At 38.2% G+C, this 72089-nt stretch overlaps 1 protein-coding gene across 2 annotated transcripts; it reads right to left on the bottom strand.

Moving 5' to 3' along the window:
- Positions 1-15748: 15748 nt before the first annotated feature.
- OLFM3 (olfactomedin 3) lies at positions 15749-69966 on the bottom strand. 2 transcript variants are annotated; one of them, XM_071564931.1, is made up of 6 exons: positions 69680-69966; positions 31339-31485; positions 30003-30158; positions 25990-26209; positions 18031-18137; positions 15749-17071 (listed from the first exon to the last, which is right to left on the bottom strand). In XM_071564931.1, exons 1-6 carry the CDS (start codon positions 69746-69748, stop codon positions 16394-16396), a joined length of 1377 nt encoding a protein of 458 aa, XP_071421032.1. In that variant the 5' UTR covers positions 69749-69966; the 3' UTR covers positions 15749-16393. The 2 variants fall into 2 exon arrangements, with proteins under 2 accessions (XP_071421032.1, XP_071421031.1); XM_071564930.1 differs by lacking the exon at positions 69680-69966 and adding an exon at positions 36283-36427.
- Between the last annotated feature and the right edge of the window lie 2123 nt (positions 69967-72089).

Below are 72089 nucleotides of genomic sequence, written 5' to 3'. Positions count from 1 at the left end.
TCCATGTGTGCCCTGAGTGTTGTACTGATGCAGTGGGGGGCAGTTAAGCTCAGCTACCCCTAGACAGGGAACTACAGCACCAAAGTTAAGATCAGAGCTCCCTGAGGTTGTTTTCCTGAGGGATGAGGTGAATTCATAGAGCTCTGCAGTTCAGGATTACCCACAAGGCTAATTGTTTTGGTTATGTACTTAGAGGTGGAATGGATCTAGGCTGAACTGGCTAAAATTGTTGTCCTGTAATGAGATGCTGCTATGCTGCATTCAGATTTGGCAGCGTTTAGTGGTTTTACCTCATTTCATATGCAGGAAGTCCAGGGCCAGGAATGTGTTTCCACTGCCTGTTATGTTTGTCCTAAAGGCACAAAGTCAGATATAGGTGCCTTATATATGTAGAAAGATTTTTCAGTAATGATGTTTGATGTAAATGGAAAGTGCAATAACAAAGTGGTTTCACCACAATGCTTGGGAACTGTATTAACAAAGGGGTGTAGGTGTCCAGGTCACTTCAGACTTCTCTGTGTGCTGCAGCTTTTGGTCAGTCTGTGTCGGCAATGCTGGACCCTGAGCAAACATCTGAAGAGAAAATTTATGGTCTAGGAAGAACACCTCATGGTAACTGCAGATGCATAAGAAAAGGCAAGTTTCTCCTGAATTTGTGTTTAAACTCATATGTAGATATTGCTACCAGAAAGGGAAAGGACAAGTTCTTAAGAGTTTCTGTGATGTAACCATATGCAGAAGAATTTTATATAAAATTTTTGGCTTTTGAGTCTGTCAACTGACTTAGAATTATTGTTAATGGCTTTGAATTTTCAAAACACTTCAGATCTCAGTGGAAATGGACAATAGGTATCAGTCAAGAATACCCATATAGTATTTTGATCTCTCTCTTTTCTTCTAAATGCTGGTGATGAGAGAGCAAAAGTAATTTTTTTATTTGGCATGGACTGCTTTTCTGTTATCTTTCAAATGTAAATTGGATGAATATTGAGCTTTTGTAATGCTCAATTAATTAATTTTTTGGGAAAACTTGGATGCTAATTTCAGTTTATATCTTAATAAGCACATGTATACACATTTGAAATATACATTTGAGATGTTGTGAATTTGAAATATAAGTCTTTGAAATGTAACAGGTAAATTGGCAGTAAGAACGAAGTCAATTCTCCTTTCTCAATAGGGGAATCAGAACTTCAGATGTTCAGTTATTTATTTTATTAGAAAACTAACAGTGCAATTTTCTTGCCACATTCCACTCAGGGGAAGTATTTCATTGACTTATGAGATATACCTTTAACAATTTCCATTTGCTGCAAGAAAACTTCTCTGAGAGATACAAAATTACAATAAACTATTTCCACAGATGTTTCTGTAAACAAAAGTTCAGCTGTGCTGTATATCCCTAAAGTTTGTCAGTGTCCACATGGCCTATTCCCACTGCTATGAAATGTAACTGTAATTTAAATTCCTGGAAAACAGGTAGACATTTTTAATTTTGCCACATGTTTATTTTTAATCTGTGCATAACAATGTGCTGTGCTTCACAGAGACTGTGAAGATCTTCACAGTATTTGATGAGGCAAAGCTAAATCTTTCACCATCTATAAAAAGTGCTTTTATCATGTAGAACCAGAGACTGTGCATAGAGACTGACAGACGTACTCTAGTGACTGTAAACCAATGTTTAGCTGCAGGAAGAAGGGAACAAAGTGTTCTAGTGGCTTTATTGATCTACTGAAACATGTTTGAAGAGATAACACAAAGCTGTGTGTCCTTGGCTGCCTCCATGGGGCAGGAGGAGGGAGCGGCAGGGTCTCTGGGAGAAGGTGTGGCATGGCACGTGGATGTGGATGTGTGTTCCTCATTCTTTTATCTGATCTGGTTTGCCTTTTGTAGCCCTCAGCTTGTACAGACAAATGGGAATTGAATGAAGGCAGCGTTTATTTTGTCCTTTTTCATCCTCTTGTCCCTTTCTTCTCTGCAATGACATGGGAATTCCAGATTACACTGTTCAGCATACACATGTCTGTAAGGAAACCTGTCCTGGCGAGGCCAGCCATGGCTTAGGGAAAAATAACAGGACTTGAAGTAGGCTGGAGCTCCTGAAGGAAGAAGGAACAGAGGGTGACTTGCCTGATGCCCTCAGTTTGCTGTATATGGATGTGATAACAAAGCTCTCCTTGTTCCATAGCTAAGGTAGATACTCATTCCCCTCTTTGCTATTTTGCAGAAGTGAATTTTAAACTGCCTGTGTCTCTGTTGCACACTCTGTATCAAAGCCCAGAAATGCAGGACAGACACTGGGCAGGTACAAAAAAACAAATTAGTGCTGGCAGTCTGAGTGCAGGAAAATCTATTTAATTAGAAATGGATTTTGTTACACGAAGCATTGATTGAATTTGTATTTATTCTGTTGGTTTTTTTTTGTTTTTGTTTTGTACACAGAACGCTAATTACTGGATAAATAAAGAGGAATTAAAGTAAACACTACTAAATAGTTCCCCTTGCAATTCGATCAATGGCCTTATTTTATTGTCTATTTCCAGATATTATATAGCTAAATACACTTATTTTTCAATCTTACTTAGTATTTTGGGGAGGGAAAAGTGAAGGATACAGTTTGCGCCTCTGTCTACTCACATAGATACTGTAAATTTCCCTTTTATTTTTCCAAAGTTGGAAAAAAAATTGTGACACTGATTTTTCAAAGTTTTTTTTTCATGTCATCTTCTGAAGAAAGACAGGTATTGTAAGTGCACACAGCTATAGACTCTTCTAGTTCAAAGAAGGGAACAGAATAGATACAGTACTTGGCAGTTTTTCTGACTACTCTTCATGCATTGCTTTTCCTTCATGCTGTGAGAGTTTGAATTTATGTTTGGTTGTACTGTCAGTGCAATGTTTATCTATCATATATACATATAAAATAGAATAGAATAGAAAAGTGTCAAGGCTTTAGGAGAGGAGGATTAAAAACATTTGTCTGAGCTTAAGTACCAGTGGAAAAACAAATCTAGATTTTCTGTACTCACGGTCAGAAATATTGTCAACTACAATTTAACTATATATTTTGATCAAGTAATTTCAGTTAACCAGACCCCTTCTAGGGTAAATAAGCTACATTAATGAAATGCATGAAGGTAATCACAACCAGTGGTTTTGTAAGGCATTGAAGTGAATGAATGGACTTCAGTATTAGTCAGCCTTCACTGTGCTTCCCCTTTCATGAATATAATTAACTTTCCAGTGCACATTTAATATATTTGTCTTATTTATCATCATGGTCAATGATGGTCAAGGTAAGAAACCTCAGGTTTTCATGTTTTCATCTATTCTGCGATGCTTTCTGTAGCTATTAGACATATTTCTCTGAATCTCCAATATTTAAAAAAGGTTTGAATAAGTGCTATGGCATATTTATCCTACATACCCAATATTTATCTGATAGTTTCTCCTTCAGAGTTTTAGAGCCTGAAGATCCCTTTCTTTCAGGGTTTTTTCTCCAAAGGCATCTATTACTGAACTATGTTTTCTAAGCTAAACAAATAAAGTAGGTTTAACTTCAGGTTTGATGCTTTTATGCTGCTTGAAAAATCTGATTGGTTGTTGTACATGGTGTTCCTGTGTGGTTTGATGTGCTCTCTTCTATTGTAATTTTCAGTCATGTGTAATGCGAGTTCCATAAAAGTACAGAAATCCACCATTTCTGTCTTATTAATATGGCCATAAAACTCCCTTAAGATTCCCCAAACATTAACTGAAAATACTTGTTGCTGGCCCATGTGAAGAAACGGACAGTTTGCCTGAATCTAAATATAGCCATATATGAAGGTAGAGCATTTGAAATTGCTGTAGTATGTTGGAAAAGGCTCTCAAAATGAAACTCCAAAGGTATCTTAAAAATGTAAAATATGAAACTTTGATTTATGGGAAAATCAACAGAGAAAACACCATAAATTCCTCAGAAAGCTGAAGACTTGCACTAGAGCTGTTGTATGTACTTCCTCAGAGGTGTCTTTAACCTGCACTCTTTGTGAACAAGAAATATACTTGGGTCCATATGTTTGTCTTCATTCGTGCAGTAGAGGTAGATTTGTGCAGTCACCACCACTGCATTATTCAAACCAGAATGCTGTTTCAGTATTGGTTCTAAGGATACTGACTAATTCTTAGAGAAAAGAAAAAGTAGCACCAAACTGGCTATTTTCCAGAACTCTTAGTCATTACTATGTGTGGCATACAGGTAGCAATGCAAGTTCTGAAGCTCATATCAGATTGAAAATTACTAAATTAGAAAAAAATTGCTGTTGTTAAGTTTTTTTAATGCATCTTTGTATATGTTTAATGACATCTTTAATTTCCAGAGTGTTCAGAATATTTTGGGAAAAATCTGATATCATCCCTCATTCTGCATTCATGACCATTATGCAAGTTAAAGTAAGAAGTTCTTCTCATGATTTGATCTTTCTAAAGTTCTTAAAGGTACTTATGTGATTTAAAATAGTACTGTTGGTAACTTCTTGATTTAGGTAGATTAAAACTAATTTTTTTAAAAGAATCATCACTTTTTGTTGCTAAAGGACAAGCCAAGAATGATAGCTGATAGTTCTTTGACAAACATAATCCCTTATAGCATTCTTTCCATCTGTTTATGCACAGAGCTGCCGATGACTGAATGGAAATAGGATTTAGTGGGATTTAACAATATTCTCAGTAGAAAAGCTTAACTTACTATGCAAGTTCTAGTGGGAATTTTCTTTCCCAAAGATATTTTATAAGCATCTAGATACTTTAAAATGTACAAAATAGAGATCCAGCTCTCAAGCGGAGAAAGGAAGTTCCATCAAAGTATTTTTGTACTTAACATAGACATTTATAAAAGCTGCATACTAACTTATGCAGTAAAAATGTGGGCTTATTTCTTTCAAGGCTTTCAATTGTCTGTTCTCTTTCTTGTTGGCTACATTTAATAGTCTTTAAATTTATGCTTGATATAGTCCCAGTGCAATAGACTGAGATTCCCTCCAGCTGGTCAGTGCTAAGCAGTGATGTGGCACCAGCAGCTCTGGGCACTCACCCTGGGATAGTCTGAGCCTTCCCTGGGCCATGTGTGTTTGTGTTACCAGCAGGGGACCCTGAGAATGCCTCCCACTTTCCATGAGGGACAGATTAAATACAGCTGCTGCACCTTTGTGTGACAACACAGAAAGAAACTTAGCTGCAAAACTGGCTACTTATAGAGGTTTTTGCTTCCACAAGGTAGCTGTGAAGCTGGTGCAACATTCTTCCCCCAAAAGGCCTCAACAACACAACTGACATATGGTCTAGCAACTTCATCTTCTGTAATGATATATTAACCTGAGAAAAGCTGTTTAGTACCTCTGGAAATCATAGCTGAATGCTAGGATAGCATTTCAGACAGTATTGTTGTGATACTGATAAATGGGTTCTGTAAAATTGAAATAATGGAAGAATTTTTAGAATATTAATGCAGAAAAAGCTGTCTGAGAGATGAGTCAGTGAAACAGCAAAAACTGTTTACTTAGTGCAGGTTTGGAGATTTTTGAAGATAGTTTACTGAGCCAGAAAATTGTCTAATAAAGTGAAGTTTTGTATAGATGTCTTCTGTAAATTCTGTTATCTGCTAAATTGCATTCCATGTAATTTTATAAAGTAATTTGAAAGGTATTTATTTTGGCCTCTTCTTCTGAAGTTAGATGGATGGGCCTGGATCATTTAACCAAGAAAATACTTCCTGAGGGAAGGAGAGCTATTTTAGAAAGAAATGAGATACCTCAGAAATAATCAGAAAGGTGAGGCTGGCATCTTCATATATTCTCTTAGAAATATTTTTGTCTGTAGCATTTTAATATAGTGACTTGAAAGCTGAGCAGACAAAGCAAATATTCTCAGACAACGACTATTGCATTTTCAAGGATGAAAAACAAACAAAAAGCCCAAAAGAAAACCGTTGGGTTTCTCTCTCTGATAATAAAACTAAATGGAAATATAGAGGTCTCTAACTCTTATATATTTATAAAATAAAAGGTGATGGTTAGGAAAGAGGGCTGTTATTTACAAGCATCATCTGGGCATACAGCACAGTCATTAAACAGCCAGTCATAAATATGTACATGTGAAGGTTGGGTTATCTGGTGGCTAATACCTGTCAGGGTTATCTGGCTTCTATTTTCCAAACTGTTTGGGTTTCTTTAAGCCATACCAAGAGAGGGTGAATCTGCTCATTGTGCCAGAGATTTGTTTTTCCTTGTCAGATAAGCATCTGAGCAGGGCGGAGCCACTCAGGAAATCCCAGCATGGGGGACAGGTGCAGCTGAGGCAATCCCTCAAATGATTCTCTCCTTACCTGAGGAGGTTTACTCAGCCAAATCCATCCATAGCTCACCATGATCTCCTCCAATGTAGCTATTTTAATGTGCCTTTTTTTAATCAATGCAATTTTTAAACTAAAAAAAAGGGAAAGTCAGTTCGCTGCATCCTCCTGCCTGTGGTTCTTGCTTTAACATTTATATTTCATGTGCCATATTAACTTTATTATAGTCAAGAAGTCGGGAAGAGTCTGTATTTTGTTAAAATTCAATACTGTAATCCAATTTCCTAATCATGACCCAGGAAAATAGGGGATACTATTTTTTTCCTGTTTAACTTAATTTCTAATCCAAATCAATGAGTACTGCATTTGTCTATCTCATGAGGTACTTATGGCTATTTTTCTCAGTTAATGTGGCAATGGATCTATGTATATTGCCCCCTCCATTTTTCCCCTCCCCTTAACACTCGATTATTCCATTTATCAATCAAACAACATACCCCCCAAACAGTTGTATCAATTCAAACAGGCTGTGAGTTGCAGCAAAAAGGTGGAAATAGACAGGAAAAGAACCATGGGAAGCTCTTTAACTGGATTTACTACTCCTGAAAAGAATGGGAAACTATACTCTTTGTGAAAACTTGTGAATGAAGTCTTGAATCCTGCCAAGTCTGTAACAAACATAAGAAAACAGAAATCACTCCACAATTTTTCTGAGTAAATTACTTATCCAATAAACTCCCAAAGTTTGATTTTTATGTTAAGGGCAAATTGTTAAGAATTGATTGAATATTTGTATCTTATATCTATTTCTAAAAGACAGCCAAAGTAACCATTGTTTAATATTATCTGCTTTTGTAAAGCACAAAGTCACAAAGGGTTACTCATAACAACTTTCATAAATACATGTGTCTTTATAGATTAGTAATTCCATTAGTGCAGGAAAGTCTGTATGTTTATTCCGTCTTTATAAATCTGAATGGAAGAATGAACCCAAAAGTGCTGATAAATGCTTTAGATATAAATATGTCAGAGATTCATACAGTCAGAGTTTAAGGCTATACGGAATAATGCATTACCTGATCTGACCTTTCCTAGTATACAGACCATTGCATTTCTCCAAATTGACTCCAGTAGCAGCTTTGTTGAGTCCGATAGCTTGGGACTGACTGAAGCAAAACCGAGGTGAAACTTAGGGCTGTTCACATCTAACACCATTGGCTACAGATGTCTCCTCAGTCAGTTCCTTTACAGCTCCTGTTGATATCAAAATGTTTTCACTTTGGAAATTGTTCTTACTGTTCCTTTTAAAATTAACTGACAATATTGTTTATGTAAGAATGGAACCAGAAATTAGATTATTTATTGAACTGATCTCTAATTGTATCTAATGACTTGAAATGCTAAAGGCCCTTGTCTGTAACAGTGAAACACCTTGTAAAAGGGCTCAGAAACTTTACAGGAGTGGGACCAGTAATGTCAGTGAAAGATAATTCAGCTGAAAATATCAATAGAGGACAGACAAGACCATATCAAAGCCTGATAGCGGGACCAATTTCTATTTCAATATATGTAAATATATTGAGAAATATATGAGAGGCCAGGTGACAAACATGGAAAAGAATGCCCTGCTCATGAGTCTGTGCCACCAAGTGGATGAACTAGACAGTGGTGTAAAACATGGGCAATCTACTGACTGCCAGACAGAAGCTGGTTACGCTGAGATTGCTTTTCACAAAGCTTGTCACGTTGTACAATCTGCTTGACTTCATTACAAAGGTTGCTTTGATTATTCAGGTGAACATTATGAGGAGCATTATGATTTCTCAGGATCATCTGCTGAGAGCTTTACAGTTCCCATAGGACGATTGTGTTGCTGCTTGCAGTGCATGGTGACAGCTGCCTGGATCCCTGGGTCTGTGGCTGCCCCACTGTCTCTGGCAGGCTGCAGCCTCTGCAAGGCATCACAGATTTTGTTCCAGGTAGAAGTATCTCCTTTTTGGGGAGTCTGGCTATCAAGGGGGTAGTTTTCTCATGTTGCATATTGGATTGTTTTCTGGATGTCATTGCTTCAGTTAGTGTGTAAGCTCTTGCCCAGAAATGCTATGTTGTCTCCAGGCATGGTTGTAAATATCAGTAGAAGTCATGTATCTGTATTGACATCTGCATCTATGTCTATATTATCTGTAAAATTGTTTCTATGCTTTTTTCTAAGGACAGTTTGGAAAGGAAAACATAAAACGGAAATTTATGCAGCTCTTTCATCCATATGTATTTGATGTATTGTATATACTGGTTTCTAACTTTTATTTTTAAGAAAATTATCATCTTACATTGTGGCATAAAATATTTTTATTTTCATATGTTTTCCTATTCTGTTTTAATATGGCAAATAAGCAGTGTTCCATGCTCATAATTATAGGATTTAAAAGATTTTTTTGAGAGTCAGTTGAATGACTTAAGTATCCATTTTCATATGGTACATAAATATCCAACTCCATAATTACCTAGGTATGTCATGCATATTATTATTCAGTAAATAATAATAAAATCAACTGAGCTGGTATTTATGTAGTATATTCTATTGGAAAACTATAACTGAGTGTTATTAAGCTAGAGCATGTATTGTGAAACTCTCAATTGGGATAATTTTATTTTTTAAAATACTTTATATTTTATGGTGTTATTATCTTTCAGATTATGAGCTCTGCTGTATATGGTCCCATTTTTCTGCTCTATATCATGATTTTGCATTACTATTAGAACAACAGAATATTAACATTTGCCATAAGAGTGCAGTTTAGTCTTTCAGAGCATAATTCGTTCCTGGGCACAGGGCCAGGATGAGACCTGTGAATCTTCCAAGTCGTACTTCAGCTCCCAGATCAGTGTCAAAGTATATAAAAATGGTCATGTTTTCCTCCCTCATTTGGCCTGGTGAACACAACTGTTGTTGCATATACTGTGATGAGATTGTGCTCTGAATTGAAAGGACCTAGTGCAGAGACACAAGAGTCTCAAATGCATTTAGGTAGGTGCCCCCTGCCCTTCTTGAAGGCAGCTGAGCTGTGCTATGGGCACAGCAGAGCTCTGCCAAGGGCTGTGTGCAGGCTGGGCCCCACCCCTTACACTGCCCTGCAAAGGGAGCAGCTTGCCTTGGATAAAATGCTCTGCTCTGGGAATCACTCTCCTCAGGACCAAAGGAAGTGAGAGAAGTCTGTCAGTACTGCAGTTACCCGGAGTCAGTCTGCAGACAGTTGCAGGTGTGCAAAGTAAGGGCAGGATAGAAGAAGTTCCATACAGCAGTCTTTGGATTCCTTCTTCACGAAGGGAACAAAGTAACTCCCTGACATTTTTTTCCTCAGAAATCATTGGAGACAGTTACCCAGGACAGGCATTCCATTCCTGTGGATTAATGAGCCACCTCTGCAGTGCGTGCCCCTGAGCCTGAAATCCTTGGGCTGACACCTTGCCAGTAGACACTGGCCTCCTTACTAGACCAAAAACAAAGTAGGAAAAGCCATTAAAAATTGGTGTGAGAGTGCGGGAACTGAACTTTCAGGAACAGATATTTGTTTCTGCAGAAGAGTTAATGAGTGGTACACTGACTTAAAAATTGAAAATCAAACATCAGCTGTTGGTGACCCAAAGAAACTCTGTTAGGCTTAAGCTGAGCCATTCTCTGTCCAAGCTGCTCAGCCTCAACAAAGATAGTTGTAAAAATGTCCTTTCTTTTCTGACAGACTTGGAAATGGTCTGAATTAGTGTCTGTAAATTACCTTGCAGTCCTGAGGAGGTGGCTGCTGCAGAAATGTCAGGTGGTGTATGTTCTTCCTCCAGGAATGAGCTCCTGTTAGAGCTGCAGTAATGACTTTGCCTCCAAAAGGCACTTTTCCCTCCAAGTGCTGCACTGACAGTGACAGTCCTGAGTATCCATTAATCTGTGATGTCCTTCAAGGTGACAGTAAGCCCAATTTACACAGATGAGGGAAGTCTAAATAAATGGCCTGTCTATATGGAGTGACACAGACTTGGAGCTAAACTCAAAAGGTATAAGCCCCTTTGACAGCAGGCACGCTCAGTAACTGTGAGGCCTGACTTCCTGGAGATGCAGGTGTGGCTGACCACCTCGAGGATGTGATCCAGAAGGGAAGAATGGATGTCTAAACCTGCTGTGAACAAAGATGAATTTAACTTTATTTCTCACCATGGGAGATATAAACAAAATATTTCCTCTGAATAAATAACAGGGAAGAAAGTTATCTTGAATCTGTTTGAAATTGTTTCTGTAGAACAACCCATGATATACAATCCGTATTGCTTGTAGGCAGTTTTATGGGCATGCTAGAGCTAAATTTTACATAACTGGAAAAATAAATTTATGCCTTCTCCAGATGAAGCTTGGTATGCTATAAATCTTCTGTGCATTTTGAGTTGTGTCTGAGCAGCCCTTCATTAAACACACTGCAAGATGAGATGGGTTGGGGCAGGTTTAGGTGAAGATCAATAAGATTAGAACCAAGAAAAGTGAAAATGAAAAGAAAAATAAGCTGGAGTGTTGTGCATGTGGCTGATGCTGTAAAAAACAAGTATTTCTGACCCAGTCAATTCTTCCTGCTTGGGTTCACCGTAAGAACTGTGTAAATAGGAATTCCAAGCTTCTGCATAAAAGCACAGTAAAATAAATTCTTTTGAGAGGCCAAATCTTGACCTGTTAGCTGTCATTTTCATGTGTCTTCATATAGTTTTCTGTGCTGCTGTGGTATATTAGCTGTGCAGTTTTTAGGGAAAGTGGCACTTCTGTACGGTGAACTCAAGGTAGGGCAGAAAGCAGCTGATCTAAATATTACATGCATTTATAGAGAGCTGTGTTTAAAACTCTGCCATTTTGGAAACAAAATCCTGAGAAAGCTTTGTTTCACTTGGACTGCTGCAATGTGTCTGCAGTGTAATTATGGCACTTGAATGTTCTGAGGCAGTAGATAATAGGAAAACTCCACAGGTTGCTCAGCTGGCAAGGGGCACATGAGTCTAGCAGAAATTCGAATCTAAAGAATATGTGAATTTTCTTTCTTGTCTGGATATCAAGGACAGAGAGAAATATACTTGGTCTTTAAGAGGCTGAACACTTTGATGAAAAGCTGGTGCAACTCTTCTTGATATAAAGTCAACAAACATGATTTGTATTTTAAAAGTGAGGATTTCCTCCAGTGGTGGTTTCAGAAGAAAGAGAGTTTTGATATTTGGGGCCAGTCTCTACATTTATGAATAATCCTTGCTGATTTGAATGAGAGATGCAGAAAGGGTGTGTCCCTTGTGTTCATCAGCCTGTCCAACACAGTGTGTGCTACATGTGTGAGGAGCTGCTGAAGAAAAAGAGAAGTGGGAGCGTAGAAGTTATCTTGGAATATTTACTAAATGCACTGACTGACAGCAACTGAAAGCCTAAAGGAGTTCAGATTATAGGAGTGGTAATCAATCATAATACCAGAATAATCAGATGGATGATCTGTTTATGGTTTGGGGAAAACTTCTGCACATGTATTTTGACACTGTGGTCACAGCTGTTGCATCAATGTTGTATGCCTTTTTCCTAGGGCCCAGCAAAAGCCAGACTATACAAAACAGTCATTTTTGTATAATTTCCACAACTTGGTGTTGGGTAACTGTCTTTCCTCCCTTTCTTATTAAGTGAATTAAGTAGAAACCCCAGTAATAATCTTTGCATAACATAAATGGTTTATTTTCTGTGGGAGAAATAATCTTACTGTTCTGTAATTCTAGGGTTAGTTTATAGTTAATTTATTTGCTTGCATATCAATGTGCATGTACCTGGTAATGCATGAAAGAATTACTGAGGAAAGCTCAGCTTAGAAAATGATCTTTGTCTTTAGTTTTGGCAGTAAGATGGTCTCTATTCTTGGTGGGGAAGTGAGTGTCAGGTCGTGGCTTTATGATCTGTGCAAGTTAGTTTGCATGCTTGAGTCCTTTTGAGTGTGAGCTTCTGGTGGGATGCAGTTGTTACAGAGTGTTGTGGAGCAGGCGTCTGTCTCCTCGGAGTCAGTGCCGTGGGAGCTTGTCAACACAGCAGGCTGAGATGCAGCTCTGTCCCAAGGCTCTGCAGCTGCAGCCCTCATTTGCCTTTTGTGGAAAAGACACCCAAATGCTCAGAATTGCTTTCTGAATGTCAAGGATGTAAGATTCACAGCAGGGAATGTTTGGATGATTTATAGGAAAAGGTGCTCATCCAAATGATTTTCAAAAATATTTTGACTAGCCTAAACATCAGTATGTATCAAGATTGTTCCCTGGTAATTCTTGAACTGGAAAGAATACAATTTACTGGATGAGTAATTTACTGTGAACAGTTTGTGCATCTCTACTCCAGCATTTTCTAAGCAATTGTTTATTATGACAAATTATCAGGTAACTGGTTTATTCAGGCTGTGGTTTGAAACAAACAGCCTTTGCTGTTGATGCAGCCAGCTGAGCTGAGTGACAGCTAGTGCCCCTGAGCTTGTGTGAAAAGGAATATTCTTAGATAGAAGCAATCTGTGATTAAAGCCTTGTATCAATCTGTCTCTCTCAACTATTTTAATTTTTCAGATTGAATGCCATCTTTTGCTAGCAGTGACTGCAATGCTGAGGAGGCTCCACAGAGTCATCCTGCCAGTGGTCTGCTTGGCACACTGTGACAGACAGGGCAGGTGAACAGCCTGTGTGTGTAATGATAGACTTGGTAGTTACTCACGGGGAAAAATTGCCAGAAGGGACTATAAAAGACTATTACTGTTCAGGAAGCTTTCTCTGGGGAGTTTTGTTCTGCTCATTTTGTCCTGGGGAATAGTTAGCCCATTCTAGGGAGGATGCTCTGGGCTTTGTGGTGTGCATTGTTCGTGTTCCCACGGCTCCCTCAGGACAGGCATGCCTGGTGGCTTGGCAGACTTGTGTTCCCGAGCTACAGCTGTGTCTGTGCATCTCTGTCTGCAGCCAGCACAGCTTCATGGAATTTAAAAATTCTGGTTAGGGTGTAAGAGCGACATAGTCCTTTTGTATGTTCATCCCTTGAAGCAGGAGGTGACTAAGATATTAAAACAGGCTCTACAATTAATTTCCCCATGTTTAAGGAGAGTTTCTACCCCCCCTATTGTATTGACAGCGCCTCATAAAAACCAGCCTATGCTTCAACTGTAAGAATAAAACTTGTAGGTTGCTGCTACATTATGAAGATTTTCTGCTTGTGCTGCTCAATTATGAAGGCAAAGTTTTTAACATAAACTTGCTTATAGTGAGGCATGGTGTTCTGAGCATTTTGGAAATTTGACTTTGGAATTTCATTTGGAAAAGACAGGTGATCAACACTGATTCACAGAAAAATGAATGCTCCTTAGTGAGAAGTTGTGTTACTTGTTAATGTCTTGCTGCATTTTGTTGTATTGATGTGATATGAGCTGTTATTTCATGTTTAAAGTTACTGGAATCCAATCCATTGTTACTAATTCATAAGAGTTGGATTTATCTAGGTACGACAAACCACCTTTCAAAGGCGCCTTTCTTACCCCTCCTATCCATCCATCTCTAGCACTCTGTAGTAGTGTCTGTTACTTTCTTTCCTTTGACTAACAGGAATGTGTTACCCTCTAAATGGCTCACTAAATGGCACTGAAATCGGGTGAGATTAATATTCCTCTAAGAACAGTTACCAACTTGTACCAGTGTATGCATGCTAATGACACAGTATGCCATTCTTATGAAGAAATGTGGTAGCAATCATTTTTTTTCAGATGAAGTGATCCTTGCATCATGAATATTAGTATAGTTTATGACGATACAGTAGAAAGAGATTTAATTTCTCAATCTTATGACTAATGTTTTTAAGAATGCTGTATTGGTGAAAAAGATCTATTTTGTTAAAGTTACAAAAAGAGGTTAGGGCTTCTCTTATGGCTTTTGATAAAATTTGAACATGCTTCATTTTCATAAAACATCCCTGTATGACATAAAATACCTTTTTGATGAGTAGTCATATACACTTTCACACGTCACGCAGAAGTTCCATTGTCAGTACAGGAAAGTTGGTTACAGAAGAAAGTGATTTGTCTGTTTAGCTGAGCTGAGTGTCTCCAAATTCTGTGTCACTGATTGTAAGGGATAACAGCTACCATTTCAGCTAGGCAGGAGTGGGGAGATGGAAGCAGGAAAGTCACTTTTCTCTGGTCATGTTGTGATGTAATTTGCTGGTTTTCCCCCCCTTGTCAGTTTTTGAAACCTAATTAGCATTTTTTTGTTTTGTAGCCAGTATGAAAAATAAGGCAGTTTGATCAGCTTCATATGGACTTATATTATAAAGCAGATTTGTAAACATAGACATAGATATTTTGAATAATGAAAACACTAATGATATTTAAAGTGATCTCAGCTGGTACATTGGATGACCTAGCAAATAAAATGTCTTCAAAAAAGATCTGGCTTTTCATTTTCAAGGGATATAAAGACAATCTCCGATTTAGTGATTTTCACAAAACTTCAGTTTTCACAGAATTTTTCAGATGCTTGTCTTTTTGCATCATGTGAGAACTCAACTAATAAAAAAAATCTTATTACTAGGGCTTAATGATGTTACTTTCTTTCCATTTATGCCAAAAGAGGTAAATAGCACCTCATTCCTTTCCTCAATAAAATATGTATTATGCACACACTGCCCACCCCCTAGTTTTTAATGAGATAGTGTAACAAGTCACAGAGCTTGCATAAATATTTGTTTTTTAAAGGTATCAGTTTTGACCATAAGTAACAATTGTACTGCTTGCCAAACCCAGACCTCTTTGCAAGAGATTGGCCTCAGCACTGTTGCCATTTCCTAGCAAGGGCTATCAGGTTCCACACTGATCTCCAGGCTTTGTAACTTTCCTTTTTATTTTCTCCTTGATTATGGTCATCCCAGAGAGAGTTTTTTCAAAAGATAAATGTTCTTCTGAGTAAGACAGGCAGATTAAGGAAAGCAAGTTGACTTTACCATTGCTTCTCACGCTCCTAGGACAGCCCTCACACACTTGGCTGGAAATCAGCCCACTTTCTGCTTCTCTCTGGCAAAGCCCAGATCAGAGAGTGAGCATAAACAAGGGCAATAAAATGGTAGAAGGGAAGAAAGCAGGAGAAAGAGGCTGAGAGAGAGAGAAACCAGCCGTATAAGATAAAAATTGGGCAGGGTGCAAAGAATTGTAAAGCTGGGACTGGTAAGAGGCTTCAAAGTTGAAAACTTGCCAGTAAGTGCCAGTGGTGAAGAAGGATCTGTCAAGCAAAGCTGAGAACAGGAATCATGCATCTGAGAAGCTACTGGTCTTTCTCAGAAATACCTTTAATCAGATTTTTACTGCTTGCAATTGACCCATAACCAGAACTGCAATTATTTCAATATATTTTATAAAAAATAGTCGTTTACTTTCACATAAGTGAAGAGATACAATTGCACAATGGTGGTTACAATGGTAGAAATACATACTGTTGATAAAATGTTTGCAAGAGATTTAAAAACATACTGTACAGCACCACATCTGAAATTGGGTGATGGCAAAATGAATCATACTCCATGTCTAAGTAAATTAAATTCCTAAATCTTTCTTTTTGAATAAATAAAAAAATACAATGTGCAATGCGTTTCTGACACTACCAAAATGCTTCCTGAAGTTAAGCAATAGATTAAAACCAAAAATGAGGTAAAAAAAGACATTCATGCATTTAAGCCACCATTAGTCTCTGACTCTAAAATAAGGCAGATCATAATCTTTTAAAAACTGTCTTTAGCCACTTAAATCCTCTTTAGTGCTTTTCAAGACAAGGTCTCGACAGACCTTCAAGAATCATGAGTTAAGATGCTTTAATTTCTGACAGGTCATTTTTGACAGGTCATTTCAGCCATATTTGAAATGCATTACGTAGTGGAAAATGTTGCTTTTCCTTAATGAAGAAAGAAATGTAAATTAAAAGGAACTGAGAGAGATGGATGCTTTGAGTTAATCACAAATGAGACTGCTTTGAGGGAGGGAGGAAAGGGAAAGAAAATTATGTGTCATCTTCAGTTTTAATGACGTGGAAGAGGGTGACATTAAACAGGACTTGATGTCCGTTATTCCAGGCATAGAGAGCTCTATCTCTTGCATTGTAGTCAAGCATGGATATATGGAAATACTGATTATGGAAAGGAATGTCTGTATACTCGTAAGTGGAAGTTTTCGTGGAATAAGAATAGTAGACCTTGGCTCCTGTTAAGTGAGAGTTAGTAACATACAGGGTGCCACAGATCATGAAGGATTCTCCAGCACTTCTCTTTGGGTAGCCTGTGCTCCAGCTCTTCAGCACCTCCAGAGTATCCTGGTTTAGCTGGCTGATGACAATGTTGCCTGCGTTCTGGTTAGTGGCATACACAGCCCAGAGCCCAATTTCATCTGCCATCAGGTCGATGTCAGAGAAGCCCCCCCAGGTGTAGGGGTAGACATTGTGAAAGCCGGCGTACTCGAGGCTGCGCTGGGCCAGCACCCGCCCCGTGTCGAAGCTGTACTTGATGATGATGTTGCTCTGATACTTGTTGAAATAGAGGGAGCCATTGTAGACAACGTGGTTGGTTCCTGCCCATTTGAATGGAAGGTTGTATGTCCTTGATTCAGCCCCACTGACAAAGTCTGCAATTGATTTATATTCACGGACAATTTTATTGTTTGTGTAACTATCCATGTACCAGACCTGGAAAGTAAAGAAAGATTGGAAGTAAACACCTGGAACATAAATCTGTGGTATGTGACCATGACATGGTATGATGGATAAATGGCAGATAAAGAAGGAAAAGATGTCTTGGATGTGCAGTATGCTGTCAAAGTACAATATTGCCCCCATTGCTGTTACTAAAGCATGAGGGACTCTTGAATTTCTGAATCAAAACTTACCTATACAGGTGAACTTTAAACACAACTGGTACTAACTACAGTGTCTGCATTTTCAGAGAAATTTAATTTTGAATTATACATTGTTTGGGTCTTTGCTATATGGGACTTGCTTAAAGATATTCCCAGAGACTAATAATCTGAGAGAGAGAGATGGGAAATGCCATGTGAGCTAAACATGAATTTATACTTAGGAATAAATGTATTTGATTTTTTTCAGCTGAATCTCTAATCAATGAAAAATAGTTTATTCTTAGTAAAGAAAACAAAACCAATAAAATCAGTAAAGTTTAGAAATCATTTTTTCCTCCTTAAAACAGAATCAATACTTCTTTTTAATTTTCTGTATGCAACTTCCAAATGGCCTATATGTGGTTTATATGTGGCCTAATGCTGCAAAATTTAACTGTGCTGCATTACAGGTCATGCCTTTGTGTAAAAGTGTGGATGTTTGCATTTGAAGACTCAAGCTCAATTAAACATCTTAGGAATAAAAAAATTTTATAGTCAGTTCAGACAGATATTTGTCCTCCCTGGAAAGGAAGGAAATTGCACAAAGGTGCTTAGTTAACTTTTGTCTTTGGATATTTTTGCACAAACACTGTTCTGCTTTTTCTCTGAAGATGTTAAAGTGTGAAAAGGACTGAAGTAGAAGAAACATGGTTGTGAGTGTAACTTTCTAGGGGGAAAACATATTTTTAAGGATTAAAATAAAGCAAGTAAAACTGCAGGGCACAAAAGGTCGTCAGTGCCTTTACATACTCGGTTATTTTTCTCCGATGCCAATGGGTCCGTCATCCAGGCTCCAAATCGGGTTCCAGAGATCTTGACTGTAATGGGACCTGTAATTTTCATCAATTTGCCGCATGCTGAAATTAAAAAAACAAATGCATTAATGGAAATAATGGCACAACTGTCCTTGACATCAGTCAGAGCACAAGACCAACTGCTCTAAGCTAAATTGTGGCTCCAGGGGATTCAGACTTATGTTGAAGATGGATCGTCATCTTCACTGAAGGAACTCTTCCATGTCAAAGAGTAAAATAAATATATAAAAATATACAAATAAAATTTTATTTGTATGGTTTTTTTGGGTTTATGTCTTTTGAAGCATAGTTAAGGGTTTTGGGCATAAAGCAAAATACAATCTAGTAAAATGTCTTTGAGCTGAAGTGAAGAACATTTAATAATAAATGAAATGAAGACACAATCCTCCCTCACTTTTGCCTTCAGGAAGTTCAATGCAAGGCTAGGACTGATGGATGTTTCAGTTTTCCATTAACCAGGGTAACAAGGTGGTTAAAGGCAGACAGGAAAACATGGGCTTGTACACAGAACAAGCTGTACACAAAGCCTGTGCCTGACTGCCCTGTGGTCACACACATGTAGCTGTTCCAGGACCAAGGGCTGGCTGAAAAAAGTGAGTATGAGAATTCCTCTGCAAGCTTGGCTGTATTGGTTGGCTTCTAATTCATTAGACTGTCTCATATTAGACTGTCTGGGAGGAAATAATGAAAGTCAATATGATCTTGGATGCTGACCTTCCTAACAATCCAAAAATCTATATTATAGGGGCCATTAATAACATTCCTATTAGCACCAAGCTCCTGGTGGAATTAATTGTGTTTACCAAAGCTTAATATCACATAGTGGTGTGCAGGTGATTAGGTGAAATAACATGGTTTTACAGAAAAGATGTTCCATAAGAATGTAAAAATAAGGTAAACATTTCATTAATTTTTTAATGTAAAAATAATTACTTCTCTGTGCTACATGGTTGTGCTATACTGCATAACCCTATCTATTTAAGAAATGTGGAAAATAAAATGTGTCTGGTGTTGAGAATGAATTCATTCAGTTCAAAACAGAGGGTCACATTAAGCCCGAATTTTCTACTCTCTGGAGCTGGCAAGGAATATACTGTGCCAGCATGTTTCAGTCACTTAGAATGGTGTTAATGTTGTGGGCACAATTCAGAGGCTTTGTTCCCAGCCAGGGAAGTGGGGTGTGTTGGAAATGGAGAAAACAATACATGCTGAGACCTCAAGGAGCAGGGGAGGCTGCGGCTATTTTCTGGATCAATTAAGAGGCATTATTATTTACATATCTCAATCTATGTATACTGCAATATTTTGAAGATATTTTTGGAATTTCCTATTTTAGAAAATCTGACAGCTTTTTTACAGTTGATTATCATTGTGCATAGTTTTTTATTGTGAATTTCTTCTGTAGATGGACTGCTATTATTGTGCACTGAGCACTCTTTTCTATAGCTATGAACTGCTATTAGCTTGAAAGGTAGAGAACTATATCAGGGTCAAGGTTTTATTTTTATGTGATATGTTAGTAAATAGTCTCAGAAATGGGCATGAGATAAATCTTCTGAAGGTTTAAGTTTGGAACTTGGAGCATTTAATTTGGAATAAAATTATCAGAAAACTAATAATAGGTAGAAAGAAGTTGGAAAAAGAAATCCCAGGCTGGCTCAGCAGTGTGTGTCAGTGGGTTGTGGAAAGCACCATGGCCACACACTGAGCTCCAGGCCCCCCAGCTCCAGCAGGAGAGGTGTAAAAGTAGATGGTGTGTTTGCAGAATGTGCCAGCTGCTGTGGGGGGTGTGTGCCCACAGCTCTGTGAGTGTTTGTGCACCTGGTGATCCACATGTGACTGGAGCTTTTCGAGTCTAGCTAGAGAAGGGTGCTGAAATTTCTATGTTTACGTGTCTGCTAATGCAGTTCCTCTGTTGTACTACTTGTATTTATCCTGAACATGTAGTTCACAGATTGCCAGGTAAAATGAACTGAGCTGCTTTCCCCTGTGACAGGAGTCAGATGCTTTTAGAAAATGGTCTTTTAAAATGTATTGAGATGCCGCTCAACATGAAAAAAGATGACATTGTATTTCATATTGATCATACACTAAATGATTAGCAGTTTGAATCAGGGTGTATTTATGGGATTGAATTTTTATTCTCAGATAGCACATAGTGATCACAAAAGGAAGACTGTTAGGAGAGCTGCTGTATAACTGGAGGGGGCCACTGATTGAAAAATTGGCAAAGCTTCTCTTTCCAGCACAGCAAAACAGCATCTTGTAAGAGGCAGGAGGATCTTATTATCTCCTGCCCTACATTATGTTCCATTTTTTGTTTTCCTTGCTCATTAAACAGAAACCTATAGATCTGCCTATTAGTGATATAATTTGATGGAACTGGTATTTCAGACTAATAAGTAATGCTACAAGTATGTTTTCCGTGTATTGTAAATCATTCCTATTGCAGTGATAATTCTCCCATGAACCTCAGCAGTACCTGAGGTGCTGCCCTACCTGCTGCCAGTGTGGGCAGTAAAGGAAGCAGCAGTGCTCTCAGTGCCCACCTGTCTCTTGTCACCCCAGACTCCTTACAGCTGAGAGATCCTTAGGCACAGGAGCTTAATATATAAAGTCACTGCCAAAATTCTAGTCATTTAAGTGTAGTACCCTGCTGTTGCAGACAACCTTTAATGAAATTACTGACATGATTTTAAAAATGGGAAAATATTGTTTGCACTTCCTCACTCTCACCCTTAGTCCTGCTGCAGATTGTTTTAGTATCTCACTCTTCTGTTAATTTGCAAAATGTTCAGGGCCAAGTACATGGGTGTCAACTCTTGTTTTGAGCAGTAAGAACTCAAACCAAGCACTAAGTCCTCTCAGTTCAGAAAATACTGCTTGAAAGAACAGGACAAGTCCCCAAAGCAAGTCTTGGCTGAATGGTCAATTTGACAAATCAGCTAATGCTGTTTTAAACTGTTGAAGGCTGTACCAAGTAACTTTTGTGTAGAGTAAGTTGTCCCAGGTATTTCACAAATCAACAGGCTTGCTTAAACACTGGTTTGGTGAATACAGTGAACCTGTTGCTGACAGATGATGCAGGGAAATGTGACACCAGGAAAAAAAAATTGAGCCCAAATTGTCCTCCCCTTCTCATTGAAATTCCCCTGACCTCAGATCACACTCTGTCAAACCGTAAGACACTCCTCTAATGCAGTGTTTCTTCCAACATTAGATCAGAAGTTAAGAGAATTAAGTGAATACAATTATGAAAACCATACATCTAATTTCTCATTCTTCAAAAAAAGGTGGTGTTGTTTTCTCCAGTTCTGTCTTTTGGAGCCCTACCTTGAAACATGTCCACCCATTTGTTACAGAGGACCTATAAAAATTGGCAGAATTGGAATAATTTATGTTTTGTCCATTATAAAGTAGCAAGTGTGCTGTCTGTGCTGAAGTATTGCTGACTTACTAATACAATGAAATAATTTATTCCAGATGAATATCACAGCATTTTGATGACACATTACTACAATATGCAGTTTATAAATCTGTTTAACATTGAAATAATTGGTTATAGTGACTTCATAAAGATAATTCCCTTCCAGCTTGCCCAAGCCTGATCTTGTGTTTGATACAGAAATTAAATGAATGACAACTCTCTCTCAAGAGTAAAGCTTAATATAATGTCTAACAGTTCACTGACAAAACAAGGTGAGTTCCCTCTGTGGTTTTAAGCACTTCCAACACTGTGTTGAGTCCAAGAAATTTTCCTTACTCCTCCACTGAAGTTGGTAACAGCTTCTTCTTCTCTACTTAAGAGTCAAACATGTTAATCTAAAACAGGTCTGTATTCTCAGTTTCAGAATAACCCTTTTAATTGTTTGTGTGGCTATACTGAAATTGATCTTGCATCCTGAGGTTTTGTGTTAGAGAATGATAATACTAATATACTGAAGACAGGATCGTTTGCTTAACATTTTTCTGGCCTGGCAAGTTCAGGAATCTGAAATTAATGAAAATTCCAATTAGTTTCCAGTTGAGGCATTTTTTTAGCTCAAGGTGTATGTAGAAAAATAGAGTATAGACAAATGTACTGTGAAATGGGAATCACTTCTAGACTATGAATTTTTCATAGCAGTGAGGTGGCTGAGAGTTAAAACTAGTGTATGCACTTTTTTTTTTCAACATGACTAAAGCCTCCGTGCTACCCCTTTTCTTTTGGTTTTAGCAATATAGCAATTTAATTCTCTGACAGGGGAAGGACCAAATGCTAGTAGGAAGATAGGTGAAATGTATTTCCATATTAGCATATGTTAGGAAGTTTGAGTACATTAAGAAAAATGTGGTACTTCTAGGCATCTTTTTCCCATCACTACGAGGTTCAGATGGGATTGCACAGAAAAGCAATGGGATTTTTAGAAGCACTCAATCTCTTTCCCTTGATTTTGGAAGAAGCAGCTGGCTACATTAGAAAATCCCAATCGTAACTGATTGTAATAATTGGAAAATCTCAATCACAGAGTTTTTCTTTTCCTAAACTGAACTGTACAAGAAACATCCTATATGCAATCTGGATATTTCTGGCTTGGTTCATCTCCTTTAACATTTTGTTCTGTGGACTCTTGTAAGTCTGTGTGTGATTTGATCTATTAAAGGAAGAAGCTGAGCATGAAGTGACTGTTAAAAGAGAAAACTGATGTACTTTTTGTACAGCCTGTGGGCTGAGAAAGTGTATGGGGCAGAATGCATCTGGAATGCTGCTCCAAAGTGAGCAAATACCAGGAGAAGGCTGTGATAGCCCACCTGGACAGAAGCTGTTTTGGAGATGGCTAGAAATGGATGGATAGTCCCAGTCTCTGTGATGCGAATGAACATTGGTAGCTGCTATAAACACCAAGTGAGTATAGGATTTATAGAAAGACTGGCAAGGGAAATAAAATCAAAACATTCTCTTGAAGCGGTCATAGGCATCATTATTATGTTAAATAGGGGAAAATGAAGGTTTTGGGGTATTTTTTTGTACTTGCACAAATGACTTCTAAGTGTTTTACTGCTTGCACTTTCCTGCTTATGGTCAAATTTGTTATAACAGTAATGTGAGGGAATGAAGAATTAGTTCTAAATAAATGTATGTCTGTTTTCCTGCATAATACAAATCTAGGAAGCACTCCAGTCTAGATATTAGACCTTGCTGAGAGGAAGCCTCTGGATTCTTCAAATCCCAATAAAGTAGTCTCATGCCTGCACTAATACCTCCTCTGCCACTAATGTAACAGCATTTCTTTGGACACATCAAATATTCTACTTTTGAATTTCCAACAAAAATGTTACTGTAAAATTGTTTAGAGTCTACATTATAATCACAGGTAACTACAGATGAGTCCAGTGTATATCTACTCTATTTGTCAGAGTATTGGCTTCTATGAAGGGTTGCCATATTTTTTTTTCTAGTTTCATAACCAGATTATGACAAGAATAGGAGAGTTCCAAGCACACTGTGCAACCAGCATTCTCTTAGAAATACACCTGCCTTCTAGGAGTGCCAGTAAAGGACTTGCATAAGTGTATGTGAATTTGGGGGTGTGAAATCACATGCCCTCTATTCCTGTGTGCTTAGTTTCATATAACTTTTTAAAGTTTTGTTAAATTTCTCAGTAGCTTCTTCCCGGATTTTCTCTTATTTCAAAGAGAAGGAGCAAGTTTCAGTCATCACAAGTGTTTTGGTAATCATTAAACCTCAGTGAAAGTAAGACAACTTCTTACTGTATGTTAGTGAGTGTTGAAAGTGCTGCCAGTGCAGATGGAAGATCCCTTTTAAGTGGCCAAGACAATATAAATAATGCATTATATTGCTGAAAAACACCTGCTAGGGAGAAGAATGGAAAATAGCTATTGCACATGCTGATTAGATAATTATATTGTGAAATGGAACAAAATCTGTGAAGATTCAAGGCAGATCCTGTGGCATGTTGTGGCTGGTGACCCATCTGCCCATCACACTGGCAGGAACAGTCACAGCTGGATCATCTCCAGTGTGACTGGGAAGGTGTTGGCAGGAAAGCTGCTTTCCCCTCATGTTTCGTGATCTGAACACACAGTACCAGCCTCCAGGAGTTACAATAAGCCTAAGTGAAGCTGTCTTCACTTTAAAAGGCATGTGGGGATAGGCCAGAAAAACAGCCAGTCCATTAGCAGGTGAGCAAAAAGTCATTTAAGCATCTAAGACCAAGGAACAATGCCAATAAGGGTGGATGAATCTGTGTTAAAACCTGAGAAGGTCCGCTCCCTTTTGATAATGTATATGTTTAATAATTTATTTTATACAAAAATTTTCTCTCTATTATTAAAATACATCATTTTAATAGGGCTTTTTTCTGTTGGGTACATCAAGAGAAATAGAATGTGTTGCAGGAATTCAGGATAGATAGGATGTGAATATTCCTAGTAATTCTGCTGTATAAAGTGTATCTCACACTATAGTCACTTCACTAATCAATATTACAAGATGCTGTAAAATCAAAGAAAAATAATATGCTCATTAAAAATAAGCTGATAGTTTTGGTGTACTGTACCACTCACTGTCAGTAATACTGTCTTTTAAAAGGAATCTTCTTGCTTGCTGCAGTGTTGCAACAGTCATTTTCTCCTGTCTCCTGTCAATGCATTAATGTGCTATTGTGTGTTTGTGCTGAGGGGAAAATAGGATCATAAGAAATTTCTGTCTGAAGAAGTCTTTCATGTATTTTAGTGCATCATCACTGTGCTATTCTCAGTGTAAAGTAAAGAAATTGAAAGTAAATAATTTAAGAGGCTAACTTAACCTAGATTTTTCTTGTTCCATTGCATCACAAAGTAAGGAGGCTCTGCTTATCTGTTAGTAAGACACTTAAGGCCACGTGTAGCACTTAAAAGTAAACTTCCCACACTTGATAACAGACACCAATCACAGGACTAAACCTTAGAATTTCTAGTTTATTTATGTTCAGTATTAACTTACAAAGTGTTCATTTTTCATAGAGGGGCTGGATTGTTGCAATAGTAATCCATTCTGGAGTCTCAGCATACAAAGATACACTGGGGAGAGGGGAGACTGACTGCATCGTGCTTGTAAGGCAGAGAGGTGCTCCCCATCCCTCTGGGTAATGGAAGTTAGGGCTGACACTTGACAATGATGTTTCAGGCTCTGGGTTTTGGTGGCTGACACTGAGCTAGTGTTGGTTTTCAGAGATGTCAGTGTTTGACTTTTCTAAGGTTGGTATGTGAGCAGCCAAGATGGAGGCTGCCTGACATAAATCTAGTGCAGTGTTCAACATGGATTGTTGCTGTGCTTCCTACAGAAATCAGCCTTAAATTAGGTGTAATGCTTAATTACACTGTAGTGCAAACTGGAGAAGGGCACATCTCTCTTACTGCTAATATTACAGGTCTAAAGACAATACAGTCAGAGTGGCCTCTCAGGTGTCAAAGCAAGAAGACGGGGTTATGATGGGGACATTGCAAAACCAAATCCAGTCTACTTGCCACTAGAACTTTTTTTACACTACATGCCAAGGGTGACTCTAGTAGCAATGCCTGTCTGAACTTTTTTTTGATAGAGTGTTTGTAGCTCTTCAACTGGTTTGCAAAACTCTTAGATTTGGAAATTGCTGTTATAATTTTCTATCCTTATTCCTTCTTTATGCAGTAGGGCAGGTCAGTATCTAAGATACAGTGGCACAAAATTAGAATTATATGACTTATCATAGGTTCAGTTACTCTTGACTTTTATTGGGGTATTAGCACAGATCACTAATGTGTAGTCTTTCGTCAAACCAAACAAAAACCCTGAAAACTGAATCTTTCTAAAGAGAGACAACTGAAAATGTACAGCCAAGGGACCAAATTTGCCATGAATTTGTTAACTTACTGAGCTTTTTCATGCAGTCTCGAAGTCTGGTTTCTAAACTGAGTACACGCTGGTGTAGTTCATCATAGTCATAAGCACCAATTTCTTCCTGAATCCCAGTGAGAACAGCAGACAGATTCCTAATTTCTTCCTTGAACTGGGTGATTAATTTGGCATCAGTTTTATATTGTTCCAGAACTGGGATCAGTGGCAGGAGCTCATCCATCTTTTCTTTCAATTCCTGTTAAAGGCAATCATATGTCCATTAGAGTAGTTTAAAGGAGTTCAGTCCCCTAATTTTCTTTAATGAAATATTTATGCTTGATTACTAAAATGACTTGAAAATGATTATTTATTTTAGTTACAGATCTATCGTTAGTCTATTGTGAAAGTCTTAGAAACCTCAGACTTATAGTAATAAGCAGTAGATAAAATAGTTAGAGAATAGTTTTTCTACTGAAAGGAATGAATCACCTTCAAGTGATCTGAACAAAACCCGTTGACAGTCTGACTTTCCATCTAGAGGATATAAACCCACAGTGTGTCTTTCTTCAGAGGATGATTAGGCCTGAATGCACAGTGGTGTTCAAGGAGTCACACCTGGCTTCCATACATAGTTTGTGAGCTGTTAATTTTTATTTCATTCCTTAGAAATACTAAATTAATCTTTTTCTCAGTGTCTGTTGAGCTGTTTACTGTGTTCCAACCACAGTGATATATTCCTCTTTAAGTCAAAAATCCATGGTTTTGTGATTTGCATTAGTCATCCTGGTACATCACTGGGTGCCTTTGAACTTCCTCAGTTGACCTGTTTTCTGGACTATCATAAATGTTTTTTTTTGACATGTGCAGTTGTTGCATTGCCAATCTTATTCTTAACATTGCTAAAATAAAATATGGCTTCCCTTTGGAATCTCAGATTGCCACTTTCTCAGATTTTTTGCTGAGTCTTATACTTTGAGAATTTGTCTTAGTTTGTAAGCTACATTAACTGCCAAATTTTAATTTCTTAATTACTCTTTTAAATGCACTAATAACAGGGGCTTTATTAAAGTTAAACTAATTGTTTGAGGTTGCTTTTTATTTTATAATTCTGTAGAAAACCTCAAAGAATTGACAGTCAAAAGATCTTGGGTTATTTAAAAGTAGCAACAGGTTTGTCCCTGATATATCATCTGTATATAGAGATTTGGAAATCTTTTTATAATGCATGGGAACAGCAGGACTTCCATAAGCAAATGTCAGAAAGAGATGAAGAGATGCAAAGGTGGACAAAAGAAGGCAAAGATGGAAATAAAGCTTTATTAGGTACTGGCATTAGGTAGTAATGGAGACAGGGATGGTTGAGGACACAATATTGAAAGGGTTAAAAACGCAACAGCTGGAGCAGCCAGCAGGTGAGAAGGGCAAAGCAGAAGAGAACTAAATGGGAGGCCAAGCCCAGCAGGAGGCTCAGTAGCAGATGTGTGGGAGGTTGCTGTGGCCACTGCTGTGCAGAGACATGTACATACAGCTTGTTACACCCCTTGTCTTAAAGGATGCGATAAATAGGGTAGGACATTTCCAAAATAAATGTCATGATGATGCCAAATCCATTTTTGCTAAGGAGATAGGAAAGAAGTTGATAAGCAGGGTAAGCATTAGGGCTGCTTGAAGATCTACCTCTGAATTTTTGCCTCTCAAACATGCTCAAAGAGTACTTCAAAGTTCTGCAGTACCTCTTCATCACCTAGCTAATATATCTAAATTATTTTAGCATCTTCTTTCATATTGGAATTATTATTAACTCAGAAACTTCTATGTGTTGCTACAAGTAATCTTGCACACAGGTCCTCTCAATAGCTAAAAAATTGCATTTAAATTATAAGCAGATTATGTCATTAAATAGATATTTGAGAGTATAGTTCTATTGGTTCTATTCTTGAGGTTATGGTAGCAGAATTACTGAAATGGAAAGGTAGAAGTGAGGAGGTGCTTTTTTTACAGTTAAAACTTTTCTATTTGTTTTTTTTTAAAAGCTTAACTTGAGCCTACTTTATGCCTGTTAAAATGAATAGTTACTTTTCCCCTTGATGACAAGGGGAACAGGTTTTGCAACAGAGAAAGCAGAGCTCCAGAAACTAAAGTTTTTGTTACTTAATTTCAAAATTATGAATATAGGCTTTGGGTCTGTGGGGCAGTGAGTGGCCAAAAATCATGGGTAAACTATAATGGAAAAAAATGCAAAGCTTGTGAAAATTTAGGAAGACAAAATGTGTTTAAGAGAATTAGTGAAGGTAATGAGCTCCTGGTGGGATTTATGACAGATGAGAATTGCTTCAGCAAACTTGCTGTAACTTTTTGTGGCAATCAGGTACCTCCTGCCTGGCATAATGCAGATTTGACTGAAGTATGAACATTCTAGTGTGATCTGGATCAGAGTTGTACTCTTTGGTTCTGATCAACACAAAAACACAGTTATAAGACCGCATTTCAGTAAATGACATACAGTTGGTTTTGTTATTTTCTTGATAAAATAAAAAATTATTGTTTTCTTCTGAAACTCACAGCTTGTTGCTGTGATGAGTGGTAGAAGAACTAATTTGTATTGCAACATGGATAGGTATTGTCACTTTGAGCCTGCTAATGTGAGAGGTTATGCTACATCCAGAATGAATTTCTTTGTCTTGGGAAAGACAAAGTTCTGGAATTTTAGCAGATCAAATTTCAGAAAGCTAGCAGCATATTGTATTATGTTGACCTTTTAAATTATTCTATAATTGGATTGGCTGAAACTGTTTTATACTCCTGGCAAACTGTCAAACTGAGGTGAAATGACTGGCCAATACAAATATGGGCTATTTAAAAGGTTAGAGTAGTGCAGTAATCTGCTCCCTTTGACATCGTGCATCAGACATTCAGATTTTGGTATTTTGTTCACAAGGAAAACTATAATGAGAATACAGAATATATAATGGCATTAAACAAATGTGTAGTTGTAGCAATGAGGGGTTAAAGGGAAAAAAGGTGGAGATGTTTCTTACTATTTGAAAATAAATGGGAGTATATGCTCAAACTCTAAACTAAGAACAATGACATAATTAATAAAGTTTGGTAGTCAGATCATTAGTGTTCCTAATTCCTGATATTATTAAGACTCACTGGATATTCAGTGTCTCTGAAAAATAAATTAGACCCCTTGGCTATGCCATTATTTAGGTATATAACTCTAGCACCAATTAGAAAAATAAGTTCATCTAATGTGAATGAAAAAAATATGTATTTGTCTAACATAATATAATCCTCAGAATATATTTTCTAGAACCGATTATGCTGTTTTGCAGTCATGAAATGTCAATTTATCAGTCTTGATATTTAAAAAACTTAAATTATGCTCTTGTAGCACTTTTTCCTTTAAGAGTACTTCAGGTTGCTTTTTCAGAATACACAATGCTATTTTGTAATCTCTGCGACCTCTCTTTCTCACAAAAGGATTGGTTTGTGGTTTTTGATGTCATTAAAATTCTCAGGAAGTCTTTCTTTAAGCACATAAATGTGACTGGGAATGATTGCCCTCCTCCCCATCCCAAATTCAAAACAGAAAACCTTCAGACATGAAATTAGATCTTAAGGATAAATATTACAATAACCTGATTTATTATGAGCTTTCTTCCTTTCAACTGCAGTAAATGTCAGGCAGCACTAAAAGCACAGAACTCTAGTTGTTTGCTATTAATTCCATTGGATCTCCCCATTTATCACTGGAGCTTGAATGAATATAAATGTCTCAGTATGACATGCACATTGATAGAGAAAAAAACAGGAATCTGTTTATAGTGACATTTCCCTAATGACTTAATAATTAATACTTCCTCTCTATTACAATTAAATTGATCAAAGCAAAAGGTTATTATCACAAAGGAAGATTTATTATGTTTTTCCTTTTAATGGTGCTCTTGTATGAGCATTTCAAGCAGAGACCTTAGCAGTCCATGCAGTGCTATTAGTACATTGCTTCCAGCAGGCTGCAAAGTTATTGGTAAAATCAAACCTACTTGAAAGTGCTTTGTCATTAATGTCTTCCGATCATCTTCAATTTGCCGAAACTTGGCCTTCAGCCCTTTCATTTGTGTTTCCATTTTTAAAACATACTGGAAATCCCTCTGAGTCCGCAGATTTAGAACTTCAATAGACTGGGACATATTCTGAACCTGTTAAAGAAGAACACTCTCTCAATGCACTTTTTGTTGCTTTGCTTCTTTCCTGGTTAAATGTCAGGCAATAAAACGTGCTTGTGTGAGTGCTTTACTTGGGAGTCATTTATACCACAGCATAGTTCTAAATTCCCTGCCTGCATGACAGTACAAATACTGGGGAGCAGGGCAAGACGTGGAAGCCATAAATTTGGACTAGTTTCTGTGAGGTAGAGACCCTTTAAGCACCATTATCAATGGGCTCAAAAAAGGCTGTCAGGCAATAGAGTCTACTTGTGGATGTGACTGTGGTTCAGAAAATGTTCTACAGCGTATGTTTCCTCCCAAGCACTTTGAGAGGGACAGGACTGAAATGTGGAGATTTTGGTTAGTAGCAAGAACATGATTTTCATTGCTAATAGGCATTACTGAAAATTGTATGCTAAAAATATATTTTTAAGTCTACATTTTATGTCACTTTCTGCTGCTGTTCAAACACTCTCTCAAGCCTGTGGTTCTGTACCACTGGCTGTGATACAATGACCATCACCTTGGTTACTTATACAGGCAATGCAGAACACTCATTTATGTTTTCATGGTTGCAGCATTTTTTCTGTTGATGCAGAACACTTCATTGGGTTTACTACATGCAATAGTGGATAAGACTGGAATTAAGAATTGGGTTGTTGAGGGAAACTGGCACCACTGGAGAATGAATAAATACTATTATTTGAGGAAAGAACAAATGAAGAAATTAGACCTGTCTCTTCTGCACAGAGTCTGCTTTCAAGATGCTGTCATGTCTATATCTCATTATTTGTTGATAAGAGACAAGGAATGACCTTCAGCAGTCTCATATGATTGAAGCAGAAGCTGTAGTTTAAATCCCACAGCAGTGAGCTAGTTTGAGGTAGGATTTGTAACTGTTATTACATAGAAAAATCTGTCCTGTTGTGTAAGGAACAATTTGGGGGGAGTGAGAGAAGATACAACTCGGGTTAGGAAAGGTGTGATGCAAGAAAAACAAACACAGGTGAGAACACTGGTAGGGAAACACAGGTAGGGAATGTACTCTGAGGTATATTTTTATTAGATAACTCTTCAGTAGTCAGTTATGTAATAAATTTAGAGGGGAAAGGAGTAGATTTATGTGGGAAGTTTCATGACCAAGAGGAGGAATTTTTTTGGAAAGACTTACCTTCTCTAGCAGTTGTCTGAGTTGCCTGCTTTTGGCATCTCTTGAACACAGGTTTTGTTCAGGTGCAACAACAGTGCAAATGCAACGGCCATCAGGATCCTGGGCTGAACTATAAACTTGCCACCCTTCCTTGGGGCTAATCTGAGTCTGTAACAACAAAATAATAACAATAAAAGGAACTGATTTTTTTATTGTTTCAAAAAACCCTGCCTCAGAATATTATTGTTTATTTTTGCAGTACATGTTTGCAAAGAGGTTCCTCCTGGTAAACAAATATTGCTGTTATCTAATTAGTTTGGTAGGCTTGCAGTTTTGCAAACCCCACACCTTTAAAATAGTTCTCTAGAAGTGTCCAGGACACACTGTTTCCAGGGTGAATGAGAACACTATTCTGCTGGTGATTCAGCACAAGTTAGTTGATTCAGTTCTTTGCAAAGGGATGTTACAGTTTTCAGTAGCAGAGAACTAATATGTCCTTTCAGCCTGAATGATTTTTACTTTAGACTAATGGAAACAACAAAGACAGCAAAGTCCAAATACAAAAGCCCAGGGAGGGAGTGCAGTGTGTGACTCACATGAGGGGAATTGGCTCAGCAGCAGTTGGGATGTGGGTTATGGGTTTCTGCTGGCTAGCACTGCACATACACCAGAGGGCAGAGAGGCTTGCCCAGCATCCTGCTGGAAACTGCTGGCTAGTTCAGGTGAATGGGGCTCAGGGCAAGCATGGCATGGAGCAATTAATACACTGAACATCCTTTACTGGGACTGGAGAACTCTGGAAATTCCTAATCTGTTCTTTTTTACAGCAATGATGACTGAGAAAGAAAGGTAAAAAAACCCATCACGTTTGCTTGCAGAGCAGGCTAACAACGCACTGCATTTAAAGTTTGTGTGGGACTAGGTATCTGTTTCTTGGGAGGTATAGAAACAGCACAAGAATGAGAGAAAGTGACAGAGGAACGAAAAGATTCAGGTGATGGAATTAAAACTAATAGACACAAGTAATGTTTTAATTATCTTTTTAAATTGTAATTTACTGCTGTGCATTATTCTTTCCGAAAAATATAGTAATCATTGCTGAATTTCATAGTACAGATGCTAATGGATGCCATTTAAGTAATTTTGGTTTGGACACAGTTGGAATCAATTACTATATATATTATAAAATTGTACTCGGTGTCAACAGAGAAAGTGATTATTTAAACTGACGAGCTTTGATATTGATGCTTTACTGGCAGCTTAGTGCAGAATGAGCTGCAGAGCTCTGTATCTTAGAGGTGGCGCAGGCAGTATTTTTGTGGACTGACAGAAGAAAAGAGCACAGACTTTTCACAACAGTGACTCTTCTGAAGAAGTCATTGAAGATGGCAGAGTTAATAGAAAAATCAAAATTGTATTATTCCCAAGTTTCACAAGGAAAAACAAAATGTCAAAATATAGATGACTTGCCGGGCTGAGGGAGCTGAGCCTCTCCAGCCTGGAGAAGGCTGATAGGGGACCTTATCAATGTCTGTCAGTATGTGAAGAGAGGTTGTCAGGATGGAGCCAGGCTCTCCTCGGTGCTGCCAAGCACCAGGACAAGAGGCAACAGGCAGAAACTGACGCACACGAATATGAGGAAGAACTTCTTTACAGTGACAGAGCACTGGAACAGATTGCCCAGAGAGGAGGTGGAGTCTCCCTCGCTGGAGATATTCCGGATTGGTCTGGATGCAATCCTGTGCAAAGCACAAAGGAGAAATTTGAGCAGGGAGGTTGGACCAGACAACCCACAGTGGTCCCTTCCAACCTCTCTGACTGTAAAAAGAGAAACTTGCCTTAAGGTTTGGTAGAAAGGCCTATCCAGAGCTAAATTATACTGTTCTCTTCATTTTAATTTTTGTGGTAAAGGGAGTCTAGTTTAAGACATGGAAAACAATAAAACTAAACCAAATTATATCTGCATTGTTTTTGGGCAGCTACTAAAACTGTGAGCTTGAACATGCAAAGACTTTCAAGGCTTTATTCGCTCCAGTAGTTTCCATGATTCCTTACAGACCTTATGCCCAAACAGTGTTGCCATGCAAAAGCATGGAAAACAAATTTTTGTTGAAGTTCTGGAACATATTCAGGATCAAGAGCTTCTGATCCCTTCAGGAATTACTTACCATAAGTTCATGAAAAATTCTGGTATTTGAGCCTTATACCTGCTATGTTTAGATTGTGAGCAACTGATTTCACTGCATTTGTTAGTTTTTTACAGTGGAGAACGTATGACACACCAGGATCACGCAGCCATTACAATCCAGGCTGTGTTATCAAAGGTACTTATATATGCCAGTGATGTCATGAGTGTCTCTCTTGGCCTTATAGAAGTTTAAAAGCCCACTTTGTTTATTAACTTATTTTCTTATGGTGTCTAACATATACCTGATTTAAATGGCAACTGGTATTTGGGAAAATATTTCTGCCCATAAGAGACTGTCAGGCCTGACTGGAGTGCATGGTCATTGCGTGCCCATGCATAAATAAGCACTTGCACAGTGCTCAAACAATTTAGGCTACAGTTCTTTGCAGTACTGTGTGGTTCCCTGTATCTGGGGCTTTAGGGTTCCTTCAGTTAACTGAGGTGGGTTATATGAGTGATCACAGATCAAAACAAGCACATGTGTGTAGGTGAACTTTGCTTTATTTTTCATGTTGACATTTAATCCCTTCCTCAAGCAGAAACTGCTGTGCCATAGAGAGAAAGAGCTAGAAGGCATCAAAACCTTAAAGAAGCTACTGCATCTACTCTTCAAATGCAGGCTTACTTCTGACAGGCTTTAGTAAACAAACAAGGAAAGAAATAAGTGTCTTGGGTTGAGAGAACAGCAACAATAATAAATTATGCCAGTTCTTGAACATCATGGGAAAACAGGGGGGGTCCCTCCAAAGCTCAGTATTAACCACTGCCTTGGCAGGCTGCTGTACTACAGACTGACTTCTCTTACCTCTGAACGATTTATTTTTTCCATTTGCAGTCACGAATTCTGATTAAATTGTTACTGCTACCTTTGATGTCACTGTAGTGATAGGGCAAATGGCAGTACTACACTTAATGCCTTTGCTTAAATACAAAAAGTATTTTCCAGTTTGTCTTGCAATTTCAATTCTAGGACTGAAATAGAACTCAAAGGAGGATGCCCTTCACCTGACCCCTCGTCCTTGTACATTTGTTCCAGCTGAAGGGAGGAAATTGGGAGGGCTTGTTCTTTTTTACCTCGTACAATATACAAAATTTATGAGCTATGTATGTGCTAAAAGAGAAATTCTGGAGAAGTGTATGTGCTGCAGTGCTCACTGGAGAAGGCACCAGTGGGTAGCTCTTGATGGCAGTTGAAAACCAGTTATTACTGAGCACTTGGGGCATAAAGTCTCTCAACAAGCATCTACTGTTTAGAGAAAGGTAGCAGATTTGAGGTGCTTTTTTATACAACCCCCTCCATCCCCTATGATTGAAATTAATTTTTTTTTTACTTGGCAGATGTTGCCAAACTCAGATAATCAAGCTTTTATGATGCTTTCCCCAGGTCTCCAGACACTCCTGCTACCCTTCTCATAACAAAAAATATTCTTGTTAATTCCAACTCATTGAGCGCAAAGAGCATCCCTGAATTAGTACTTAAGAGGCATTTGTATCAGCAGTGCCTTGTTGTAGCCATGGGAAGCATGACAGTTTTACACTACTTGGAATCTGAACTTGTCAGTATAAATACATACGTGTGTGTGTGCATAAATATATAAATAATAACCAGCGTGCATCTCTTAGTTAGCTGCTACTTTAAACTTGGATATAAACGAGATCATGAACTTTTACTTGTAATATCACACTGCCACAAGATGTAGCAAAATATACTGTAGCTCAGTGAGAACAAGTTACATTTAAGGAAAATAAAATAGTGCTTTTCTTTGTATTCTCATCTTGCTGCTCCAAAAGATAACCGAATTTTTTCTTACAACATAATTTAATTAATTTTGAATTAGTAATATTTAAAGTCTAAATACAGTGATTTTCTGCTGCAGTACTTTTCCTGCATGCGTATATTCAATTAATTAAATATTGATTAGCAAATATATAATTTTGAGTTACAAATACAAAACTAAGTTCTGAGAATTAAGAATTACTATACAAGTAATTAAATTTATAATTTACATAACATGCTATTATGTAAACACTTGATTGCAGTCACACAAAAGATACACAGACAAGAGTGTTTTACTAAGCATTTAGGAAAATTATGTAGTTTAATTTATGAATACCAGTATAGTGTTCCCTCTTGTCCAATTAAAGTGTTACTTGAATATTGAGGCTTCTCATGAGTAGTTAGCCAAAGCTTTTCTGTAGATTTTCAGTAACAGAGGCTGCTGTATATAAGCATCATTAATAAGTGATGCTTGTCACTTATTCCCATTATCAGCCTTTCTAAAATTCTGTTCTCCAACCTCCTAATATCAATTTTATTTTGTTTGCAACAGCTATTTATTTGCTCAACTGTACTCCAGTAAAGAAAAATAGGAAAGAATCAAACTCTTTGCTACTGTAGCAAATAGTTAATATGTAACACTATTCAGTTTTCAAAATGAAACCTACTGCTAGATGGAATTTTTTTTATAATGCAATGCAGTAAACACAGGAAACAAATGAGATGACATTGCTGTACTCCTTTTAACATTTCATGCTCAGGATGAAGACATTTGTTCTTAAATATGTAAGATTTTAAAATCTTTCCTTTTGTGGTAAGACCACAACATGCCCACCAGTGTGCAGTTTATGATGCCCATACAGAAGCATGCATTAAGAGATGATGGGAAGATTAGTAGCTTAAAAAGAGATTTACAAAGAGGCAACAAACTAAAGCTTTTGCTCACACTTAAATACTAATTCAGTATTAAGACGGTTTGCAACATATGACAGCTACTTACTAGAGTATCAGAAGTGGTTATTCTGGTGGTATTTAGTCCTACCAGAGATGGCAGAGTTTGGGACATCCAGTTGGAGACCATTGCCATGGTACTAAGCAGAGCCCCAAGCTGCAGCAGCGGAGGGCTCATTGCTGAGGAGCTGATGAGCTCCATAGTGAGTGATTATCATCCCGAGCAGGCGGGCAGAGAGAGGCGTGACTGCAGCACACAACAGCCACAGCATGAGAGGAGATCGAGCTACCCACATTTAATCAGCCATTAAAAACACTCATATCCTCATTTGCCCTCTGTCTTTCTGCTCTTACTCACAAATACTTATGACTATCTTGTGCTGGCCACTAAATAAACAATCCTTTCTATGCCGATAATCACTGCAGTTTCTGGTGGGAGATGGCATGGGTGAATTATATCTTTATAGGTGCTAGACAGTCAATTAGCCCTTAATTAGTTCAGTCTGGCAGAATGGTGTGTGTTCCTGTCTGAAATGCAAAAGCCCAAGCACAAATGGCCCCCATTGGCCATCTCTGCTTTGGTAGAAAAATGCTCCAGTCTGTTTCTCAATATGACACTGCACTCGTCCGTGGAGATGGAAGAGCTCTCAGGCTGCCCATCAAAGCACCACGACCCTTTGTGGACCTTCCTTGGTTTGTTGATCTCTATAAATTACAAACAGCACTGACTTTATTATTTGCACAGCTTCTTATTAAGATATTAGTTGTTCATAAAAGAACATCAAAGTAATAAAGGTTCATATTTCTCAGTGTTCTTGGTAGTTTACAAGTTTTTATACCAAGAGTTACTGCATTATTTCCAGGGTTTGCAGACAGTATATCTTCATTGCTGCTTGGATGGGAACAGAAGATAAATTGGGGATTGCATATGTAGTATTTTTGATATTTCTTTTGGCTCTGCTGTTAAATTTACTGTTCTCCAGTGTTGTAGAATAATCTTCAGGTTCAGTAGCAATTTCTCTTATGTATTTAGCAATTGCAGGGGAAAAATAAAGCAGAAAAAAGAGTGTAGAAATCATTGTGCCATTGGGACAGTTTTACTTTTTTTAGAATTACTTGTAAAAGAAGTGTTGAGCAAGGGCTTCTAATAACAATTATTTAAGAGAAAAGTTGCTTGAAAGTTTGCAGAGAGAGAGGCTACTGCATGTCCTCCAGAGGCAGTTAAGAATTTTGTTTCTGAATTTGCTTCCAAAAACCTGGGGTTTTTAAAGGAATTTTGGTAGTTTGTATGAAGGAAACCTGCAAGCAGTGAAACTAAAGGGATATATTTTATAGGTGTATGTCATCCTTAAATGTATATATTAAAGTTACTAAAAACCTGCAAAAATTTTTTAGATTCTCAGAGCTTATACAAAAATTCAGGCTAGATGTTCCCCTTCCAACATTCATTCAGAATTATTTCCATAAATCTTTGCAGCTTAAAGAAGACATGTGGAAAATTAATTTTTTAAAAAGAAACTGAAAAACCCATTAAGAGCTATTATATAATCTTATAAGGAGTCTCTCAGCAATAGAAAACAGAAAGAACATCTGTGTAGCCAAGAATGAAATATTTTCTGGCAGTTACAGAGTAAGCTGAGCTGTGAAATGTTTCAAATACTCAAAAACCCTAATTCACTGAAGAGGTAAATTTGTAAACAGTGGAATAATGTGAGTTTGCTTATGTACAGTTTCTGCACAGGAAAATAAAACTTTTTGCTAGTTTCTTTGTATCTAGAAACATTGCAGTAAAAGGCCTAAATATGAAAACAATAATTAAATACTAAAAATGCGTAAGTTTTATTTACCTGTAGCATATTGAATTCACACACTAGTTTGTATGCATTTTGACTTACTTCACATACTTTGTCCAAAAGTCCTGGGACAAACTAGGGCTGTTCCCTCCAGAGAACTACAGTTGTTTTAGAACCATTGATAGTTGCTGATGCTGATGGCTGAACAAGAAACCATAATCTTTTTTGCTCATTTACAAAAAAAGTCTCCAGTGAAAAAAAGCTGCACTGGATCAGTCTCCTTGATCCCCTTAGCTCCTTTCTCTAGAAATGGTCAGCTGTGGATGCTTAAAAGAGAAGAGAACAGACAGAGAGTAATACTTTTCTTGGTGTAAACTTCCAGCAAACTTGTTCTTCTGAATTTATCAAGTAACATCTAAAACCTTTCAGGAGGCACAACATTCACTGCCATGGAGTTCCACAATTTAATTATGTCTTTTCTGAAAAACATACTTGCTAAAAGTCATACTTAGACTGCAAATTTGAGAAATGCTATGTTTAATCCAAATCTACAATTTTTCATCAAAAAACTTCTTTTGAGTTATAATCTTCATATGCTTCCAACAACCAGAATTGCTTTCAATAATTTTTCAATGCATTGGGATACTGGAAATATGGTAATCAAACCCATGAAACAACTCCATTTAGTTTAGTCTAATGATGCTGCTGACACTTTTAAGAGTCAGGGATGACTCTGCTTGTGTTGACCCCAAGGAAGTCGACAGCAGCATTAGGTTTCATAGATCAGGTTCTATGGTGGTGCCTGTGCTTGCCCTTCTGGGTGTTCAGGGTGCCTGCACGCAGCAGCCCCTGCAATGCCCTGGCTCCAGTCAGGCACCAGGGTGTCCTGGCTGAATCCCAGGGCACACAGAGGGCTGGTATGTGCCAAATTTCAGGCCAGGATGGGCTTGTGGTGGTGCCCATGGGGAGGTGCTATGAGATCCAGAGCTCAATGCATGCATGAACTTCACAGTTCTGTAATGGCAGCTGTTTTACTCAGTGTCTTTTTCTGTATTTCAGAAGGTAATGTTCATAAAAGCTTGGACTGTGTATTTCTCTGAAGATGGAGACCCCATGGGCAGACATCCTTGATATGGTGGTTTTGAACCTGAGAGGTAAGTCAGACCATTACTTGAATCTGATGAAGGGCTTAGTGAATGGCATTTCAGAGGGCATTTGAGTCTTTGCAGCAGAGTTAGTGCTTCTGTGGAGACAGGCTCCAAGCTGTCCCTGAACAGATGTGCATACTGAACCACCCAGAATGACATCAAGGGTCAAGATTTTTGTTGACCCTTCACTTCACTGGCAATTTCTTAATTTCCCAAAGACCTCCATTTCCACTGTTGACTGTGTAATATTTAACAATGTTGCATAATCTTCTAGTTTTATTAGGTTCTTCCAAAGTACCTCAGCATCCTCTTTAAACCTAACAAAAAAGATTGTTATTCATCAGTGTTACCACCTTTTTTATTCCTGTTGTGTTTTGAAAGTTTAATAAGCACAATAATTCCTCCAGTTCCACATTTCCTTAAAGTAATGATAGATTGTTTTGTTTGTTTTACCACACTGAACTGCAGCTTTTGACATTTTTGGTTTTCTTCTCTCAAACATTTTCTGCTCCACCAAAGAATGTAATCAGTCCCCTCTTGACTGTTTTAACATTGGACAAAGTACATTCAAAAGTCATAAAAGGCTTTTCTGAAGTCCGGATTAATGATTACCACTGATTATCCTTCATTCAGTGTATTGGCAACTGCTAGAAAGAATGCTGGCTTTTATTATGATTTTTCGTCACAGATGACATGCTGCTTTGGTTCTTGTGATAGTGTTTGTTAATGCAGTTTGATACTTTGTTCTGTTTTAACTGCTGAAGAGAAAACTTGCTGCCATGTAACTCACAGTCCTGCTGCAGGTGCGTCTTTAAAGAACACAGCAGGAGATGAACCTCCAGTGCTCTTGGCTGGTTATATAATTTCAAATCTCCCCATAGCTGGCATTCCCATGGTGCTGAAGTCAGAGCTGCTGTAGCTGCCTAAGGCTTTGAAGCCCATGTGCTCTGCAGGGCAGGGATGATGGCAGGTTGCACAAGTGTACGAGTCTCCCAATGCAGCCTTAGCCCAGGGGCTGCAGTGGCGTTGCTTACACTGGGAAGCTGAAAAGCCACTCCTGCAGGCCTGCAAGTGCATGGCAGCTGTGCCCTGTGCTGCTGCAGATGTACTGCCAGCCAGGGGTTGTTTACATGGGCAACACCTCTCCCTGAGACAGGGACAGGGCTTGTTCTGTGTGACACTCAGTATTCTGTGTATCTGTTTCATATTTTGTGCACCCATTTGTCAAATAGTTGCTTCAGAGTACTATTGCAAGAGAAGATCTATGTGGGAACAGAGACAGCCTTAAAAATGTTTCCTTCCTGAACAGTGGAAACAGTCACTGAACTATGTTTTGTTTTGTTCTTTGTTTGTGTTCTTCTGTTTGTGTTCTTATGTGTCTTATTATGTAGAAGTGTCCAAAACACCTCTCTGTTAAGAAACTAAAATGTTAAAATAATTTTAGTTGTATTTTGCTATAAATATTTCAGTAAATTAAAAAAAAATGGCAAGCAAAGAGTAGAAAATTTTCAGAACACATCTGAAAACACAAAGATCTTCCCAGAAGCCACAGATTAACTGTTACGCTCATCTTGCTAGGAAGTAGAATCAAAACCCTTATGATCTGTGTTTCATTTCACCTATGTGTTTGGGTGTTAAGTTTTCTAAAAGGTGCAATTTCACATTTCTAGTCTATGATAAACTGCTATGAATTGGTTTTTTGAACAAAAGATAGAAAGCAATGGCAGTTCTAAAATCTGAACAATATTCTTTATTATCTCAAAATTTCTGCTGGTATGATAACTTGTTTTCATATTTAACATCCCTTAAAGTCAGTAAACTGAAGTATCACTACAGAATAACTTCAGATAACTAGAGATTCAAATGATTGCATACTCAGGGTTCAGCTGTCTTAAATAGATTCCTTTGAAGCAGTGCAGAATTGGGATCTTAAATCTCAGTAAATTTGTACTTTGACAGATTAGGTTTAGAAAGTAAGCTCATGCATAAAAGTCAAACCTTCCCTTGTAGTGTTGTTCTATAGAGTTCTTTTTCATCATGTGATATATTCTAGTGGTGACTCAGTAGCACATTTGATTTAAAAAATGTCAGTACTTTAGTCATTAGTCATGTTCCTGAGCATTATTGTTTATTCACATTAGGTTAATGCATGTATACAAAGTTCTCAGAATTGGAATAGCAATTAAAATTCATAGAGCTGCAGATGGACTGAGAGAGCTATGAGTTCTTTGTGCTCTTTATGCTGTGAGTTCAGTTGCAATTTTCTGAATTTGGAGACCTGTACCTTCGTCATCTTACTCTGTGTTTTTGTTCAACAAACACCTTTGGCTTTGCAGTGCTATTTGCGAGTAGCAATATCCAAGTTCTTTGTATGGGCAGATTGAGAGGTGTGTGCCCCTGCTAGAGAACACCCTTTCACCAACTCATCAGTCCATACAGAGTGACATTCTCAAGTCAGGAGTCTCCACTGTTACAATTGTTGAGCAAGGAATTTTCAGTCCGTTATCCATTACATGCTCCTGTACTAATGCTGTTGAGGTGCATTCATCCTGAAGAGGTCTCAGCTATCTGTTTGTTCATTTTTCAGCCTTTAGGGAGCTTCTTTTGAATAAAGACATTGCTCTTAGAGAACATTTTCATGTGTTTTTCACACCTATTCTCTTGTGTTGTGCCATTAGCAATTCCCAAGTGCACAGAATAACGAAGTAGTGTGTCTACAGAGGGCTTAGTTCATTAGGAGAATTGACTGAAATGGGAAGCAGGATGGGCAGTCCACTTTAGGAAAGTCTGCAGTTAATTGAAACAGCTGGGTAAACCAAATGGGCAGGGAAGTACTAACTGAAATGAAAGGAAAAACTTCCATTGATTTCCTGCCATTTTAATTTTCAATAACATATGTATTATATACTCAATAAAACCTCCTAAGCTTTTCCCTCAAATGTGATATGATAATGGGTCTAATGGGAGAAAAAGCTTCCCTTCTAAAATATAAACAGGTATCTCTGTAGTAGAGAATGACTAGATTGTGCAGAGATTCCATTCTACTTCAACAGAGGTTGGATATCTGAATGCTTTTAGAGGGTACATGTGAATGTCAACTGCATTGTTTGTTGGTACCACACACCCTGTGATTACCTTTTCCTTTTATGCCTCGGCATGATTTATAGTTAGATGGTTTGGACACAGATGCAGCATTTCAGAAGAGAAAGAGGCTAGTTTTGGGGTGTGGAAAGGAGCTGTACCCCAAGGTCCAGAAAGGAGTTCATCTACTTTTTACTTAGTAGCATAGCTGTATTTGCATTGAGCCTTTGGAACTGAAAGCAAAGGAACCATCTCCTGTTGTCTGATTTCCGCTGCATTCTGGCAAACAGGTCTTTGGTTGTTCTTTGTCAATTAACAGCTTTGCATTACAGAAACACTTGGCTTTATCCTCCTGTATTTCCCAACACAGTCAAGACTGACTAATGAAAAAGTGAAGTGGGGAGGGTTATCCTGCTGACTTGCCCTTCACTGCATGATGTTTCATACACTCTTTTGGCAAGTCTCTTAAACCATAACATCATGCTGATTCCCTCTGCTAATATGTCCTTGTCATTTCCTCTATAAGGATCAAAGAGTGAAAAATTCTTCAAAAGTCTAACCCAGTCCTTACTCCCAGTGGTCTGGGACCACACAGGCTGCAGTATATATATAGATATACAGGCTACAGTATATATAGATACTAACCAAAAGTTTATAAGTTTAACCAGCATGGCACTTAAAGGCATTTAAAGGCTAGAGCACCCTACTGTTAGGATTTTCTAACAATGGTGGTATTAACATTTCCCTCCTGAGAAACGAAGATCTTTTTCTGTAGGCAGAAAGACTGAGAAAGGAAAATCACTTGTCTGTTCAGAAAGCACCATGTATTTCCTTCAAAATCCTCAAAAAAAGAAAGATTTTGAGAACGTGTCTCATGTCAAGCAAATCCCTGCTTTCTGGCACCATTCTGGAAGGGCAAGTTTACTTTTGAACAGGGAGCAAAGCATACAAGGAGTATAAGTGAATATCGAGAAGATTTCCTGGGTGATTTTTCCTGCAAGACACAGGTGTTAATGGGAGCACTGTGTCCAAATTCCAGAAGTTAGCTGTGTTCTGTCTAGCAAAATGCTTCCAGCAGTTTCTGAAGGCTGTATAGTGCTTTGAATACAACACAACAGGTGCTGTGTTTCCCCTCAGAGATGGCTGCATTTCAACAGTGGGTAAAACAATCTATATACATGCTACAAAGCATGATCTGAGATCAAAGGTGCTATAAAATACTTTTATGTTTAAATAAGGGTATAGAAAGCAAACACTTGCTATTTATCAGGCTGTAACAATCCTGAAAGTTTCTAATTTGAATGATGCTGAGAAGAACTGAAAGTATTTATTTGGAAATTAATCAGAATGGTATTACTTGAAGAAAAATAATAGACTGTCCCATAGACCTTACTGACATCGACATACTATTCTAGCTTTTTGTAATTTCCTATTTATATTCTATAGAACAGAAATATAAGTTTAAAAACAGATTTCACTTTAAAGGATTCGGTTGCTCATTTTTATGAGTTCCTTTTTCTTTTCTTATTCATGTTATTTAAACTGGTGTGTGACACTGGGAAGCAGAGCTGGGTCCATCCTTGTGAGTGATGGGCGCTGCCCTCCACAGCAGTGCCAAGGCCCTGGAATGCCAATAGCAACTGAAATTTTTTTGTGGATGAGGAATTTGAGTGTCAGACTTGAAGGCACAACGTTCTATTCCCATCTTCTCAGGAGTGAAAAGAGGTTTTTTTTTTTAAATTGATGCAGTTGTCTGAAGATAGTACTGTGAGAAATGCACTTCTCTAAGGTGCAGCAACAAACAAACTGAAATGTGAATATAAAAAACCCATAAAGGTGTCCCAGATCAGTGCTCCTGCCTCTCAGGCAGTAACAGTGGTTTGTACTGTAAAAACTAAATAAAATACGGTTTAATATAATAAATAGTATCTGCTCTAATCTTGGCTACTCTTTTCCTGAAATGACAAGATGAGAAGCAAGATTGTAAAGCCAGTTAGCACATGAAAAGTTTACAATAACTTTGTAAAACTATTAGGGGAAAAGAAAAGAAAGCTGCAGGAAGGAAAAGATCACTGAAAAACCTGGAACATATTTAGTGGTGAGGTGTTAGGGATTGCTGCCTCTTTTCTCCTAATTTGTAACTTGACTAGAACAAAAGAAAGATGCCTAGAAGACAGCCCAAAGCACCCTCTTTTCCAAAGGCAGTATTCGTCCCTGGGGCCATTGGCAGTCCTGTGCCCTCCTCAGCGTGGGCACTGTCCCCTCGGCTCTGCTGCTCCCTGTGTCAAGGCTGATATCCCTTCCCCAGAACTAACAAAATCCTGAACTGGTTAATATTCTTAGTATTGGAAGTGGCCTCTTTTTTTGGGACAAATAAGGCTACTGTAGTTCACACAGCTTATGATTTTTCAAGATCCCAGGCTCAGCAAATGTGTTGGACGACCACAGATATCCACAATGTTTTGAAAGAATTCATTTGTATTCTGAGTTGCCTTCCTCCATTTCTACCAGCAGTTTAACTCGGGTGTGACTGACATACTCCTCTGCAGACTTTTAGTATCAGCACAATGCTCAAACCCCCACACAGGCAGGAGTCAGGCACTATTAGGAGAGGCCAAGTCCTTCTGATTAGAACAAAGTGGTCTACATTGAAAACTCTCATAAAACTAGGCACAGAAAATTGTGATTCAGTGTAAACACAAAGATAAATGTAGATACATTTTCAAACTTGTAGAAAATAACTGGAGAGAGACTCTAAACCACCATGTTCATAATATAACTATGTAGCTTGCGTGGTGGTCCTTACAGGTTAATAATTTAGTCGCTTGTGATTCTTCACCCTGGCACATGTTGTCCTTACCCTCTTTTTCATGTGTCTCTCAAAACAGGCTATTAATCATGTTCTCTGAGATAGAAATTCGTGGTCTTGGACTAATAATGGGTGATTTTTCAGTTATTACAGACCACTATTGCAGCAGATGAGGAGATGGTGAGAAAGGGCTGGGCTCTGTTGCTTTGCAGTCACACAGAGCAGTGTCTGACACTGCAGGCTGGGACAGGGGAAGGCAGCAAAGCTTTGACAGTGCAGGGAGCAGCTCTGACACCAAACTCCTCAATGACAGCCCACGCGAAAAGTTCACATTTCAGCGTCCAAATACAAAGTACTCTAAAAAAACACCAAACAGTTCACATTGTGTCACGTAACACTCATTCTTTTACAGTTGCATTTTATGACCAAAGGAAACAAGGTCATTCCCAACTGAGGAGACGATTGGAATTTTGCAGTTTTGCACCTTTAGTGAGCTGACAACAGAGAAGTATAAATGATGAAGACTCAGGCAATACCACATCAGATGCCTTCTGTTTACTGACACTCTCCATAGCCTATATTTTTAAATGTCTTTTCTGCAGTTTAAGGCTACTTTTTATCATCTCCAGCACTTAATCCTTGTGTGCAGTCATAATCCTCTGTTTACAATATCAAACTAAAAAACTGCAGACATCATTATTATTTCACAGGAGAAAAATATGAAACGTGTGATGAGTGAGAATCAATGAATAGCTTAGAAGCAAAGACTTCATTTAGAGAGAAAATGTCCACAAGAAGTTCAATGCAGGCGGTTTCTTTTCTAGCCTGAATCAGGCAGGTTCACTAATTAAGAATCACAAAGTCAGTGAGTCTTTTGGACTGCTTTGCAATGTGACTGTGAAGAATAAAATTCACTGGCAAAGCTGGTGAAATTTTACATAAACTTTTAAATCTAATTAATAAAAAAGAGTGAAGATTTTGATTAATGAAGGCATTTACATAACCTTCAAGATTTGATATTAATTTTACAGGGAGATTTAACTAACTTATTAACAAATGACAGAAATTTAATAAAATATTTCTACCAAATGTTGTAATTAGTTTCTGCAGCTTGGCTAACAGGGCTACAGAAAGTGAAAGAACTATTTGCAAAAGGGCAAAAAACCTTTGGACACACAACTTGTGCTGGAGCTCGTGAAAAGTGTTTTCAGTCCAAAAATATAATTTTAAAAACATGCACAAATTCATACCAAGTACTACAAAACAAAAAAAGAAATTTTCAATGGAAACTACTGTACAGCTCAGACTATGCAGTTTTCTGTATTTTCTCTGTCCTGACCAAGCAATAATTCTGTTCTGATTTTTTGTCTTGCCTTAGTGTGTTCCTAGCCAAGGTTCATATCTTGTGCTTTTAAAAGGCACCAAGACATTAACAATAACAGTAAAAACTATTAATGTGAAACTGGAAAAAGATGGATATGTTTTAGTCATAATGCCATAAGGCAACTAAATAGCAATAAGAAAGCACTAAGGCCCATTATTGTTAGCCTTGAAAATCCATTTTCAATTTGTAACTAGAATAAAATTATTTCAAATTGCTATAGAAAGAGATGGTTTGACAGAAATAGAAAGATGCTGAAGAAAATGTTGTGGCACTCAAAAGAGGGAAACTGAAGAAGCTGCATTTCACCCATACTTCTTTTTCCTTGACTTTTTGCTTTCTGATGGACTAACAATTATTGCTTATTTGTTTTCTAACGAACACAACACAGTCAATCTGTCACAAATAAGGAGGAAAGCGATTCCAGATGGAACCCACATCAGACGGTGCTTAGGGACAATATTTGTCTTTTTTTGAGCCAGCTGGAATGCCAGAAGGCTATTTGCAAGAATCAGGTCTTTCTTCCCCCTTTCAATATATAGTGCAGGAACGAAAAGGTGAAAATACATTCTCTGGTGTGAAAATAAGGCTGCTGCAGGAAAATGCCTTCTGTCTGTGTTCTTACTTCTCCTAAGTCTCTTGTGGTCAAAAGGGAGGGAAAGCAGGTACATTAATGCAGGATTTTAGCAGTGCACAATCAGTAATAGCAAGAAAACTGCCTAATAGACAGTAGTGGGAAATTTTAGAGACATTGGCTTTGTCAATAGGAACAAACCTCAATTAACCACACAGGAGCTTGCTGCAGCTTCTCAACCACTTTAGACTTCTGCAGATCTTGCACCTGATGCGAGGGATGACTACCTGAGCCTGAAGCCTGTTAACAATACTTTTCTAAATTATCTCTGTTGGGACCTCTTTTGGTTTGACTACCACACTCATATTGTACAGACAATACAAGCCATTTCCTGAAGGGGCACTTCAACAAAACCCAGCTTGAACTTATACCACATTTTCCTGGAGGAATTTAACTGGAATTTTAAAATAAAGTGCTAAATTTTAGCTCTGGAGTAACTTAATTAGTCACTTTGCAAATGGTTTTTGCTCATCATAGTCAAAGAATCAGTTTAAAGGCAAAATGTGACCTGCATGATTTACACAAGAGGTGTATCACAATCCCTTTGGTTTGGAGAGATTCCCTTTGCTCACATTGTTCAGTTCTGCTCTGGACTGTGAGATTTCTGATTCATTGTTCAGCATACTAAGGACATAGATGAGTTATTTTATGAGTTAAAAGGAAACTCAGATAAAGTTAGTGACATGCACATTTTCCATCTCTAGTATGATGAATTAAAAATATTCAGATTCTTTTAAAATATTAAATTATCATTGGAGATTTTGTTAAATTACTTTGATTCAAAAGGAAACACTTTAGAAGGCTTCTTTTTAATAATTTTTAAATTGGTGAAAGAGACAAGTCTTTAGGTTGAAATGACTTTTTGATTCTCAGAAACTTGTCAATTAGTTCACTTTACATAAATTCAGTGGTTTATTATTAATCTGAATGGATATTTTGGGCTAAACAACAAATTCATTTTTCAAAGGATTTAGAATAAATACAAGCTTATACATTTTAACTCTTCTGAAAAATTGATAGACTTGAAATACACTTCTTTTGTTGTTAGACAGGTTACTGGGTACAGACATACTCTAAGAGCAACACAGTCTATGGGAATAGTCCAGTGCCTGGGAAAGCAAGCTACAAACCCACACTTAACTGGGGACATTCAAGCCATCTTGTTTTATCCTGAAATCCAACCTAATGTTTTGCTGCTGGCAGTCTTTTACGTTCATTTATTGTTAAGTTACATGTCTGAGCTGTACAGAAGCTGTTTGAAGTTCTTTTGGATTTTTGGTTTTTCAGAACTTGTAGCTATGGTTTCTTAAGCAATATAAATTACTGAATTTTTCTCTTAGCAAACCATTTTCTCTATCTGTTGCTTCATTAAATGATGCAACCTCTTCCTAAAAATTTTGCATGGTTTATATATGTACATAGAACACTCCCTTAACATGTATTGGTTTGCTGTGCTACAGTTTGCTTTCTGGATTTAAAACAATTGAACTCTGAATGAGATTCACAGATATAGATCTCTTTTGGAAAGAACTCTGTAATCTGGCTCCAGATTTCCCAACCTTCCTTGGCTGATCTGGGAAGGTCAGTGACTTTCCTGGGAGTTGTAACTTGAGCTGTAACTGTGGTAAGAAACTGAGGTACCAGACTGTAGGCTTAGTTTTGCTAAGATCTAAGCCTTCCTAGTATGGACTTTCCTATTCTTTGAGGGTATGATGAATTGCCTATAAATGAATTTTGGACTGTGCTGTATGTGTACAACAGATAGCAAAACACAAACTAGTATCTTAATCAGTGTTCCTTGATGACTTTCATTCCTGCTATGAATTCCCAGAGGAATTGACAGAAAATGTCATGGCTATAAATCCCTTGAGCTGGTTATCAGTCTCAGAGACAGAATATATTGGATTTGTAAATATTTCTTTCAAAATTGACAAGATCAGATAACACATCACAGCAAGGACACAGAGTGAAGGAGACAGGAAAAAACTGGTTTACATGGAAGATGAGACATTTCAACTTTTACTTTAGTAGCCTTGTGCTCTAGAGATAAAGCTGGAAAACCAAGGTTGTGTGTATAAATATTGAATGTAGAAATGTTATCTAGATATAAATGCCATTTATTGTTTTTACTCTTTGTATTTGCACTTTGAGTCTTGGAGGAATTAATGTTTAATTCAGAGGATATTGTTCCCACATTGCTGCAAGTTTTTGTTGTCCTGGACTTGGCAAGGATGCCGGGGCTAATTAAACCAGTATGGGCATGAAGGTTGAGAATCCGTAGATGTGAGACATTCACAAAAAGACTGGTAAAATCTCTTGTTTTGACTCAGAAGTGAGGTATTAGAAGTCAGATGTATTAACCAGGGAACAAGTGGAGTCTCTAGTGCAGCTTGCTTGGCAGTTAAAAGCGGGTGATTATAATAGCTTTTTAGTGGGGTGGAAATACCCAATATCCCCCAAGATCAATCTGGCTTAGCAGTGCAGACTTTCTGACTTCATTTTCTAATGCTTATTTCACAAGATGCCTCATTTCTCCTTAGGTAATGAAACGGAAACAACACTGTTTCAGAGCACAAAGTGCAAGTGCTGCTCCATTACATCAAAGAATTCTCAAGAACCTTTCCAAATAATAAAAGAGAGAAGACTGGCCCTAGCGCCTGCACATGAAAAATTTCAAATTTTAAATATTAGGTGCCTGTAGAGAAGATAATGAAATATACTCTTTTTCTCTGAGACAATGTGAGGAAAATAAGTGTGGCTGATATGAGTATACAGACCCTGTACACTGGAAGGGCTAACAGATGGGGTACCGGGATCTTGGAAAAGAAAAGCATCTCTGAACAAGAATGTGGTTTCTGAGACTTTGAAGGCTCTTCCCCATTACCTAAAGCTGTTCCTTACACCGAGGGCCTGGGAGGTGCAATGCAGCTGTAACCCAGGGAGCTGCCGTGGGCATTGTGAGTGTAACCTGTATGGTGAGGCCCTGCCAGCATTCCATACAGGCAGTTACATTGCTGCAGGCAGTAATTATGAGGAATCTAAGGCAATTCACAGTCCATATTCAAAATGTAATTTAAACCTTCTGGGTTGGCAAACAGTTGTCTGCAATCTGTTGTAAAAGAGGAGAAAAGAAGAAAAGCTTCATAGGCTAATACAAGGTTGAAGAAAAAACAGGGAAGAAGAATAAAAATTAAAACAGCAGATCAAACCAGAAGGAAATGTATGCAGTAACAGAATAATATGAGATTTAATGGATAATTCTGTCTTATACTAGGGACAGTCAAGAAACAAGGGAGGCAATGGGTGTTTAGACTTACAACAATCAGTCTGGAATATTATTATTGAAAGCTGAACAAAGTAATACTCTTTATTCCTTACTCTATAGTGACACTTCCCTAAGATTTTTCTTCAGTCTAGTATGGTGTTTCTACTAGGTAATATGCTAACAATCTGCCAGAGAAAACCACTGTAGCTGAAAATTGAGCTGTTTCACAGAGAGAATGAAACAGAAGCGTAAGAATGAAGGCTGACGTTAATCAAGAAACAGGAGCTTTCTGGGTTTTGTTAGGGTGCCTTGGGACTTTCTAGCTGTCCTGCACTGGCTGAGAAAGGATGTCTGAGCGTGAAGTGCTCTCTGAATTATATGACTCTCTTGCTTACTGTCTTCCTGGACCTCTGAGACACTTGTTGGCATCACAGGCTGCACTCAGCTCTGGTTTGTGCTAAGATAAGCTGGTACACCTGGCAGCACCCAGGCTGGAGTACTGCAAGTGATTTATGACGATGTCAGCCTTTCTCTGGTTTTTTTTTACTGAATATATGTCAGTGGTTCCTGAAAAGCAAACCTGTAATCTTTAGGAAATTGCAGCAGAAATGCCAGCCTCCAGTACTGAAATACAAACAAATTTAAGGGAAAAGGACTGGTGTGTTACTGTTTCTTCTGAATTCCTTATCAATAGTAAATGACTGTGCACATATCACTAATAGTGTTCTATACAGCTGTGCTTTTTGATGGTTTTCATTGCATGAATGTAATAATCACACTACCCAAGTGTGCTGGTTTCAGCTGGAGTAGAGTTATTTTCTTCGCAGTGCCTGGTATGGGGTTGTTTTGGCCTAGTGCTGAATGCAGGGTTGATAATATAGAGATGTTTTTGTTACTGCTGAACAGGACTTACAGAGACAAGGCCCACACTCTCCCATACTATCTATCTGAACAAGACCTTGCACAGTGCAAGGAGGAGGGAGGCTGAGGTTGTTTTAATACAGCATCCTATTAGTCAAAATCCAAGGACTCAAAGAAACTTTCCTGGGAAACAGTGGGAAAGTCCCTGCTTTGGACTATGTTTTTAAAAAAACACAATACAAGCTATCATCTTTGTAAGTGAGACAACACTAACAAAGAAGTTAATGAACTGGAAGTGATGCAAAGCCTAAAGGGGAACAGAAGGTAGGCCAGTTTGTTTAGAGTAACATTCTTGAACTACAGGCCACATATAATTTGTGACACTTGATCAAGCACTGACTTGATCAACTGTTTTTTTCGTAGCACAGTATTTAGATCTGCTCAGTCACACCCACACATTCCATCTGATAGCTCAGTGCGTGGTTACAGCTTCTGAGGAGAACCCTGTAATGCTTAGATGATAAATTCAGTAAGTGATTTTGAAGACTTTAAAGTAAAAGGGAAGAGCTGTATAGCCTGAAGTCTTTGCTCATTTCACTTTTAATGATGTGTTCATTTCACTTTGAAAAAAATGCTCTTATGACATCATCTGTCAGCATAAAGCACTCAAATTTCAGCCATATTTCTAGGATGATGCAGGACTGAGAGTTTATGATGCAAGTATGTAAATTGTTCAGTTTTGGAGAAAAGGCTTAAATGTCTTTTTGAGCTTTTGTTTTTTTGAGCTTCTGTTTTAGTTTATTTTCTGTGATTCTGTAATTATTCCCATGAAGGTAGGGAGGACAAGATTTGTTTCTGGGTGGAGGGAGGAAACTGTGAAGGAGAAAAATTTCTGAAGTACTCAAGAGATTTTCCTTTTTTCATATGAGATTAAAAGGGCAAGAAGAGGGGATGGGAATCCCTCAAAATACTGTTACAATGAGTGACATTGTTAAAGGGTAGCAGAGTGACCGAAAACAAGCTCTCCTGAGCTGACAAGAAACCAAAGCTAAAGTCAGAAACTATTGACTAGGCTTTGTCCACTGAAACCAGTCAAACAGAACTTTGTACAAATAAGCTGTGCCTCCTCCTTATATCAGTAGTTTGTTTCCTAAGTTTTTAATCTTTTTTAAGCCAGTGTTTCATTTATGTTTTTTCTTTGTGTCTGCATGTGAACCCAAACGATGAAATGAGAAGGCATAATGAAGGTTAATGAAGCTCTTGGGTTCATGTAACTCATATGAATTAGAAATAATTTACTAAAAGGAGGAACAAAAAATCAAATCTAAAAATAGTTCATGCAGAGTTCATAACAGACTAAATAACACTTCCAAACAGCTGCAATGTAATTTTGCCAAAATGAGATAAAATAAATGCCAAGTAAGTGTCAGAATGAACAAAGGAAGGGTCCCTCCTGTGTCCCTTTACAAACACATTTTTTTCTACATTATTCCTTAGTAAATGGGGAAGTAATAAGAATGGCAAGAACAAGAAACATTAAAAACAAACTGAGCTCTGGACCATTGCTTCCCTCCTCCAGTTCATACAGGAGTATATATTCCTGAAATATCTCATAACTTGAAGTCAAACACACAAACAGAATTCTCTCTCATACTCTGGTAAACACTTGGAAGCATTATGAACTCAGAACCATATTGTGAGACTGGCTGTGTGACTGCTGACAAAAATAAGGAAGAATGAGTCCCGTTCTTTTGTTCTTCCCACAGGGAGCTATACAGAATTTCAGGACAGGGAGGAATACAAAAACAATTCTCTTCCCAAGATAATCTGCCACTGCAAATGAGGCAGTGTGACAAGAATAGTAAACACTTTTTTGTATTAATAGCAACAATTAACATCTTTGGGAGGAAAGGGGAAAACAATTCTTTCTTTGTGCTGTTCATATAATAGCAAACCAATCTAATGATCATTAAAAATTATATCCCCAGGGTGTAATTTGGAGGTAGATGGCATATATAGCTTCCAAAGGTTTTCTTTACAACCTTATAAGAGTGAATGAATGGTCTTAGTTCATCTGGAAATGAGTTGTACTCTACACAGAGAAAAACTTGGAAGGGTTTGGAACACCATTTTCATTAAGAACAAGGAATCAACTTGTGACATTTGGCAAATAATTCTACTGCACTTTTGTCTTTTCAGGTTCAGTCAGTAAAGAGTAGACTGTGAGGGTTTCCTGATAGATGCTGTGGGAACCCCACAGAGGGGAAGCTGTCCCAGGGGTGCAGTTAATCCCCCACCTCCCAAGTGCCACAGGCGCTTCTCAGAGGGACTCCACAAAGCAGCTTCCCAGGGGTTAATCGTAGCTTATCCAAGCTCGAGTTCTTTGTTAACCAAATTTTAATTCACTGAAAGACATTAAGTATTTAAGTCTGGAACAAGTCTGACTAAATTATTTTCCATTTCACTGTCTTTCAAATTGCTCCTTAATTTCTCTTTGGTAGTAATAACGATTTTAATTTAGACAGACACTTTAACCTAAGGATGTCATAGTATTTTAATGTGATCAGTCCAGCCCAGAACAAAGAGCAGTTCCAAAATCTTGTTGCTTTCTATATGATATGAACAGCGTGTGTTCCTGTCGTGGGTATGAATCTACAGCTAAATTTCTAAAACCCTGGAGTGACAGCAATGGAGGTAGAACTCAATGTGACATCTCCTGATTGCAGTTAAATGAACCTGTGAGAAAATCCCACCTGTAAGCTGTAGGTTTGGTATAATACAAATATAACTCATGTATGCCTCAGTAGAATGTCTGTGTGCCACTTCACCATGGGTGGAGAATACAAATGCATGAGTGAGACAGTGTCACATAAATGCACTTTGTTTCTAGATTACATACAATAAATGCTAACCACTAGGTGACAATGTATGATCTCACTAGTAAACATGGTAAAGGTAATCATATATTAATAATGTGAAGCAATTGTTATGTAGAGCTAAATTCCTAAATTCTTATTCAATTAGGTAGGTTAAAGATTAAAGATTTTGCTCCATATTGGCTCTTCACCAAACATAATTACTTGGTTCCAAGTGTGCATGGTGTAAGAAATCATGTTGTCTGTCACTTTGTACAGAAAGAACAGAAACATTTCCCTTTTCACACTCTGCTATTACTCTGTTCTCAAAATAGTCTCTGAAAATTGAGTTAAACTCCCCCCTCCCCAAAACTCAGGATGAATTCAAACTACTGTATCTGGATTTTGTAGCTTTCCAGTCCTGGTGTTAGCAAATAATGAAATTGTCTGCATGAGAACTAACAGAAAAATGATGAGCAAAAACTTTACCAAATACAAATGCTGTTTAATTCCATAGCTTGTGTATGAAATGCAACTCTGAGTTTACCTGAAGGTGCTTGTTATTGGTGACTCTAAGCTTTAAATGTCAGTGTATCATGCAATTTACCTGTCTTAAAAAGTACTGAGCCCCACTGTGCTTTCTGGTATCTAACTAACCCCCAAGTGACTGCCTTCAGCACGGTCCCTTGTTCACACATGTCACTGTGAAGGATGTCACAATTTTGTTCTCTGGATGCTGCTTTTGCTCATTGCTTCACCAAATAGAGACACTCAGGGTGTTTTTTTTTCTTTCTAAACATAATAAATAGATATTGTTTAGGGGAAAAAAATCTTTATACACACCTGATCAACTCAAGAGTAACCTGTAGTAACAGATGTGTTTGCTGGAGTATGTTGGTTTATTTGAATATTAAGGTCTTGCCAGAACAAAATAATGATAGAGCAGTTTTAGTTAGCTAATTATGAATAGGGAATAGAAAGATTTTTAACAAACTTATGCTCCTGTTAAGTAGAGGAGAAAAGGCAGTTGAGAATTCCACCACACACAAAGCAGTCGACTTCTTTTCAGCACTAGAATGGGTCCTGACTCAGCCTGACTTCTCTGAGAATCTCTGGTGACAGAAATGATGTAAAAAATGTTGTTATTTCAGCTTAGGATTCTTTCAGTGAGAAGGAGTGAAGGAAGAAAATGGGGGCAAGGATGTTAAATAAGGATGGTCAGATTCTGTCTCATCTCTCTAACTTTTTGGTGCTGTGCAGGTGTCAGTCCCAGGCACTGCTGGTAACTACTGGCTTGGGGATGGCAGGATCACTCTACACTCAGCAGCACCACAAAATTACAACAAGAAATTTAGTTAGGGTCAGATCCTGAACTGATACAACTGCCTGTTTGACTTCTGATGGTGGTCAGGGGGCTGCAGCATCTCTGTTAGAAAGTGAGACCAGAGAGAAAGTAATTTTATGCTATCCTCATGCACCATATATAACTGAATGGCCAAAGCAAAAAGGTTCTAAGTTCTGGCATCCTAAGTATAATTCTTTTTTGTTGTTTTGAAATATCTCAAGTCCATAGAATCATCCAAGCAATATGTGGCCTGATAAGATCAGCTATGGATGGCTCCTCCCTTTAAAGTACAACCACTTTGTCTAGTATTGAAGTAGAGAAAAGCCAGAACCTAGGGGATTTTACTAAAAGCACCCAACTTTCTGGGGAGTTTCCAAGAGATAAGGTCTAATTTATGGAAGACATCTAACTCTCAGTGAAGTCATAATTAAAGGTCCATGTAGCGAACAGGTTAATCCCAAGAAAAAAGCCAGAGCACCATGTTTGGCAAGACCCACTGCAAGAATCTGCAAGAATCAGCAAAATTAGACCTAGGTGAAAAGTTCATAAGGATGAAGAGCAAAAATACGACCACCACCAGATGAAGTAACAGGATCTCCCCTCATAATATTCCTCAAAATGGACAGCTCCGCCCCAACTCCGCCTGCTATGAATATTATAACTAGATATTGCAATATTATAATCGTGCATGAATATGTAGGTAAAAAAATTGTAATCCCTCACTAGAAATGTATAAATACTGTAGCTTCTCACTGTAGATTTTGGAGCTCTTTTGTCCAATACTAATCGGAGAGTTACCCCAACGTTGTCTTAATAAATACCTTGCTGTTTATTGACTAAAACTTTGTCTCTAAACAGTTTGTTCTGCCTTTTTGGGCATCAGTATTAATGAAGAAATTAACTTTAATTTCCATTTGTGCTTTCCTAAAGCTCATATATGGGATTTTACAGTTCTCAGCTTCAGAAGTTTCTTTTTTTTTCCTTTAATGAATTTTTGGAAATGACAGAACAAAAATATCTAAGAAATCCAAATTGTTTTTTCCCTAGGCAGTAATGGAAAAAAGAGCACTGAAATAGGAAAACAAAATAATTCTTTTCCCCAAGGACATAGAGTGCAGTGTGATTGACTGTGTTTTTCTGATAAAATGTCTTATAAAACTGGAGCATGAATAAGTAAAAACTGTAAACCAGTTCTTTAGGATGAGATGCCTCTGATATTCTCTGGCTGTAAGTCAGTCCTTGGTCTTTGCCACTGTTTTCCTGCTGCAGTGCAGACCTACATTGATCCTTGTGCAGAAACACTGGCCTAGGTGTCCTAATGCATTGGAGTTGTACCTCAGACTAACTTAACTACAGCACATTTCTTTTTTAGCTATAGAATAAGGAAATTGATGATCTTGATATTGTGCAATACAAATCCTTTGTGAATCCCATAGGAACAGTCACACAGTTTACTGTTTAGTCCTTCTCATGGAAGATACCTGTTGGTTTTTGTACAGTAGTGCATGATATCCTCAAAAGGCAAAAATCTGGACACAAACAGAAGAGGATGACTTAGGAATTCCCCGAAACACAGTGAAAGATAGCACAATTCAAAGCAAATTCATACACTGAATCTGTCCATAGCTATAGATTCACAGTAAGCCTACAGAACACGAGCAGTGGAATGTGATAGGCTCTATCAGACTCTCCTGAGAAGTGCTGAGAACCCCACTGCACAGTTAAAAATAGACTGCACCGTATACTCAATAATAAGGCTAAGCAGTTAATTTGATCTAAACAATTCAACAAAATTATCTTCCTTTTTTAGCAGAATCAGTCTTTAGACAGAGTACTATTTTCAGCAACATTTCTATAAATAATTTCTGGTATGTAGCTATTTTACAAATAATTGACAAATCTGAAAGTTAAAATTTGAGCTACTTTGGATTGATAAGCCATAAGTATATTAGTATTTCTTAAACGAGTATGTAAAATTTGTTATCCTATATAAATCCAAGTATAAACTTGTATTAAAAATATAATATTTGCTAATGTGCCACTCTGTCATTGATTTTGCTTGCTGGAAAAGTAGTATAAAATATTTTTAACATACATTAGTTTAAAAATTGGAATAACTATTTGTAGAAGATTTTATTTCCTATGTGTTAGGAAAGAAAAATACTGAATTATTTGATATTTTTCATCCTCGTTTCCTTCATAGACGTCTTGCACTGACATGCTTGTCCAGGTAGAGAGAAGCTTTGATGGGCTCAGGCTGCCCTTGCCACAGGTCCGGGAACATTCCAGCTCACAGCTGGTTCATAGGCAGAGGAATGTATGGCCAATGGGCTCTCTTTAGGCACTCAGCAGTGCATTTTTTAATGAAATATATCCTTCAGTCCCAATCTACTTTCATACTGTTAGTCTTATTTTTATTAATAGGTCAGTGTCTTTATGAAAGACAAAATAGTCCTGAAGATATTATCAAACTTTTTCACATATTTCCATTTTCAGTTTTTCCAGGCTGTTCCCAGTAGAATTATTTCTTTTATCCTCACACTGTATCATTTGGGTTTCTTGTTATCTTCCCTTTCTAAGCCTATTCTTTCTACTTTACAGAGTATCTAGTACATTTTTCCCAATGTGTCCACTATTTAGTACATTCTGTTAAGTCCTGATTACTTTCATCCTTCTTTTCATCACAAGCTCTCCCTGCATCACAGCCTGTTCATTTGAGACTGATTTTTCATCTTATCCTATAGGGCTGATATCTCATGTATTCAGCATTTATAATGCAGGCATTGTTCCAAATGATGTAATTCAGAAGAAACAATTTTGGTGCCATTTGACAACTGAAGTTGTTTCAAGGTAAAGAGTGCAGGTGGTCTAGCACATAGCTTTGAATTGGATTTAGAGCTCACTTTTAAGAGTCAGCAGTGGTATAGCCTGTATCCCTAGTTAGGCATTTAAGGGTTTGTTCTGAAGTTCCCATTACTTCCAGTGTTATCTTTGGTCTTTCAGCCAGTTAACTCTTGAAGGAAGTTGATCTCTGCATGGTCTTGTAATGAATAGACACCATGGCATTCCCACTGTGGAATAAGTCTTGTCATTTTGTCAGGCAAGAATTCTGCCAGCATCACTGACTGTAGGTCTGAGCACACCTAATGAAAACAGAAGTGCACAGCCTTACTGACTGCAAATGGGGAGGACATGAAGATGCTGCCAGTTTTAAAATGTTCTCAACTCAGAGTTCAGCAGAAAATCCAGGAAGTAATGCCTCTGATCTCCAAATGTGAATTGTCTGATTGGATATTATTTTTTTAAGAAATTAGAATAGCCAAGTAGGTAATTTAAAATACTTCTTCAGCTTGTATTTAAGTTGATGGTTGCAGGTATGCTGATCATTAGTTCCTCAGGCTACAGTCCATACTTTGTTCAAGTGGACTTGTGTTAAAAAATGGCCTCCTCAAAACAATGAATATATAAAAGAGGGCACCTTTATGCGGTGGTGGGTTCTTCAGCCTCTTCCCGCCCCCTGCCCTGCCCAATGCCTGTCATGAAGCATTTTAGTTAAATTGATACTAATTGGAGTAACTGCTCCAGAATTTGGATATATGCCCTTGGAAGTAGAGCTGAAAGTCTTTCCAGTCCAATGAACAAGTTACTAGATCTGTCTGTTATGGACTTCTAAGTAAAATCAAACATATATGATGCATGAACCACAATCTTTAGAATTCTTGTAATCCTGGGATATTTTCCTTAGGTAAACAGTGCATTTGGCTTGACATGCTCCAATTTGTAGCTCAGGGGAATTTATTTCAATTATGCTTCAAGATAATAATAACAACAAAATTCAGTGCATGAAACGATACAGAGGGGACTGGAGGAATCTGTCAAAACTTAGCAAAACTCTTTAAGAATCTCTCAAAACTGAACAATAGCAAAAACATTCTTGGAGCAGAAAGCCATCCTCTAAGGTCATCTGGATATGGCAAACACAAATCCCTAGTTGTTAGGGGGATCTGTAAAGAAGGTGGCTAGTCAGAAATCATTCCAAGATTGCAAAGAAGTGTGTGGGTACAGAATAACAATCAGCATTTTGGAGAGAGATAAAAGGAGAAGCCTAAGGACTTTGGTAGGAAATTAGCTAATGATAGCAGATTTTTTGCAGAGGAGGCAAAAATATTAGCAAAGAAAAATACCACATTTATTAGTTTAATGAAATCTCTCTAATTTGGGAAAACTTATGATGACATGATACACTAAGTCTTTAGAACATTTATGAGAATAGATAAAAAAGAGTGGTAATTCAACACAAAAGTGTTACTGGAGGTAGGAGTCCAGACTAATTAGAAAGGTAAAAAATAACAGTGGTCATTCTTAGGCATCAGATGCAACTAAAAACAAAAAATCACAAAAAACTAACAGTTTATGTCCGTGCTGATGAGAAGGGAAAAATGCTACACAGTATCTATTTACATATGATTTAGGGAAATTCTGACTGAGAAAAGATACAATCTTGTTTCTGTTTACAGAAGAACTGGGCAATTAGGGCTTATGAGGCACACTCTTCAGTTACTGCCATCCCTATTACCATCCATTTAGAAAGTGATATGGGGAACCATATAAGAAAACACAAACTGGTCACGCCCCTTGTAAGGAGACAGGCTCATTGGCCTAACCAGTCTTAACCTTAATTTCTGTTTTATTTCTAAATGGGAAAGAGATATTAGCAAAAGCAATTAATTTGATTCCTGAAAGACACTGGTGAATGTAGTATGAACAGAAGCAGCATCTGGGTAAATTTTTCTTCTGTATGCACAGCAGTGGTGATGTTAGCCATTTGTGTGGGTTTCTCACTTGGCAAATCTAGAACTGGCAAATTGGATACCACAGCTACTGCCAGAATCCCTTTCATTTTCTGTTGCCTGGTGGCATCTTGTACAGTGGCCTTAGAGACATCAGAGAAGCCATGTCATTCTGTCTTCTTTGGGGTTTGAAATTTCCAAAGGAAGAATGTCTCTTCACTTTTCATTCAGGCTGGAAGAAACACAAGTTAAACCAACACATACCTTCCCTCTCCTTTTGCATCATATCCATCAGGGAGGAGGAAAGGGGGAAATCTAGCACTGACTGAAGTATAAATAAAGGTATTTTTGGAAGGAGAAACTGTACTTCTCTGCCTGCTCTAAAATTCCAAAATCTAGCCCCTGGTGGCACTCACAAAAGCAAGTTATTGCATCATGAAATACTTTTAATGATGATTGTGTTTTAGCCAATGCAGCTTTTCATTGTGATTGCTTGAGCTGAGAAAGACCTCCTTAGAGAAGGGAGCACTTCATATCTAAAAAAAGATAAACACCATGGTCTAAATAAATGGAACATTCTGAGAACACTGATTCAGTCAATATTTCCATTCAAAATTTTCTTCAAATCCATACTCTTTTTCATAGAGAAGTAGGAGGGGAACAAGTTTATATATAGATCTCCACAGGCTAAAGTTGTGTTTCAAAGAAAGGACATTGCTGCTATTGTGAATTCTCACAGAACTGCCCCAGCAACATCCGCTCCAGATAAAGACAACAGCAACCACTTAAACCCACCAGGCACCATATGTAAACATCAGGCAGTATCGGGAACTTTGGATGCACTTATTTTAATCTATCACCATAGTGAAGATACCCACATTCATTGATTTGAACATATGAATTGAGCATATGAATGTTGCTTTAAGAGAAAGCAAGTCCAGAGGACAAAGAGCAGCAAAAGACAACAACTACAGCACAGAAATCTGAACACCTTGAATGGTGCTGCATAAATTGCTGATCACAGCAAGAAGTGGGGAAGGGAAATGAGGTAGAAATGTGTTGCTATACCGAAGTATTTATTTTAGCAGTGTCTGCAGAACTAGTATAGCAGGAGGTCATTAAAATTATTTTTTAAACTTATTAAAATGGAGTAGAATGCAAATCAGGTATTTAACCTTGTAAGAGCCACAACTTTTTTATGTCGTAAGTGAACCTGCCATATCACAGAATGTAGGAATATGTGGTCCATATGTAACTTCAGGGGGGATTTATACACAAATTCAGTAGAGGGATAAAGACAGCCATTGTACTATTTACATGCCCTACTACCTTAGAGGAACTTCTCTTCTTCTTAGCTTCTGGTTTCAGTATATTCTTCTGGGCCAGGAGACTTCTGAGAGACTGGAAACTAATTTTTGTGTGACAGAATATAGTTTCCAATTTACTCATGGATCTTCCTGATTTTTCGCATATCTAGTTTAATTGCATATGTTCCTAACATACGTACTGCTGAACTTGTTGAATAGTAATGTCCATATCACTTTCATATCAATATAATAATCACAAAGAAAAGCAAGTGCATGTGCAAAATTTGTGCTGGAACTGAGAATGTATCTGAACAAGTAGAGGTGGAAGTAGAATTAGCCTTTAAGTTGAAGAGTCAGAGGGGAATTGAGGCTTTCAAAAGTAAAAAATGGAGACCGTATTCTTCACTCATGGCTAAAGCTGATCCTCACGGGAGATTGTTAACACATGTTTTTAGTGTTTGGATAAATGTGCGTGTATTCAGAGACAGGATGGAAAACAGGTCACTGGCAATCTTTGTATTTAGGCTACTCTACCTGACATACATCTCTACATTCTTTATGCAAATGCCTAGAAATATCTGTGCTGACAGCAAACAGCACTGATCTAAGATATCATCATAAATTCAAACCAGTCACATACTTGCTTTGTGAACTGAGGGCATGTATCTACAGTTGTATCTAATTTTTTGTACCATCATCCATTCTATGTATTGTTTGTTACTGTTTGGAACAAAAGTTCAATGTTACAGCTACTACTGCACTGTTTTCTATGTGTTTTCTTGGGAAAAAAGTCCCAATAATATATATTGAAAATGCAGTCTTACTATAAGAAGGTAGAATAGTTAGAATAATATGTAAGAGATTATACAAAAGGAATAGGAAACAAATAATTGCAGTAGGATGGCTGACTCTGAAAAACTCCATTTAATATTAGTAAGGAAGTGTGTAATAGGTTTGTCTTTATAATGAGATCTCAGGTATTAATGTATTATAAATATGCTGAAGTTCATATTTGTGTAAATGTAATTTTAAGACTGAAATCCAAACTCAAATAACATTTACAATTTCACATATGGAAAATAATATTTAAGTGCTTAGCGGTCTCTTTGAAAAGAATACACTGAAACACATTTTGAAGTATTTTCCTCCAGCAGTGGTTCTAAATAAGGAGGTTCATGAAAATTTCCACAAAACTCTTTTTCAGTGACATGTCCCAATAATTTAAGAATAATATTCACCATGTTGTGATTTGCACTCAGTTCTCACGCTGAACTGAGTTAGTATTTTCCAATTTTTCTGTCTCCCCACTTAAATGCAAACACAATTTCCCAACACCATAGCAGGGAGAGGTCTACTTGCTTTCAGAATTTGCTTAAGCTGCTGTTATGCTGACTGAGGTGCTTTTCAGTGACATAAGTAAACAGAAACATTAAATCCCAGTTACAAGGAGTTGTTCAGTTATAAGGCAGTGCAGCAGACAGCTCTTCAGGGGAATGCAGGATGAAAAACATTACATTTTGGTTATTTGGGGCTGCTTCAGGTTAGTTATTTAAGTGATTTAAAAGTCTGAGAAAGTCTCAGAAGAGGTCAGAATAGTAAAGTTTCTCCAATTCCTCCTGAGGAAAAAAAAGAAGTTTTAAATAAATGGAAATGCATATTTTATGAGTAATTACATAAAATGTTTTTCTTTCCTGTGAAAAGCTATAGCTATAGAAGCAGCTGGGTAAGAATTTACAAAATTCCACAGGCCTGGTATTAAGTCTACTTTTGGGTATAGCTCAAATTCCAATTTATGATTGTTTACTGACTTATGAAAAATATGCCTGGTTGTTTCTTCTACTTTTCTGATAAGTAAACCTGTGTCATGAAGCTGAAAGCAGGAGAGGATAGTAGGAAAGAAAATTGTATGCTTTGTGTGATACCATCATGAACCTTTCAGGAAGCAAATTATTGTTTACTCCTCTATCCATTAATAGTTATCTTCTCCATATTAACTGCTTGTATCACCAATATTTTGTGCTCTGTGTTTCCTTCCCCAAGCATGGACATTTTGTGATGTAAATACAAATCAGTCATGTTGTTGGAAAAGGTAGTTATTAGGAAACTATTTCTAGAAGCTGGCTAGTGAAGATGAGCACTAGAGATCATCTAGTTTTAGACAACACATACCTGAGTAGACAAATGGTACTAACTTTCTTTATCTGATACATCAGTTATTTTTGTATTTATAGAAAAATCTTTTAGCCCTATTCCAAACAGGACAGAATGGAGATAAACTAATCCATACAGGGGGCCTTGTTATTTTGCATTCTGGTGTCTTGGCGTCGCTTTAAGACAGAAATATGAATTCTTTAATTCCAAACAAACCACGTCTAGACTTTAAAGCCCCTTAATGTCTGGAATTAAAACAATGACAATAAAAATAGTGAGGTTTTTTAAATAGTTCAAAGTATTCTGGTAAATTTTTCTGCTGATAGAAAGTCAGTTGTCTTTGAGTCACTAATGAAAAAATTGGAAGCTCCAGTCCATGTTTACACTGAAGTGTCACTGATTCTTGGAAGTAATGCTGTGACACAGAAGGTTATGTCCAAGATACATTACAAAGTACTTTTGAGAGTAATATGTATTTCTACTCTAGTTCTGGTTTCTACTGACCTAGAGGACTGAGTTCTGCTGGCCAGGTTCTTAGGTGGAATGATTATTGTGATTAGAACCATGGGCTGGGGTCAAACATCTTGGTTTAAACATATGTGAATAATATATCTGGTCCGGAAATCTGAAGTAAATCCAAAAATTTCTGAAATTCTGAGAGAGAAGTTTTCCACTGTTTCTCAATTCTCATTCCTGAAAAGGATTCTGTATTGAAACCCAGGCACACAAAGTCCTTGCTCGCTCTAGGTTTCATCTTAGACAGGAAATCTACTGCCTTTTGAAGCAGTAGGATGGACTGCTGTTCTTGTGAAAGATGGTCCTTGACAGGACTTCTTCCAGCCTCCTGCTGCAGAGATTTACAGAAGGCTTTTGAATTTTAACGGGCTTTCTGGGAAGATTCAGTAAGAATGCCTAAGTGATGGCCTGAAGCATTTTTGCCATACTACAGTATTGAAAAAGGGGATTTTGGTGCCCAAAATAGAGTGCACCCTCTCTGACGGCTCCCTGTCCATTTCTCAGTAGGTCCCTTACACACTCCATGTATTTGAGTTTGAAATTTACAACTCTGTTAAATCTGTAGCTGAGTAGAAACACCAGTTCTAGAGCTGCAGCTCCATGTTGTTTAATAGCTGCAATCCTGCATTTCCTGTTCCTGCCAGGCATCTTCTCTGCTTCAGCTTTTACTTCTTTGCATATTTGGTGAATTTATTCCCCTTCATTGGCTTATGACTTGGCCAAATGTAGAAGAAAGATGGAAGCCTAGTTACCACCTGAAGACAATGTGTATCTAATGGAAAAATTCACTGTTGCCTGTTAGAATATGTCTGTGTATACGTAAACAAATACAATTCTTTGGAGATTTTGTATAACATATATAATTGTTTTTTAAGCTTATTTAAAGGAGTAGCAGTCATAACAGTAATGAGCAGCAGAGGAATCTGTTTTTAAACAGACAAAAAAAATACCTTTTCCTATACCATCAAGGTATAAAAAAGGTTTTAAAAAGCCCTTGAAGACCATGTGATGTAACCAGGAGTGTTAGCACTCATGCAGATGTCACTCACTTGTGTGCTTTTTCATATTCTCTTCTAGTATCTTAATATATGTTACTTAAAATGATGTAGTGAATACCTTTCTGTGCTTTTATATAACTTAATGGTGGATGTATGTCATTGCATGTAGATTAATAGGAAATATATGAAGCATCCTTTTTTTTCTGGACTGGAAGGTCAGAAGGCACTGTATTGTTCACTGCAGGAAGAACTGGCAGTGTTAGCAACAGCCTTTGGTCTTTACCCATTGACTGCAGTTACCAGAGTGGGAGTAAGACACTGCAGTGACAGCTGGGGGAAAGCCCATGAGACATGGATAGTCATAGGATGTTCTTCAGTGGCTGTTGAATCATGTTCCTCAGAGATGGGAGAGCAGGCACCAAGTGAGAGTTGACCACATTCAGCAATTAATGATTTACAGCATTCTTAAATCTTGCAGGTTAATTTTCATATTGATTAACTACTAATACTGTAGGAAACAGGGTAAATTAATTTCCAAGTAGATAATGAGATTTCCATTAAATTTTGCAGTGTATTGTAGTCCTATGAGTCATGTATCCAATAAAAATAGTATATTGTGGTAAGCCTTTTTTGTACATAGTATTCTTATAAAACCTTGCAATAGGCATGAATTAATTTGCATTGCTAAGCAGCACTAAAGCAGAGCACTCTTTCTACAGACAATCTTGAAATCCAGGGAAAAGAAAGATTTTAGTGGCTATTTGTATAGTCTGACTATGCATGAAAATCACAGAATTTTTTAAATCTAGAAACAAAGCTATTCCTAAGATCAAAATGCAAAGTTCAATTAAACATTCAAAAATAGATCACTGGTTTCAAATTTGCTTTTATTTTTTTAGTGTTAATATTCCTAAACATCATATTATCCCAAGCAATGATCATAAATCACATTTCCTTTCTGTAACTGTCCTTAATGATACTATACTTAGTTCCTGTTTGGCATTGTACTTGGCAGTTATCTTCTGAAAAGGTTTTTGCTAAGTTCAAATAATGAAACAGATGCAGGATATATAGCCACTATAAAATTTAAAGGCCTAAAGTTCATTAAATGCATTGAAACATGACCATATTTTCCACATCTATTTAAATTTCCAAAATTAAACTTAAAAAATACCACCTAGACTTCAAAACATTCTGAGCTTGATTTCTATGTGGAGCAGCTTTACTCAACTATAAAATGCTTACTTGATTATACTAGTGTGATTATCAAATGATGGCCAGCAAAGCAACCCTTACAAAAGATGTCCACATTACATACTGTGAAGGCCATTACAGAAAACTCCAGTTACAGAAAAGCAGCACAGATATGCCATCTAGCAGTAACTCTTAGAAATGTTTTATCTTGAACAGTTTCTTCTTACAGGATAACTGCACTTAGAAGTAGGAGAATGGAAAGATTTTATATCCAAGTCCTTTCCCTGTTCACCATTCCTGGTGAATGTCCAGCCACCCTGCTGGAAATAAATCTTTCATGAACTATATTATCATCAATATATTTTTGTATTTTTCTATGTAAATACAGAAAAAATAGAATAACTTTTAAAAATATAACATCTAATATGTATCTTAAATTGATGCTCAGTAATTAGCACGAAGAATGTTAAAATTTATCATTAATGAGCTGTATTCCATTAGCAAAAGAAAAATTTCCTCGCCTGGTCAACGTTCTATATCAAGTTTAGAAAAAAAAAATTCAAAAGAATGGCCAATAAATTACTATGGTTGAAATGAAATCTTTGTGTTCGAGAGATTTAAGAATAAACTATATATAAATTTTTGTTACATATTTTACCATAAGATGGCGATACTTAAACACTTTACTATCAGTAAATAACCAAGTAAGTTTAGCAGATCATCTCTGTCATAACAGGAGTGCCTGTGGACAGCAGTCTTGAGTCAGTGATAGCCTGGGATTAAATTAGCGCTTTTCATTCTCCCAGGCATTATTTTAAAGTAGCTGATTAGTAAAATAAACTATTACCTGAAAATTATATAGGACATGAATAGGAAGGTATTGTGTATACTTGAAATGTCTGATGTGATTTATCTCCATAAGCTGAATAGTTTGTGAGTGTCAAGGGCATGTAAAAAGTTGTCTGCCTAGTCATTGGCATACTGCACAATTCTTTTTGGAAAAGAAAGAATTTAACACACCCCTTGTTCCTGCAAGGAGGTTCATATGATCTGTTTATTTCCCAACCAGCAGAGCAGAAAATTATTATTGTTTCCATGTAGCATAAAGCAAGATAGATAACTGAGCCCTAGTTCCATTTCTGAAGTGAGAGTTGAGTCAGAACTTGTACTTTTTGCTAAAAAAAAAGCCTGTAAACATTTTTCCATATATAATTTTTCATAGAAATATGAAATAAATTGTTCATTGTCAACAAGATCAATTGTGTGCCATGTGGCATCTTTGTTATGCTTAATGTGGTATCACATCCATTTGATCTCACTTTTTATTTATGAAAACCCAATTTAGCTTTGGTAGACACCAGACTTTGACAAAGGACTCTAATTTTAATATAATCTTAAGGACTTTTGAGCTTTTTTTAGTCCTCACCCTTGACAAAGTCAAAACAGCCTGCAAAGAACATTTTAATATCCCTGAAAATGTCATACAGAGTGATGAATAAAAGGGCATTTTCATGCCTTCTGCACAGTATGGCACAGAAAAAAGGTCTGGAAGCAAAGTTTCAAAAGTTAATTTATGCCACTTCATTCCACTGCCTCATCCTGTTTTTCAGTGCTGGATGGTGACAGACATATAAGATGGAACACTTCTTTCCACTGTTATTTTGGGGCCTGAAATCAAAGAGTAATTCTGCCAGATGTCTTTGTTTTATTAGTGATTTTATTCTTCTGTGGATGGAGAGTGATACAAATTTTGCTTTTCCTGCTTCCATGCAGTCTCTCTAAGTATTTAACTTGAATAGATCTCACTAGGGGTAACAGAAGACAGAAAAATAAAGAAAATGAATGTGTGGAAAACTGTAATTCTAATGTGAGCATGTGCTGCTATTTGCACAGATGTGAAACTCCTGTGCGTGCATTGCCTGATGAGTCTCTTTACAGACATGGCAACAGCTGACACTTTCCAACAGCTCCTATTTAATAGAATTGATATAATAGATTTTTGTAGGTAATATTATTAATCACCTCCTGTTTTTTTAAGTTGTCACTGTATCGTCACTGTCAGAATACTGCATCTGTAAATCAGATTTCCACTGAATCTCTTCTTAGGTTCTGCTTTTATGGTTTTGAAGAGAAGCATCCCTTCTATATTGTTGGAAATTTAGTACATACTTGTGTATGATTAATTTATGTGATTAATACCTTTATTTTAAAGGAAAAGACTGCCAAAAGAGCTGAACGTTGCCATTGTCTGATGCTTAAATGGTACTGTTAAAAAGACATTCACCAACACACAATGTAAATTGTGGCAACATGGTACAGACTGCTGGTGGTCACGGACTGCAATATTATAAGAATGTTTTCTCAATGCTCACAGTTACAAGACTACATGGCACAAAAAGATAGATGAGACAAATGCTACATCTATAAAAAACAGCACTACAGACATCTGCAGACCTAGGGGCTTTCAGTCATTATTGCTCTTAAGTGGTATAGTGCAATTCCGATTTTTTAAATGACTTAACCTAAAATCTCCTTCACAAACCATGTTGCATGGCTAATACATATTGTTTGCTTTTATCATTATTTCAGTATCAGATGTGGCCCGACCACATTTGAAAATAACGAAACTCTAAAGCAGCCTCGAGTGTGGTTTTACAGCACTAAATTCAGTGTCTTCACGTGATGCCTCTGGTTCCACTCTAAACAAATTTATTTCCAGTCGGAGGCTTTGATCCCTGCTTGCAGCGCCTCGCTGCTCCGCGGCATTGGTGCAGTCACCCGGCGCTATGAACGCCTCTTTGCCTTGGGTGGGGTGATCGCCGCTCGTTCCAGCGGTGCAGCTGCCGGCCTTGGCCAGCTGCCGGCCCCGGGCAGCGGGGAGCCCGCACCACCTGCCCCGCTCCCCGCTCTGCGGCGGACACAACTGCGCGGGGTGGGGGTCGCGGGCAGGTGCGGGGTGTGCCTGCTCTGCGCGCCGGTACCGACGATGCCAGGGTACCACTGGGGGATGCCATGGGTACCCCCGGCGATGCCATGGGTACCAGTGCTGCCAGGGTACCACAGGCGATGCCATGGGCGCCGCCGCATAGTGCCCGCAGCCCCCTGTCCGCAGGCGGCCGCGCTGCCCCGCCTCGGGCCGGGAATGCCGGGGCCAGAGACAGCCATTCCCGCCACGAGCTCTCCCGCCTGGCCGATCGGACAGCCAAGGACACGCACCCGCCTCTCCCCGGAGCCATCCAGCGCATCGCCCGCTACCGCATACGCCGTGTGTGGACCGGCTGTGGGGCCGGGAGAACTCGCCTCCCGGCGGGCTCCTACCTTGGAAGGATCGAGGCCGGCCAGCAAGGACAGCAGCAGGAGGTTGAGGATGCTGGCGGCCGCCCGCATCCTGATCCCGGGGATGCCTCTCCGCCCCGCTCCTCTCGGTCATTCACTCCGCTCCCGCCGCAGCGCCCGCGCCGGCAGCCGCGCTCCCTGCCCGCCCGCCGGTGCCCGAGAGGAGGTGGCAGCGGCAGCCGCCCGGGGGACGCTCATTCCGCGGGCAGCCTCGGCGCGGGGAGGGCGGGCGAGGACGGCGCTGCCCGAGCTGCCGGAGCGGCTCTCAGGCCCCCTCCCACCCCCGCCCCTCCCCTCCGCCCCGGCCAGCCCACCGCCCAACTTCGGGCCCGGGAGACGGCGCGGCTGGCCAGGCGCGGGCGGCGGATGTGACATCAGCGCCGCCGCGGGCGGGGGGCGCGGGATGCGCGGAGCGGGGGGCTCAGGGCAGCGCAGCCGCGGGCGGGACAGAGGCGCGGCTCGGGCTGCACCAGCGCTGGTGCCCCGTGTGAAAGGGGCGGCTCCGGGACCTCCAACCCGAACTCCGGGTTATCCCTGTGGCAGCGGCCGGCGGGGCTCATCCCTCTGGAGAGCAGCGTGTGGCCTCGAGCGCTCTGCGCTGCTGCGGGCGGGAGCAGCAGGCACTGGGAACGGGCCGGGGTGGGCTGAGGGGGCAGCCGTGGGCAGAGGCTTTCCTTAGGGGCATCCCGCCCGTTCGCTACCCCACCTACAAGGTTAGGTCAGGGCTTGCCTGAGCCCTGGTGACGGTAAAGCCACCTCTGCTGTCCAGCAGGACCATGGGCCAGCAGGGGACCGGCGTGGGAGAGCCGCTGTATGTGCAGGCTGGTGGAGGTCACTGACTGATCAATCCCTTGAAAGCCTTCCCAAGGACATGGAACATGCAATCAAGTTTCCTTTTCTCTCCACCTCCCCGCAATTTGCAGTCAGACAGCGCTGCTTTGCCGAGGCTCTGGGCGAGCTCCGGTGCCCGCGCAGGTGTCCAACACAGGCAGGGTGTGACTCGGTCTCTCGTGCGTCCCTGAGCATGGCCCGAGTGTAAATAACCAGTGCCCTGGTAACGTGGGCAAAGTATGGTAATGTTTCAGTTAGTTTCCCTTAGAAGACTCAAGACCTATGGCTAGGGTAATCTTATTTATTGCATAGCCAAGATTATTATAAATAATAATTCAGCGTTGCATGGTAAAAATGAATTAGCTTTACAGTTAGCAGGTTTTTGGTCTTAACGAGATTCTGTGGTGTCTACACTGTGTGCTTTTCCAGCAGGTAGTACAGAAAAGCCAACGTTGTGCCTTTTTTTTTTTGGTACTATATAATAACAAAGAGAAAAATGGGCTAAAATATCTTTAAAAAGCAAAACTTAAGTGTAAGAAAACAACACACAAACAAAACCCCAGTCTTGGGAGGGTGTTTTGGTTGTGTCTATTAGGATGAGTGTAGACAGGGCATGATTTTCTATCTCCAAGTCTACAAGATTGGTGTCTTTTGCCTTCAAGAGCTAAGACCACTGCTGAAAGACAAATGGAGCAGAAATTATTCTGCTTAGCTGCTATCTGAAAAGATTGCATATCCATGGCACAGTGTCCCCATTTCAAAATAGCCAATTTTTCCTGCAGTGTTTTATTATATTTTTTGATTTCTTCTAGGATTAAAGTAGCTAGATTTTCTTTTATGAGTGAATTAAAATTTATGTTTTATGCTAGTCTATCTTAGGCATCCCCTTTTGGTCATCAGTATCTTTTACAAAGATACAGTCTTTCATTTCCTCAGAAGGTAGATCTACAAAGCATGTTTCCTTATGACATGGAAAGGAAATTACAGAATTTATGAATGAGCTTCCATTGATATTTCAGGATCAACAATGGAAAGAGAAGCTCCTCTAATACATTAGACTCTATTGAATTGCTTTCTACAAAGAAATTATAAAAGATACAAAAAGGAGATTAGTTAATCTTTCTTTCCTGTGGAAAAGATGTAAAAGCTCTATTTTCTGTGAAGTAGCACTAAAAAAATATCAAAGGGGACAGCTGCATATATTCATATGGATTCCATATTAAGTAAAGTAAGGATACCAAAGGCAAGAAAGCCTCAGGTTCTCCAAAGGACAAAGAGAGTGGTGTTTTCTCAAGAAACAATTTTGTATGAAAAAAGAGTATAGATTTAGATTCTAACGCCACAAAGGCAGGATTTAGATCTTTTCTAGAGCACTCCAGTGAAATGGTTCTCTATCTTTTCCTACGTTTAATTTTGCCCACACTTTTTTCCCCTTCCTTTTTTCATTCTGTCATAGGTACATGTGTATAAACCATTAAAATGATATTTTTTCCTCTTCCTGATGCTGCTTGGAATGTCTGTCTTTGAAATCAGTAAAATACTGAAGACTAAAGTGAAAATA

Source organism: Pithys albifrons, chromosome 10 (genome assembly GCF_047495875.1).
Source record: "Pithys albifrons albifrons isolate INPA30051 chromosome 10, PitAlb_v1, whole genome shotgun sequence".
Lineage (NCBI taxonomy): Eukaryota > Metazoa > Chordata > Aves > Passeriformes > Thamnophilidae > Pithys > Pithys albifrons.
Note: the sequence above shows the minus strand (reverse complement) of the source record. Positions and strands in the feature narration are given on the sequence as shown.

Coding starts and splice junctions, on each gene's coding strand:
- OLFM3 (XM_071564930.1), bottom strand. CDS start 36,411: ATGAGCCCTCCGCTGCTGCAGCTTGGGGCTCTGCTTAGTACCATGGCA. Junction 31,486..36,282: donor TAACCACTTCTGATACTCTA/GTAAGTAGCTGT, acceptor TTGTTGTTACAG/ACTCAGATTAGCCCCAAGGA. Junction 18,138..25,989: donor AGACTGCATGAAAAAGCTCA/GTAAGTTAACAA, acceptor TTTTAATTTCAG/CATGCGGCAAATTGATGAAA.